This window comes from Elgaria multicarinata, chromosome 5 (genome assembly GCF_023053635.1).
Source record: "Elgaria multicarinata webbii isolate HBS135686 ecotype San Diego chromosome 5, rElgMul1.1.pri, whole genome shotgun sequence".
Lineage (NCBI taxonomy): Eukaryota > Metazoa > Chordata > Lepidosauria > Squamata > Anguidae > Elgaria > Elgaria multicarinata.
In genome coordinates, this window is record NC_086175.1 from 21,241,268 (window position 1) to 21,313,356 (window position 72,089).

General features: G+C 40.8%; 1 protein-coding gene across 3 annotated transcripts; it reads right to left on the minus strand.

Annotated features, from left to right (window-relative positions):
* Nucleotides 1-6,178: 6,178 nt before the first annotated feature.
* Nucleotides 6,179-55,600, minus strand: TBC1D4 (TBC1 domain family member 4). Of its 3 annotated transcripts, XM_063126017.1 has the most exons (19): nt 55,258-55,600; nt 53,977-54,066; nt 51,595-51,702; nt 49,628-49,760; nt 45,538-45,629; nt 44,962-45,072; nt 43,017-43,136; nt 40,033-40,107; nt 38,799-39,022; nt 34,185-34,334; nt 26,358-26,518; nt 24,341-24,550; nt 20,138-20,296; nt 19,418-19,576; nt 18,082-18,326; nt 14,328-14,487; nt 11,789-11,958; nt 10,067-10,243; nt 6,179-8,757 (listed from the first exon to the last, which is right to left on the minus strand). In XM_063126017.1, exons 1-19 carry the CDS (start codon nt 55,510-55,512, stop codon nt 8,539-8,541), a joined length of 3,018 nt encoding a protein of 1,005 aa, XP_062982087.1. In that variant the 5' UTR covers nt 55,513-55,600; the 3' UTR covers nt 6,179-8,538. The 3 variants fall into 3 exon arrangements, with proteins under 3 accessions (XP_062982087.1, XP_062982088.1, XP_062982089.1); XM_063126018.1 differs by lacking the exon at nt 34,185-34,334 and having other exon boundaries at nt 43,017-43,139; XM_063126019.1 differs by lacking the exons at nt 34,185-34,334; nt 38,799-39,022; nt 40,033-40,107; ... (5 more) ...; nt 53,977-54,066; nt 55,258-55,600 and adding an exon at nt 30,993-31,186.
* Between the last annotated feature and the right edge of the window lie 16,489 nt (nt 55,601-72,089).

Here is a 72,089-nt window from a genome sequence, read left to right on the forward strand (position 1 = left end):
CACAAGTTGATACAATCCTGTATATCTTGCAGCATAGTAAAAGATAATGGGCACAACCCAGCAAAAGGTAGCTGTGACTAAGTCCAGAGATGGGATGAAGTGGGGTGGGATGCAGTTGTGACTAACCTTTGCCAATTCATTAAAGCTAGGCTTTATGTTTATACTTCTCTTCCCTTTCAAATGGAATATGGAGCTAAAGACCTTTGGGCATCATTTGGAGATCCAGGGAACCTGTGCCTCACAGAGGGAGCAAATAGCAGGACATTAAGGACAGTTGGCTCTAAGCTCGGTGGTTTACCCTTCCTACAACCAAGGGCACTTTGTTGAAGCTTGCCAGCTCTCAAGCTAGGTGTCATGCTCCACCTAGCCACCTCCTCTGTGAACAACTAGAAACTGAAGCCCTTTACTTGTCTCTCCTCTGAAACAGGTAAATAGATCTATTCTGATTTTCTTCTCTTTTTTTCCTGATATCACTCTAAGAGCTCCATCCAACGTGCATTTTATTGCATGCTCATTATACTGGGCACTCACAGAGTTTGCTCAGGTCACTCACATGACATCATCTGCCTCCCGTGCGCCTTCTGGCCTTCCTCGTGTGACAAAAAAACACCCTCTTTAAGTCCTGCTGTGTGCAGGAGAAGCAGCGCCATTAGAATAGCAGACTCAATGGGCCTCGTTCTCGTTGTGTACTTCCTCTTTTGAAAAGAGGAAGTAACTGAGGAACAAAAACACTGGCTGAGAAGCGAAGGTAGGTAGTGTGTCAACCCCCGGTGTGATGGAGCTACGTATCTGTCTGCTCCGCCCCTCATGTGACCAACCTGTGCTATTGAAACTTGAGCTTCTCCCGTCGAATCTCGGCCTCAAAAGACCATCCCGCTATTGCACTAGTACCTTGCTTGCTCCTTATTTGCCAAAGTAATCCACCACCTCTGCTCTATAACTCTATTTAAGACCACAAGAAAATATGCTGCTAGTCCAGTGCTCTAACCAAGCTTTTCCCCCCTTGTAAATATTTGCAGTAAAATAAAAAACATGTATTCTTAACATGGAAGCTGGGTTGATTAGGGTGACCATATGAAAAGGAGGACAGGGCTCCTGTATCTTTAACAGTAATGTAGAAAAGGGAATTTCAGCAGGTGTCAATTGAAGAGGCTGAAATTCCCTCTTCATCACAACAGTTAAAGCTGCAGAAGCCCTGCCCTCTTTTGTATCTGGCCACTCTACTATAGCTAGTGTAGCTTTAACTGTTGTGATGAGGAGGGAATTTCACCCACTTCAATTGACACCTGCTGAAATTCCCTTTTCTACATTACTGTTAAAGATACAGGAGCCCTGTCCTCCTTTTCATATGGTCACCCGGTTGATGTTCTTGAGTTGAGCTAGTTTCTCCATTTTGTCTAACTACAGCATGCAATCCACTGTGTGCATGCCACTATTTTGAAAAAGATGCAAAAACATTCCTGTTGTTCAGTGCATATACAGATACGGGTTTACATACACGTGTAATTGAGGACATGCAGTCTGGCTTTTAAATCTCCCCTCTAACAATATCCTGAAACCTAAAATGGATAATCTTTGCCTCTATATTTAAAGGTTGCTGCAACCAACCAACGGGAGAGATCTCCTAAAGAGCACTGAAGAAAGCCTTGTCTGCCCTACTTTCATATTGTGCACTAATCTTCATTTTAAGTGAATTTAAATGAGCATCTTTATCTTGAAAATCCAGTACAAGGCACAGAAAGGAATTGGCATGGCCGACACGTAAAACTTTAGACTTTCTGGATCAAAATATAGTGACATAGACACTGTGCATTGCATAGCAGCATCCTTAGCTCTTAGACATCAAGCGTGTGGCATATCTGTCACACCATTCTGTATTTCCATGTCCAGTCCACACCCTTGCTCAGTCAATATTCACCCCATTTGCAGATCCTGTTCTTTCCAGAAGCAGAGCTCAAGGAGCAGTAAGCGCAGAATTTGAGGTCACTGGTCCTTGGCCTCAAGAAGTTGAGCTGTATTCCTTGGATATTTTGCAGAAAATCTAACTATTGCCCGTGGTTAGAACTTGTGAACTTTATGAATATCCTGTGGATCTGTTCCTTTTCATGCAATAAAGCTGTTGATACAAATACTTGCCAGCATGTGATTTTTGTAACTATGGTTAATTACAAACATTGCCCTCTCCCTCTATTACCTTCCATGGGATGAGATCTGGAGTAGGCATCTCATCCACATTTGTCTATTACTTTTTCTGCTGTGCTTACCATGGCATACGTTGATCCTCCAATCTAAACCTCATCAGGATCGAGTGTCTTGATTGCCATTCATGGTCTTCATTGTGGCTGAAGTTGAGGTTCATTTTGCATTTTCTAGGAAACGTGTTCCATTTAGTCACTAGGAGAGAGGCCAGAAATCTAGGGTTCTTCTTGAAGACAACTTGGGAACTCTTACCGCATTGCTTAGTTGAATTAGGCTCCATGCCATCCCTGTGCAACCTTTGCTTGAAGTCTTGCTCACATCAGAGTCTCACCACTGGACTAAGAGAGAGGGAGCAGGGCCAGCATCTACAGGCAGGTGCCAAAACCTTGTGTTCACTGTGAACTAGATCACCTGCTGCTGCTTCTTGACAAGATATCATTGCCATTGACTTCCTTGCCTACCCACCTTTGGTGCAGAAATTGCAACACTGGCAAGGCGCAGCATCAAGTGTTCCATGGGTGAACAGGCAGGCAGTGGTGGTGCGAATAGGACCACCCACCCACAAACTCCAGAGCCAGCTTTGAGAGTGAGGATTTGATGGCCCTCCTTCCTTAAGGTATGCAGCTACCCTTTCCCTTCCAGTGCCTTTGCTGTTGCTTGAATGAGCGGGGGTTGTTTTTGTTTTAAAAGTTTTCATGATATTATTTATTTGTTTATTAATACTGATACTGCTTGACATAATAACATATCTAAGACGTTTACATACCAATATGGGTCAATCAATCAATAAACCCACAAATGTTCCCTAAACTGTAGTTCTGAAAGGGAAGTTAACCATGCAGTAAAAGCTACAAGGCGTTCCCCTACTACTGTGTTAGGTTCTCCAGTGAGCAGAGCCAGTGAAGACCTGGTCAATAAAGGAAGTGGCATGGTTGGGCAACAATAGACCCAAAGGCTTGGGAGACTGGTGTCATCACTACTGAACCTAGAACCTTGAAGGCCGATTTCTACCACAGCTTTGCACCTAGGGGGTTTCTATCCAATTCCCACAACTGATCCATCTCTCCGAACATTTGAAGGAGAGTACTTAGATAGGTGGGCAAGATACGCCCTCCTCCACCCACGTGCCACACAAGCAATAAGTAAATATTTTCTTTTAAGAAAACACACAATAAATCTGCCACTGAAACGAAAAGCATGACAACTGGAAACACATTCAAGATGTGATGCACATTCACAAGATGTGAAACACATTCAAGATGCAGAAGAATTGTATTCAATCTGAAAATTGAAAGTTTTTTTTTTTTTGCAGGAGTGAAGACCTTCCTTAAATTACATCACATAAACGTTACAGTAGCTTCTGTTTAAAGCAATCACAACAACCCAAATGTGCAGCAGCAGCTGACACTTTCCATTCTGCTGGCAAAGCCTCAGCAGGAAATTATATAACCAAAAAAGCTTCAAGGAATAGCCAGATGCCCAGGCAAACAGGAAGTGGAACGGGACTGAAGGAGGAGGAGGAACAAAACTACACAATACACAAAGGGAAAGCAGAGCAGAGTCGAAATGTATAAATTGCACAATCACGTCTGAAGAATCTACGGGGAATTCGTACACATGGTTCATTAACCAGTGAAGGTGAATGTGTATTGTCACCCTTGCAGGGAGCATATCTAATGGCAAATGTCTGGGAAATTTCACTAGGATATACAAAAGCAACAGAGACATCTAGTGGGCTAATACAGAGAGGGAACATACTGTTTTAACCATTGCATACAGAAGGCAGCTTTTCAGAGAAATATTTGTGGAACCACAAATTGACTATAGTACGCACATTTATTTTTTTCTGCCCATGTTTTCTTGTCAAACCAGTTTTGGAAAAAACCTAGCGTTGTCTAGAACAAGACGAGTTTGTCAGATAGACCACGTGCATTTACCATCTTCCCCTTATTTCACGGGGAAGGGGATCTTTTAATGGGCTTTCCCCTCTTGGTCAGGGGTTTAATATGGTGTGCAGCAGTTGACACTTTAGAAATGGAATTCCAGAGAATACCTGCAAGGCCCTGGCCACTCAGTAACTGAACAAAACCGTAATCACAGCTGCCAAACAAGGGAATGTTGTTAAGATTCAAGGGTGTGATTGTAGATAGAGGTTTGGACACAATATACAATAAAATCCAACTATCTCAAAGAAACAATGAATATCGGTTGGATCCAAGGTATTCAACAGATGTTTGTTCCTTTATATGTGGCTGTATTCCCATATTAAAATATATAGATGTATGGAACAAATAATTCTAACTTGTGACCACATATGCTGCCAGGTGCAGATAGCAGCAGATAAGTGGGGATATTATAACTTATACAAATGTAGAAGTTATAGGGTATTGGTTCCTATTAGATCCTGTGATACAGCATTGGAGCCAAGCCTTTATATCCAAATTCAACGTGTGTTGTGTGTTTTTTTATAGAAGAGATGCTTTCATAGAGCTCCCATATCCAATCTAGTTAATTTAAATATCTTCTTTTTAATAGCTGGAGTCTGTGTTTTTTCTTTATATTTCTACAAAATGTATTCAGAAAACTCCACCTACTCCTAATGGTTCACGATGAACCCATGCATCATGATACAATTAACGGAAAGCGCAGACATCTAAGGGCTTCAAAAATTTCTCCTGACGCTCAATGCATCCTCATACTGTGTTTTTCCAGCCAGAGAACCTGCTGCCAACTGCATGCACTGCTGTTTGAGCTTCCTCCAGAGAACATGTAAATTTGTAATTTCAATCTGTTGCATTTGTATTGTTTACTATTCCATGCTATAATTTATATTTCAATCTGTTGCATTTGTATTGTATACTAGTCCATGCTATAGAGTAAGAATGGCCCCTATAGACTACACGTTACTCTAATCACACTGCATGTAGCTGAAACTTAATAATAATAATAATAATAATAATAATAATAATAATAATAATAATATTTCTTACCCACCTCTCCATTTTGATTGAAGCGGGGAACAACAGCAAGTATAAAATACATAAAATGCAAATCAAAAACATTACATTGTTAAAACATCCTTAAAGCATCCTAAAATTCCACTGGATAGACCTGCTGGAACAGATCAGTTTTTATAGCTTTCTTAAATGCTAAAAGACTGGTAAGTTGACGAATCTCCTCCGGCAGGCCATTCCACAGCCCCAATTTGGATTGTTTTATTCTTGTCTAAACACATACAGCCCCAATTTGGATTGGGACTACCATGGTCTGGGAGGGTAGAGTTAACTCCCCACCTCCAAAAGAAAAGAGAGAGTAAAGTCAACAGAGATTTTTTTTTTAATCCCCCACAAGAAGGGGGCGTGTGTTGTCCCTACCCTCCTGGAGCGCAGTTGTCTCAATCTGAATTGGTGCCATGCACACTTACACAAGAGTAAAAGGCAAACCTCAACAACAGAGCAGCTCACAGGGTTTCATCCAAGATTTTTTCCTAGTCCACTTAAATGGAGGGGAGATACTGGGTATTGAACTTGGGACCTTCTGCATGCAAAACACATGAAGATCCCAGGTTCATCAGTTTATTATGAAGCAGATGTTCATAGGAAGCTTGCAAGCAGGGAATGGAGGCAACAGCCCGCCGGCCACATGATTGCAGCCAATGATACTGAGAGGTTGGCTGCCTTTGAACATGGAGGCTCTACTCAGCTAATAGACTATTGATCTATCCTTTATGAATGCATACAATCCCTGTTTAAAGTCACCTAAGCCAGATACCTTTTGGCAGATAATTCTGTATTATTTTTCAGTAAAAAAAAAAAAAAATGTGAAGAAATACTTTTTTTAGTCAGTCCTGAATTTAATGCTGATTTAATTGCATTAACCTGAGTTGCACCATAATGAATGAGGAACTGTACCATTATGTACCATTATCCACTCTCTGTATAAAACGATCCATACTGCAAATGAAAACAACCACAGCAAATGCAGCAATGATGTTTATTGGAAATTCTCCAGGTGATACATGAATAAGTCAGTAAGTCCAACAGAGAGTGAAACTGTCTGTGCCTCAAAGAAAGAAAGAAAGAAAAGGAAAGAAATTTGTGCCATAGCAACTCAATCATTACAATACACAGTTCAACAGTATACATGAGACTAGTTCTATATGGCGGAGATTGCCTGAAATGAACTTGCAAAAAACCCAGAAAGATCACACACCCCTTCCTTCCTATCTGGTAAAATGCAATATTATTGCAACTTCACCAGATTCCATGGGATTCTATTTATTTGTTAAGAGGCGGCAAGGAGAAGACAATAATCCTAGGAGCAATCTATTAGAAATCTCTCTTCCACAACTGAAATGACTACACTCTCTCCCATTCACTTCCTTCACTCCTGTTGAACTGTGCCCATGATAACTCCCATGAATACTATCACCTAGCAACTGTGGGGTGGGGGAAGACTCACATTGTGGCAATAAAACAGAAAACCAACTTTGTTGTCCCTTGGTTTTGCTTGTTTTCATAAAGCACATTACAAAGGAAGCACTGAACACCCTCCCCACAACACACATATAACTTGTATGAGTAAGACACTTGGCTGAATTTGGCACTTTGCTTATTATTAAAAAATAATATCTGTAGGAATATAACAAATAATTCCCACTGAATGTTACAGCAATTCAAGCATGTCCCAAGATGAAAATGTACATTTCCTGTGTATGATTGACTGCTATTTTAATTGCTTTGTCAGGTCAAATATTGACTTCAGTGTCTGGTCTACATGACAGAAACGACTTCCAAAAATAACACATCTTCAAAAATGTGCAGTGCAGAGACTAATAAAATGAGAGAAGCTACCTGAAAAGCATCAAATTGTATCTATAATTTTAATCTTCCTTTAAAAAAGAAGAAAAAGAAGTGTACTACTGAACAGACATTTTAAGCTGAAATATACCAACCACTAAATTTGGACGGCATCCTCTGTGTAAAGTTAATGTAGTTAACGCCTATATGCTTCTCTGAGGCTAGTGCATCTTTGATGCATTATAATATTCTACATGTTTAAGGAATCCTAATATTGAAGTGTTCTCTAATGCTCTTCTCCCAACGAAGGAAAAAAAGCTGGACGAGTCATTGGCTCTTTAAACAGAAGTGGAACAAGGAGGGTGGTGTGGGGTACATACAAGGTTTCTTTGGCTCATCGAAACCCTGTAATCATTACCTAATAAACTGCAGGATACAATGTTCAAAGTAAAGGCTATTCCAAAACTGATGTTCAACCACAGACGAACAGAAGCTCCATAGTATTTATTTGTTGTTGGGACTCTACCATGTAGACACCAAGTAACAGCTGAAATGATTGAAGGTTTCATCACATAAAGTAATACCTGCATGTATCAAGTTAACATGTCAAAGGAAAGGCTCACCCTAGAACTTTTCACTTCATATGTTAATTATGTATGTGTGGGAAGTGTTTTACGGGGTGGGGGGTATTCAAACATTTCATCACCCACTTGCCATCTTACATAGTCCAGCCCCACCAATAGATACATCATGTGAGGCTTCTGTTAGTCTGTTTCAGTTTTGATTTCACACTACAGTGTACAGGGAAGGGGGTGTGGGAAAGAGATGAACTACTAACTTTTCCTGACTTCTTGAAGCATAGCTGGGAAAATAAGGCTGGGCTACTTTTCAACATGCATGTGAACGCAACCCAGCACTGTTAACTCTCCTCGGCAACAAAGCTTCCGAATGACAGCCAGTCAGAATTATCTTTGCACATATGCCATTGTCAGTAGAATTAATTACAGGCACATATGAGCTTACAGGGATTTTCCACACAAAAATTATCAGAAACAAACAAAAAAACAAGACAAAAACACAAAGAAATCCCCCAATAATATGGGAAACATGCTGTTCTTTGGAGGAAAAAATTACATTCTTGCTTTTCTTTTCAAGTATTAATCAATGTATAGAAAAGACACAACACGTTCCTTTCGCTCCATGTCAAGGGAACATATGGAGGCTGACATTTAAGTTATCCGCAGTCTCAAAGGGTGACATTTCATCCCTTTCCCTTTAGATCAATCCTAAATATACATCTAGTTGTCTTCATTAGATTCAATCTTTTTGTTTTGTTTTGTGCATTGCAATTTATGTACACACATTATTAAAAACATTTAACCTGGGATTTGCATATCAATATTTTGAAGGCCTCTCTGCTGCTATAAGAATCCCAGTACCCGTGTGAAATGATGCAGATACTTTCCACAGCGGCCTGTTTATCACTTTCCTTTTCTTTATTGTCTGAAACTGTGTTGCCTGCAACTTTTTTACTTATGGCTTATTTATAGATTTTGCTTGTGTTACAGTTAGCCTCCTTTAGCAGCTGTTCGCAATCAGACAGTGCTTCTTTAGGCAAGTATCTACAAATCTTCTCGATAGTCTTTTGATAGAGTGCTTTCTCCTGTTCCAGTGACTGGATTAAGTTCTTCATTTCGTTCTCCCTTGCCAAGGCATCTTCCAGGTTGGATTCCACACTCTGGATTTTAGCATGAGCTACCTATCAAGGGAGTAACAAGAGAATGGCTTTAAAACAAGAGCATACTTGAGAGTATTAAGCCGTAACAAGTAGGCCATGGAACAAAATGTTGTAGTGGCAGAGTGCTTCTGTACCATGGTCCAGTCAATCAGCCATACCCACTTCCACATTATCCGATTACCCTGACCAGTAACAGTCAGTCTGCGGTCCATGACCATTGAGCATGCTTAGTCTTCACAGGGTTGCTTTTGGTTTCCTCCTCTTGAGAGGTTTTCCCTCCTAAACATCGTTTGTGGTCCTGCAAATTTTTGAGGTTCTCCTGAGCCTGTGGACAGCTCAGTATCCATCCCCTCTTGGCTGCATAAGGAGCTACATCTGGAGAATTGAATTTATTACTAGTATAGATGATGTTCTGAAGTTTTTTAATTTTACGTTGCCTTGGGGGGGGGCTTTCTGACTCATAATCAATTTAATCAAGAAAGAAATATCTTCCTATGTAATTGACTGTATATGTTTTGCATAAATTGCTCACCTTAACATTTCCTCATAGCATGTTTCTCACAGTGTTTTCATGATAGAGGCCGCCTCTCTTATTTCTAGTTTACTGATAAGACCTAAGTCTGTAAAGCTAGCTTCATTGTGGAGTTGGGACTTCAACCCAGATTTCTCATGAAGCCAAGTTGGGACTTTAACCCAGGTTTCTCATCGTCCATGACGATTTACACCAATAATTCCAAAACTGTCTGCTGGGGGCACAGCAATATTCTATAAGAAATAAATAAATAAATAAATTTGCAGCAGGGCAAAGCACCTGCCCAATGCTGCTTCACAAAACGCATGTGCAGTCTGAAGCAACACAGTCCAGAAACAGTGCTACCACTTGATTCCGTCGATTCTATTAACCAGCTGTCGGCTCGACTAATTGGACAAGTCTCTCACGACCAACATTTGCTGGGTTCTGCTCAAAACCCTACTGAACTGTAATGAACCGGAGGACCAACCTAACTATTCAGCGGAAGATCTAGGCCTTTCTCTCAAATATGTAAAGAGTGGAGGGTGGTGGTGGGAGAGGAGATGCAATCTGGGGAAGAGAACTACTTGGTGGGAGTAATTACATCCTTTCTCTATAATCAACTGCCCAAGCCACAAACATAAAAGTCTGGAAGTGTCCTATGAGGAAAAGAGGATTGGATATGGCAGTACAGAGAAGAAAGGTGGTGGGGAGTGCTAAGTATCTCTAGCATTTCTCCCTAGCCACATTTTAAATGTTCATCAGAGACCCAGGTCCAGGTGTTCTATTAAACAACTAGCTCAGCCCTTGATTGTTTACCTGCAGCTTCTCCAGCAGGTCCATATTCTGTCTCTTTAACTGATTGTTTGCCCTTTCAAGCTTCTCTGGAGCCTCACTATCATCACACAGATTTGAGTTCTCTTGCAGCTCATCCTGCAGAACAAGGTACTCCACCTCATACGCGTGAAGCTGTTTGGAAATATCCATCTCAAATACCTTACAAAGAAAGAGAAAAGAAGTTTCTTAATGAGGGGTCATGCACTGGTTAATTCAGGTGAGTGTGACTGTCTGAATCTCTTGAATCTGAAAGAGAGAAGCTGTCATGCCTTATCTGGAGGAGGATTCACTGGATGAGGAAGAGCTTGGCCCCTCCAGTGTCATTCATGGATTCTCCCAAATGCAGGAGGCAGAGCCGAAGATGATTCATCCCTCTGAACAGCATAGGCTCAAACGGAGCATCAGAGAACCAAGAAGAGGCCACAACATGGGACCTCCCTTAAAAACAGCACACTGACCTAATTAGCCAGCTGTACTGATTAACAACTAGCTATAAATCAGCACAGCCAGAACCAGATCTCTGCTGCAGTCAACTTCGCCTTGGTTCTCCGGACCTTGCTGACTCCTGCACTCTCAACAACCCACCTGGATCACCCTCTTGGACATTCCCTGACTTGCTTCGACGTTTGGCATAACTGACTTCTATGGATGGAGACTGCTTTTGAACTTGCCCCTGCCTTTTCCTACTACACTATTCGGATTTCTGTGTATGACCTTGGACTGGACTGACTTCTTTCATTGTTTACACCCAGGACTACCTGAGCTTTGATCAGGGCACTTGCCGGCCTCAAAACCGGACAGAAGCACACCCTTGAAGGTATCCAAATTAGGCTACACAAATCAAGACAGCTTTCATAGTTTTCTCCCAGGAATGATCACACTCTGAGTAGGTGTTTCTGAGTGGAGTGTGTGATCCAAAAATCTTTAAGGATCAGTTGTATATACATTCCAAGATGGCGTGTGTGATCCAAAATGGAGCTTGTGAGACTCAGTAAGATTTGGCTAGACTCTTATGCAGACCAATAGATGAAGAGTGTATTGATAACAGGATAGCTGTACATTTTTGACCTATTGCTAACACGTCCAGTAACAACAACAAAAAACCCTCAAAGAAATTGTAACACAAAGAAACCAGCACAAGTTTAATTACAGCAGCCCATAAGTATACATGTTATTTAGTTAGCTCTTCACAGAACAGAGTCTTTATCTCCTTCATTCACCCAAACACAGCCTAGCCAAGGAGCTTATTGAAGACGTTTTCACACCAGCTTTGTTGTTACAGACAGAAAGAGCTGATGCAGGGTTCTCATTGGTACATGAGGCTGCTCATAAGAAGCACCCAGCTGGCTGGTGGAGGTGGAAAGTGAAGGAGCCATGATATAGGCAGTTTTTACTCATGGCATCAGGAGTACAAGCCAATTTTACAACTTCATATTAAGTAACAATAGATTTTATACGGTGCTTCACACACATTATCTCAGTAATCTTTACTACAACCCTCTATTAAAGGTAATATTGTACCCATATCACAGACGGAGTCAGGGCGTAGCTGTGAGAGAATGGCTTGCCTAAGGTTACCTAGTATGTTCATAGCCGAAGTGAGGTTCAAACAAAGCACTCTTGATTCATACATAACCAGGTCTCTTAGACATAACACTAGGCCAACACATTCTACTGCTAGGAGCGAGGAGGAAAGACCATTACCTGTGTCATAATCTTCTCCATCTGAGCCTTTGTCATATCTGGGAGAGTGTTTTTAAGAAACTCCACAATGCTTTCAAAACTTTCACACATCATGATTTGTTCCTCTTGGCTACTAAGCAGACTTAGTGCTACTTTAAATATGACTTCTGTTCCCTGAAGAAAAATAATATCTGGTGCAGGGGATAGAGAACAAAAGATAGATTAGATTACCTGTCCAATACAAGTTATTGATTTGTAGTGTTATGTCAACTGAGAAGCTGTTAAGATTCCTGAGACAAAAATATTTGCTTTTTCTTGCAAAAATATCTAATGCATTTCAGAATTCTGCCGCAAAGATCATCTTCTTGGCTCGCCGCTCCGACCATGTTACTCCGCTTCTGAAATCTCTTCATTGGCTTCCAATTCACTTCAGAATCCAATATAAACTTCTCCTGTTAACCTTCAAAGCTTTTCACGGTCTAGCTCCTTCCTATCTCTCCTCTCTCATCTCACACTATTGCCCCGCTCGTGCTCTTCGCTCCTCTGATGCCATGTTTCTCGCCTGCCCAAGGGCCTCTACTTCCCTTGCTCGGCTTCGTCCATTTTCGTCTGCTGCCCCTTACGCCTGGAACGCTCTTCCAGAACATTTGAGAACTACAAGTTCAACCGCAGCTTTTAAAGCTCAACTAAAAACTTTTCTTTTTCCTAAAGCTTTTAAAACTTGATGTTGTGCAGACTTCTACTGTTACTTTCTACTGTTAGTTTTCCCTACCCAGTGCCTGCTTACCCTACCCTGTACCTGTTTGCATTCTCTTCCCCTCCTTATTGTTTTACTATGATTTTATTAGATTGTAAGCCTATGCGGCAGGGTCTTGCTATTTACTGTTTTACTCTGTACAGCACCATGTACATTGATGGTGCTATATAAATAAATAATAATAATAATAATAATAATAATATATCTCAGGCACACTTTAATACTCCAAGTCAACAAACTGGATCACATCTCCTCGAATGAATACAAGAAACATGTCCTGGCTAACAGTGCTCAACATGGCCCAGGAGCAAGTGAAATGGATATATAATCCCTTAATATGTGATCCTGTAACAATCTTTTCTTTTTTAAATTCCTGCAGGAGGGTCAGCTCAGAACCCAAAGTCTTTCAAATGGAAATTTTGTCCAATGTATCATTTACAATAGCAGATGCTCTTAACAAACAATAGTATTCAAAATGCAACTTTCAAGATATTTGCTTTTTAAAAGAGATTTATTTATTTATTTCATTTATATACCGCCCCACAGCCGAAGCTCTCTGGGCGGTTCACAAAGGTTAAAACAGTAAACATTAAAAAGTATACAAAATTTAAAAACCATCAGAAACATAAAAACATAGATAGTTGTATTGTGTTTTTATGTGGTAATATTTATTTTTGTTGCTCGATATACATTTCTCAATTCTCTTTCAAAGAAACTTGATCTATTGCTGTAAGTGTATATATAAAAATTAATCTGTGCTGCAATCCTCTATGTATTTACCTGGGAGTTAGCCCCATTAAACAGTATGGTATTTCTAAGTAAATAAACATGCCCAGGGCTGTACTATAGAAGTCCTATTTTTCCTTATACATTTTACACCTAACACATCTAAAAGTGCAACACAAAAAACAAAAAAGTGCACATCTGAACATAAAAAGTGCAAATGCAACATACATACAATTGTACAGGTATAGTCATTAAGAAGAAGCAGACGGCTGCAGCACCTGCCTCTGTATTAAGGGCAAAAAATAGACCAAAAGGACCAGTCTTGGGACAAAAGTCTTAGGCCAAGCAATTTGCATAAAGCGATGTACATCAAGAGCTATGTAATGTAAACATGTTGCCAGTCTTCCTTTTTCTGGTGGGGGAAAAAACTTAGTACATTCATCCAATATAATGTCACAAACACCATGACACACTTGAATTGTGAGGATATTATATCAATGGTGCAGTCAGTCAAGCCAGCACAAAAAGTAATGGGGCCAGTCTCACTAAGCATAACTTTATTGCTAATATGTGGTTTTCTTTCTACCTTTCAAGCCACCATGAATTCTACATTGCAGAATGGAACACACAAGCGGTAACTGTAGTTCTCACTATCTGTGGCAAAGGTGGCTTTGAACAGACTGCCACCAGTTGTATACTGGTTTATTACTCAGCCCTTCTTGCTGAATTACGGTTACATGGGCTGGGGGGCAGGGTGGGATGGTAAGAGAAAGTGTACATAACAAAAGGTTATGTAGTTAGAAGCTCAACGCACGGGAACTACCAGACCCAAATTACCTTAAAAATAAAAGAAATCTGAATCAGCTTTAACTAAAAAATCCAAAGATCAACAGCTTTAAAGTTCCTACCAATTTCTATTTAGCAAGATTAACTGCTTAATAGTACAACTAATGTTCATCCTAATAATATGGAAGCGTGGGAGAAGTATTCTGATCTATCAAACCCTGAGACTTTAGGAATGATTGCTCACTTCATGGCTGTTTAAAAAAAACAAAGGGAAAAAAGGGAACACCTTACCAAACACTCTGGCTACAAATCCCAATGGAAACTGTGAGGCAAATAAGGTAAGAAACCAGGGTGCAGCATAAAGGCTAGGGCTGATTTCATTTTCTTCAAGATGGTTATAAAGGTCTCTGTGATAGTCACGAAGGAGCCTGGACAACTGGTACATCTGGATCTACATTAAAATATGAAAAAAGGAAGAGATTAAGAAAGTTTCAGATTTCTTCCAATAGGTTCATGATGTATCATCACGATAACCAACTTTTCCCCCCTCAGTGTTGCTCCAGATCAATTTATTTATTTATTGCATTTCTATACCCCCCGATAGCCGAAGATCAAGTGCAATGCCCAAAAGTATGCCTGTCTCCTAAACACTATGGAACATATTCAGCCCACCAAGCCTTAGAGTTATTTCGCCTCTAGATTATTAAGCCAAGAAGTAAGTGGACTTACAAGTGGAAAAGGGAAAAGGGAACACAGGTCTGAATCAATGCCATAGTCAGGTTGCCCAGAATGAAGAAAGAACCTCCAACTGACTCCCTACAAGTTCATGTACTGGAGAGAACAGAGGCTTCATTATAAAACATGAGACAGGCAAAATGCCCTCCTGCCTACAAAGGAGATTGGAAAATGTTTATCCAGCAAACTTCCACTTCCTCTTAGGCAGAAGGAAGTTCAGCTCAGGATATTTGTTATGTCAGAAAGCAGTACAGTCTAGGATGGGCAAGTCCAGAACAAAACACAGTTACTCTGCAAGATGGAATTCCCAGGAGCCCATGCAAAACCATTTGCCCAAAAATGTTTCGCTGGGGCAATGGCATCTAATCTTGTAGTGCCTCAAGAAGGAATGCTCAGGGGCCCTGCAAATCTGGCCAGGAGATGCCCCTTTCCCCCAAAAGAGCCAAGCAGTGATACCTCTGGTGGGATCAAGCAGAACAGACTGATCTACCTCCATTGGGGCCAATGAAAATTGCAATGAAGAGGGGGCTATATTTATTGAGACGACAGCAGTGGGGGAAAGGATTAAACTCTCCCCCATCTGTTATTTTTGAAAGTACACATTAATTGTATTCACATAATTAACATCATGTTTAGTGTGGCCCTAAAGATGTATGCAATTGTGTGTATGTATGTAAACATGTGGACTTCACTGCCATAAGATGTTGTTATAGCCACTAACACAGATGGCTTTTAGAAAAGGAGTTGTAGCTGAAATGGACGAATTTCAGGTTAAGTGAGTTTTTAAGTCAGAAGACTTACCTTAGACCTGAAATACCATCTGTAGTTTTGCTCTTCAGATATATATATATACACATACACATACATACATACATACATACACACACACACACACACACACACACACACACACACACACCACTGTTAGGCCTCATTTATTTATTTATTACATTTTTATACTACCCAATAGCCAAAGCTCTCTGGTCTGTTAACAAAAATTAAAACCATGAAGAGCACAATAAAACCAACTGATAAAGCATGTTTGAAATCAGTACAGGTAATTTTGCATGAACTAGAGCTTTGAAATTTGGCATGTACATAGCTTAAGAAACCCCAATTCCTAAAACAGTGTGTGTGTGTGTGTGTGTGTGTGTGTGTGTGTGTGTGTGTGTTACATCTCTCCCTCAAAATGGGGGGTGGGGTGGGGTAATTAAGTGTGCCACAAAACGTTAGCTACTCCCACACTATTTATTTATTTATTTATTCATTTATTTATTTATCTGAGGTATTTTTAGCTGCTCCACAGCCAAAAAGACACACAGAGACACTTACATATAGTTAGGAAGCTGAAATGTAGCACAAACACAGCCAAAGAGAGCTTCGGCTATTGGGCGGTATAAAAATGTAATAAATAAATAAATATAAATAAATATAAAAGACACCTTAATTACTAGACCATTCTAAAAATGTTACAATTCAGGAGATAAAATTTACCTCGTAATACTTGTCAGTACACCTGCACAGAGGAACCCAAACTTGGTAGCCACAGTTATCAGCCATGGCTGGGTGGGGGGTGGGGGGGGATTTCTATATTTGAGCCATGAAACTTCTAATAGTGGCCATCTTTGTCTGCAGAATGCAAGCTTCATTGTGTAGGCTTCTATCATGTCCCAGTTAAACCAAGAAGCTCCAAACACCTCAGCCTTTCACATTCCAACCCCTCAATAAACAAGCACAAAAATAGCCACTGTTCATCAGCAACAACTCTGAAGACAGACCTTCACTCCAACATTTTGCATTCCTTTAACTGATTTGCCATTCCAAGCACGGACTCTCAATCTCCTCTGAAGAGAAATGAGAGGCAGGGAGGTATCGATTAGCTGCCAAGCCTTATTACATTGTTAAGGGAGGTTTACACTTAAGAAAGAAGCTATTCCTAAGTCTGGAAACAGCTTGTCAGACCAGGAGCCTGATTCTATGCATGCATATTTACTACGTAAATAAGCTGCTTCCCAGGATCCAAATGGCTAACTTTGTGCAATTTCCATTCCTCATGCTGGTGACAGATAATTTCTGAAGCACTGTAGCACTTTTTGGTTAGGAGCACATGTACCATGAGGTTATGTACAGAGTACCCTTCCTTCTTCTCTGAACAACCTCAAAGAGCCACCCCTACCCCACCCCACCCCAACCCTCTATTTCGCTCCATTCTTCTCCCCTGACTCCATTCTGGTCCATTCATTTTTGGCTACTGCCTTCTAAGGGCCAAACTACGTGTGTTTCTAAATGCTAATGGGAGCTTCTTCTTTTTTCTGGGGTCAATAGTAACACGGGGAAGGGGAACAATTTTCATCAGCACCAGAGTGGAGGAGGAACTGTACACTGCTCGTTCTGCACATTACAGTTCTGATCATTAATAGCATGGGGGTTGGGGGCTTTTTAAGAAAAAACTGATGTGGATCCTTATGACATGTTTAGCATCACATGTGGTTTTGCGCCCGAGATTCTTTTCAGCTCAGGCAGGTTTCATTCTCGACACTTTCTTCAGGAATTCCACTACCAAATGCCATAAACGTCCAGCCTCTCATTGTGTCACCACAATTAGCTTCCAACATCAAGCTCCTCTCCTTTTTTTAGCCACTGAAACCAGCAAACACAGTTATAAAGCAGCGAAGTGTTGGCTGAAAACCAAGACGGTTGATAATATAATACAGGGAACTGGTGTAGTGTGGTGTAGTGGACTGGAGCCAGTGTGGTATAGTGGCTAAGGTGTTGGACTGGGAGTTGGGGAATCTGGATTCTAGTCCCCGCTTGGCCATGGAAACCCACTGAGTGACTTTGGGCCAGTCACAGACTCTCAGCCCAGCCTACCTCACAGGGTTGTTGTTGTGAGGATAACATGGAGAGAAGGAGGATTATGTACGCCGCCTGGATTCCTTGGAGGGGAAAAAAGGCATGATATAAATGTAATAAATAAATGTAATAAATAAATAAATCTGGTCCCCAAGGCCAGATGGCTCTCAGTAGCAGGGGCTATGAGGAAAGTTGTATGAGGTAGTAGCAACTATGGGGGGGGCTATAATGAAAAGGACTGGTGGCACGTGATAAGAGAGAGAGAGAGAGAGAGAGAGAGAGAGAGAGAGAGAGAGAGAGAGAGAGATCAAGAATGAAAGAGAAGCAGGTCGCAGGCCGTTTTCACTTCACAAGCCACCAACTGACTATCGGTGCCTTATGCAATCTTATTTTAATGTTGCCGATTTCGAACTGAAATCCCTCGTCTTCTTTTTCTTCCTTCTTTTCCCCCCCTTACCTGTAGTGAAATCATGTCCGGCCTGTACTGTTTCCGGAAACCAAGGTCATACATGAGAAATTTGAGCATTTCGAAGGCTTGCTCTTCGCTCATGTGGAGAAGCATCACGCCAGCCACAAAGCTGATACCTTGGCAGTAGCCCACCTCCTTGTCCAGCAAGGAATAAGCTTTCAGAAGGTTGAAGAGTGACAGCTGCCCTGCTCCTAATTGAGCAGAAAAATAAGGATGTGTCGGGAAGGTCCTTCCTGTGGCATAAAAGAAGGAGGGAGGGAGAGAGAGAATGAGTTGCTGGCTAGCATTTGGAATTCACGATTTTTATTTTTTTTTAAATTATAAAAAGCAGCATTAATGGCTATAAAGAGAGTAAAAAATGGGTGAATACAAATGATCATTTTACCAAAGAGGTTAAATTCCCAGTGTACATTGAATTTCTTGGATAGCGGATCATCTGTGTAAGTGTCCAGATTCCCAACAAGCATGGGCAACACTTGTACAAAAGGAGAAGCGGATTTTACTACATTTCTTAGCCAACAGTGGAGAATAACAGAACGATAGTTTTCCTGAACACTGGGCAGCTTAGGAATTTCTATCATTTCTATTATGGTATTTATTTATTTATTTATTTATTTATTATTTATTTATTTATCACAGCGCTAGTTCATCTGGAATACGCCTTCTCATGCCCTTAACAAACACCCCCAGGATGTAGTCTGTTCCACGTGCACAGCAGGCCTCTCCTCTGCCACAATTCCCATAATTTGGAAACCTAAATTGCATTACTGTCACTATTTGAAGATATGAAATGTGGAAAAGAAACTAAAGAGTTGATATCGAGTTTGCTGACTGCAGCACGATTGATGGTAGCTAGGAACTGGAAGATTCAAGGGGAATACTCTATTGAAGAATGGTATAAAGGAGTATGGGATATAGCTATTAATGATAAACTGACTTGTAATATTAAGTGGAGAAAAGGTATAACTAAAATAAATGAGTTTGAAAGAATCTGGAAACAGTTCCTAATATTTGTGTTTATTAAGGGAAGTGGGAAACCGCCAGCAGAAGAAACGATAAGATTTTGGAATCAGGAATAGATCCCGAGGTGGGGGGAGCACTATTATGTCAAGAATGATTATGTTATGGTATAATATTTTATAGTTAATATCTATTCAATACATATGTACTCAACATTTACTCAACATGTATGTAGTATGTAATAGTTGTTTTGATGTTTTCTTTATTGTAATGTTATATGTTTAATTAATGTGGAAAAGCAATAAAAAAAATTTTTTTTAAAAAAAAGAAACCTAAATTGTGGGATATCTCTGACAGAATTTACCTAGATCCACAAGAATAGCATGTTGCTGTGCAGTGAGCTGTTTCAGGAGTTCTTTGTAAGAGATGTCAGGAGGTTGCTGCTTATTTGGCAGTCGATGCCTTACACGATGCTGCACAGCAAGGAATTGCCAGATTTCTCCCCGGCGACTTTTTGGTACACCTGAACATACCAAAAACAAAACAAAACAAAAAAGAGGTAGCGAGGAGACGAAAGAGACACAAATCCAAATTAGTTGAACAGATCCAGAAAAATCTATATGATCACTCATTTCTCCTCACAATTGTCTACTCTTTGTACTCCATTCTATATGAATACCTTTAATGCCTGACCAATCAAGAGTCTTGCAAGGAATTGGACCCTGTTGCGCTTCTTGTTACATTATCTGGGGTGTGACAGGGCCTGAATTGGGCTCAGAATCAATAAAGCAACTTTCTGAGCTTTAGAAAAATAGTTTGGGTCTTGGCTTCTGACTTATCATCATTAATTATAGTCCAGAAATTTTTATTTGTTGGCCACACTTTTTCCCAATGGTCTGTGCTAACCCACAGAAACTTTAATTATCCAGTTTTCAACTGAAAATGCTGGGCTACTAATGCAAATAAAAGAGCTTTGGAGAAAGAGTACCTCCCCTGTTTTGCATTATGCTCCTTCCTAGCACATGGTGGCATGTACAACTATTGCTTTTCTCTATGCAGTGAGCACATTGCACTCAAAAATTACCGTCTTTCAGAGTAGCATGGATATCTTCCATGTTGCACCTGATTTTGGCTCTGCAGTTCAACAGTTTCTTATCCCAGATATTTATAACATCTTTCTGGCAAGTACCGACTTCCTCGTAGTCCAACTTAATTTTTCTGGACTGGAGCTCATCTCTGCTTGCTGCAGGAGAGAAGGCAAGGTACACAGTGCTTCACATTAACAACCACAAATGAACAGTTAACACTATAGAGTTTGGGCCTACGCATACTCAGCTTCAGACAAGGTTATATCATGTGTCTGTTCTATGGGTCAAAAGGTAGAAAGAGATGTCTGGAGGAAGGTTCATGCAACACTGCTCTCTCACTGTGCATAAGCTCTGGACACTTAGACTGCCATCCTAATCAGCTCTTCAACGATTTGAGTGCAGTAAGAACATAAGAAGTACCATGCTGGATCAGACCAAGGGTCCATCTAGTCCAGCACTCTGCAGTGGCCAACCAGCCATCAGCCAGGGATGAACAAGCAGGACATGGTGCAACAGCACCCTCCCGCCCATGTTCCCCAGCAACTGGCACACACAGGCTTATTGCCTCAAATACTGGAGATAGTACACAACCATCAGGGATAGTAGCCATTGATAGCCTTTGCCTCCAGGAATTTATCCAACCCCCTTTTAAAGCCATCCAGATTGGTGGCCATCACTACATTCTTGGCTTGTCAACCCATACATATGATTATCAGATTTTCTTTAGTACACAGAATGTACCAGCAAGATAAATGACTACTTTAAGGGTACTGATTGCTTTTCAGACATTTCAGGTTTTGAAGTTACCTAAATAACTTCTGGACAGGGATAGCTTGGCCACAGTGGTACAGGCGTTAGTAACCTCAAGACTGGATTATTGCAAGGTACTCTATGTGGGGCTGCCCTTAAAGCTGCTCCGGAAGCTGGAGCAAATGCAGAACAGAGCAACTCAGCTGTTGTCGGGAGCTGCCCCTTTTCAGCATGTAACTCCTTTGCAGAGGGAAGTGCACTGCCTGCCTATCGGATATTGGGCCAAGTTTAAGGTTTTGGTACTAGTGTACAAAGCTCTAAACAACTTAGCACCAGGATACCTGGCGAAAGCGCCTTCTCCCTTACCAACCTGCCGGTCACTGAGGTTATTAGAGGGCATGCTCCTGGTGGCTCCATGTGGGCCTATGGCCCGACTGGAGCCCACCAGGAGAAAAGCCTTTAGTGTGGTGGCCCCTTTCCTTTGGAACTCCCTGCCCCTGGAGGTCAGGCAGGTGCCAACACTGTGCTGCTTCCAGCACATCCTGAAAACAGGTCTTTTCCCGGAAGCATTTCTCAACTGACCAGCCACCATTTTTATTGGCATTCTGTTTTAAATTGAACAATTTTAATATGTCGTTCTCCTCTTCTTATCGTTTTAACGTTTTATTCCTACGCCCACTGCTCCGGAATCTATTTTAGACATGGAGCGGTGTATAAATATTGTAAATACATAAATAGGGATCTTTATAAAATAATGAGGCTTTACTCATCAAGGGAAGTGTGCATCTAGGGAACGGAAGGAGAGATTATCTTCACATGCATCTTACCTTCTATAAAACAAAATATCATTCAAGCCTCCTCAGCAGCATTAGAAAGAATGGGAAGTATTTGTATTAGTATTTTGTTGACAAACTCCATAGGAAATTATTAAACCAGGGGAAGAAAAGTGTGTGTGTGTGTGTGTAGTTAGGGAACAGTCAACACAATGGATCCCTCTATTTGCCTGGGATAATCCTTAGGTGTAGAAAGGGCCCTTGTCTTCCCACCTCTGAATGCGGGGTTGAGAAGAGGTTTACAGCCAAATGTTGTCTTAGTCATCTAATTATGCAGTGTGAAATACTATGTGATACAGCAAGAAATATGATGCTGATGGAAGTCAACAAGCTGAAACACATGGATTAAAACTTTAACTCAAGCAGAATTCCCACTGCCATCATTGATTATTTTCTTGTTTTCATCATTTCAAATTAACCATTATGGAAAAAAAGTGTGTGTGTGGGGGAGCATTTGCTTTATGCTTTTTTAGTCCATAATCTACAGAAAAAGATTACAAAGATATTCATTTAGTGAACATATTTTACACTTCCCCCCACCCCAAATGTTGTATTGCAGAGATAACTATATTGAGCTCCCAAGCTATTAAGATGATATAAAACAAAAACCTAAAGTCTATGGTAAGGTTTGGAACATTCTTACTCTTCCAAACATCACAGTTTGAATTGATGTAAATAGGACCCTCGGTTTGCAAAAAGAACTCACTAACAAAGGTTTCCATGTATGCCAGCACCACATTCAAAGGATCCTTAACTTAGCACTGTTTTCACCAAGAACACAGATGACACACACACAAATGTTTCGTACATAAGGGCCAGCACACTGGTTAAGAACCCATTAAATGCTATACTCACCCACATGGAACCCTGCACAAGGTAAATGCATGCCCTGCGTCCCATTTAAGGGCTAGTTTATACACCACATTCAAATGGTAAATCTGTTTCTGCACCATACCACTTTTGGATGAAGATAGAGGACTGCATGACTGAACATTTATCCACGAGACAACCCCGCTCCAGCCACCCGCAGTATCTTGCTTATAGAAAACAGGATGCCGGGACTAGGCTGACCTCTTTTCACTAACATGCTAGATTTATACACATAAGACTGATTTTTCTTTCAACATGCCACTTCCCAACCTGTAGCTTGAAGCATACGGTCCAGGATCCAGTTTTACTACTGGATTTTGCTGAATGTATAAACTGGCTCCAAAACCAGGGATTTTGTGCAGGTTGAGGGCAGTATCCTATGCTGCCACTGTGCCTCCACAGATTCTCTTACAGAAGCAGAACCGAGTGCTCGCGCTGTAGGAACTAACGATTCAAAATAAATTATCCTGAAAACCAGCGCCAATTCTTGTTTCTGGAATGGAACAGGTTAGTGGAGCTCACAGAAGGGGGCTCCGCTGACCTGACCTATCCTGAGAACAAGCATAGCTGCTTGTTTCTGGATGGTTCCCAAATCCGCAATCTAAATTGTATGGGGAGCCAACAAGCACAGAGCAGACCTCCTGCTGCAGGCCACTGCCTACTCACGCATGGGGATGGACTAGCGTCTCCCCACGTTTCCCTCACACAGTTCTGTCTATGCACCTCTGTCTATGCATAGGATTCTTAAAATTGTGATATGTATTTTAAATGTTTTAATATTGAAGCGTATATTTTTATACGCTTCAATGTTATATTTATATTTTTAACTTTTGCATATTTTTAATTTTGTAAAGCTGCCTTGAGGCCCAGCATTGGGCAAAAGGCGTGATACTACTACTACTACTACTACTATTACTACTACTAATAATAATAATAATAATAATAAATGCAGCTTCAAATGCCTAAGAGCCTTTGTTTTCCATGGAATATTTTCAGAGCACAGAGATTAATAATAATAATAATAATAATAATAATAATAATAAATCCCGCCTTTTTCCCAGTACTGGGACTCAAGGCGTTTACAAGATTAAAACATGTACAATTCTACAGATCATTCAGTTGATGTGGAGCAACAGCCAGGCTTACCATTGCCCTGCATGAACTGAGAGGATGCCCTAAAACACACACTGAGCTACTTTTCACCTTTGCATTGGCTGCAAAGGTCAGCAAAAACAGGCAAGTTGCCTTTAGGCAAACTGGCCTGCCAATAATGATCTTCTCATTGACAAAACGCAACACAAAAACTGTGTGAGGAAGAGAAAGAAAATGACCAGTGTGTGGCCAGAGGGAGAAGGTGGCAGGAAGAACAGCAGCAAGTGCTGTGAAGGTGGAAGAAAAACTGCCTCTCTTACTGGAGAAAGGAAAACAAAAGGTGCTGAACCCATACAGGGATCCCAGGCTCAGCCAAGATCAACTGCCATGCATTAAAGCATGATAGATTCGTCATTGTTTAAATTGCTTTTCTTCTTAATTTTGTGAGCCACTCTGGTAATAATTTTATTAAAGGGTAGTTATGAGCCCATCAAGTAGAAGAAATACAGTTTGGCAATTTGAAAACAACATTCCATTGGCTAATTCTGCTTCAAGATCCATGGGGAATTCATTAGCTGACCACTGGGCCATTGCGCCTGGAAGGGAACGGTGGAATAAAATCCCCAGTCATTCGTTACGTTAACCTTCACTAACCTTCCAATTTTTGGTTTTCCTTTTCCATTCGAAGTAGCAGTATTTGTTGATGGATGGCTTTTCTCCAGAGACTCTGCAACTCTTCAGAGTTCTTTTTCTCTCCAGTCCTATCTTGGGCATCATCATTTTGGAGTATGGAAACAAGTGGGTCTTCGTCAAAAGACAGTGCAAGAGGAGACAGTGGTAACAATTCATTTCCATCACCCCCATCTGCAAAGAACTGTATGTTAGCCATGGATTAACTAAACTTCGTCTGCTAGAAATACCACAGTGGCAAAAATATAGAACCCTCATTGCCATTAGTCCTCTTTAAAATAAATGCAGCCAAAGTGCATGTAACCACGACGCTCATATTCATCCATAGCTACCGTTGTCCCATTTTCCTCTTTTCCCAATGGCAAACTGTAGATTGTAAGGTCCTTGGGACATAGATCTGGGCCACTGTGTTTTCTGGTTTGTTACAGAATGATCCTGCACCCAAAAGCCGTAAACCACCCAGAGAACTTCGGCTATGGGGTGGTATATAAATGTAATAAATAAATAAAAGCATACACTCATGTAATGGGACATACACACAAACAGCTACTGGCACGCAACTGTACCCCCATTGGAAAAGGACAAAATAACTATTCTTGGCCATTATCTTAGATTTATCATACTGCTCTGATTAGTTCAACTCTGGATTTTATTATCTCATCCAATACTGCTTCTTCATGCAACAGTAAGCACACTGTTTAAGACTCTTGGTATCCACAATTTGATCTGCCAAACAGAGAGACAATACATTCAAGCCATCAGCATCATCCTATCACGTGCCATTTTGAATATAACAAGTGCTAATGAAGGACCTTTAATCATCCGTAGTGCTTTGAATAGACCAATCCAATCAGAAGTTCAAAAGCGCTTTTATAATTTGCAAGTTTTGCTTTAGAGAGTGAAGTAAGTTAGGATTTTATATTCCCTTTATGTGTCATTAAATGGCTTTAAAATAGGCATGCTGAAAAGATACTGAATAATTTGAACCTTTCCTTCTGGCCTATACCATCCCTTGAATGAATACCTTCCCACTGCTAACGTAAAATACAATTAATGCATCAAAACTGCTATTAGAGCTTCCTTCTGGTAGTAGCAGTATCTGTCAATATGATTATGGGAATAAACATTAGAAAAGCATGCAATTCTTCATAACCTCAGAAAAGTGAACAAAACAAATTCTTCCTCATTTATATTTTATCAAGTTTTATTATAAGAAATTTACTACTGATTACAAGTGTTTAACCCACTCTATGCTTGCCTGCCCCAAAACTAAATCTAAAAAGCAGCTGTTCCTTCTGAACCAAAAACAACGTAATTCTGGACCTATTCAGGGACAAGCACTGGAGTAGGCTCTACTAAGCAGATGATGATAGGATTATATATATCATTTTCAGAAATGTCCAAGCCTAGACTATAGTGGACCTCATTAGGATAAACTTGAAGCTGGGGAGCAGCCCCCTTTCTGTCCATCCTTTAGTCCAGAAGATACTGTCAAAGGGAAAAACTCAAAACCTCATAATAAAGATCGGAGAAGAATGCAACAAGAAACCAAACTTAGTTCGAACCATTTTGAGATTTATAGGTCAAAAGCAGCTAGTTGAATTATATCTGGGAGGCAACTGAATGCCAGCATTTTTCTTGGAGTACCAATATGATGTGGTCTAAGCAATTCAGGCAGTAGGCTGCCAGATTACGTAAAACAACTGGAGACCATTCCTACACCAAGTCCTTAAGCTGCTTGACCCAATGTGTATTTTGCAATCAAAAGTAAAGGCAAAAAAAAAGGTCTAATATGCCCAAGAGGGTGCAGTTTCCCCTTAAAGTTAATGCCCATACATGAATCAAACATGTCATATCAAGTACTAGAGCTTAGGTGCACCCTCTAGAACATGCCCACATCTTTAAAAACAGACTGCTACTCTTAAAGAGAATAAGGAATCAAAGGATATTACATAGATTGCTCTACTAAATGCACACGGACCTTGAAGTTGCATCGCTGAGGGGGATTTCTTCATGGGCGATGCAACCCTTAGGAAGATTCTCTGACGCCAGGAAATCCGGCGGGGAGTAAGAATGATTCCACTAGCATTTAGTGAGTCATTGCTGCATACAGAGGAGGTCCTTTTTCTTCTTTCCCCATCACTATAGGAAGAATCAGGAAGAAAAGAAGACAGCCCAAGTCATTAAGCTGTAGTCTTGATAAAAAGCCTACTGATGACCCATGCAATGCCAGCAAAACAGGTCTTTAAAGCCACACAGGACTACATCCAAACAGTATAATCATCGTACATTGGGGCTTCCCAAGTTATTCCATTTTCTCATCTTGGCCCCAGTGTTCCCCTTGTTTTAGCCCTTAGCATAATATTCTCCACCCCACCCCCACGCATACACATGTATACTATAGCCAGAAGCCTGTAAACCTATCCATGTTTCCATAAGCCATTGGAAGTTCCTTACTCCCATTCTGGAATCACTAAAACCGTACAGATGCGCAAATAATGCTTAAAACTGAAGATTGCATAGCAATTAGAAGAAGAAACTGGATACAGTAGAATCGTCCTCATCCAAAACAGGACTCATTTCTCCAAATTGGTTGCACTGCCCTTATGTCCCTTTATCCTGAATTTAAACCTGGATACCAGAAGATTCATGATTGCCTCAGGCCTTTTGGACAAAGGAGGCTACATTATAGATATATGAGTCACTTTAACTTGGGGAGAAGTTCAAAATCAATGTATTAAGTCTCCCTTTTCTAATTGCACCAACATTCCAGGAGGTATTTACGTGCAGGAAAGCAAATGATTTATCAAGCTTTTACTTCTTCTGCAGAGTCATAAGTTGTTCCCTTTGCAGCTGTGATCCAAACATTTTCTGTAGATTACTAAATGCCAGACAGCATTAGGAGGCAAAAAGGGCAAGAGAGCAATTGCCACAAGAAACCTTTTATTTGTACCCCTTTCTACTACCACCCCGCCCCGAAATTCATAAAAGGGAAATGCACAAAGGAGGAACAGGAATAATTCCATACCCCCCCCCCGTAGCTCTCATAGACAACGTGAGACATGTTTTAAAATATATACCACATCAATGTATATCAGTGCTCCTGAACATGTAGAGGTGGGGAATACTGTTGTAGTCCAACACATCTAGAGGGCACCAAGTTGAGGAAAGCAGATGCGCATAGTGCTTCATTTTGTTTTATTTACAATATTTATACCCCAACCAATAGCAAAAAGTCTCTGTTTTACAGGCTAACATATACTTTGCAGCAGGCAGGGACAGATTTAGGCCTTGTGGGATCTACTTTGCTTTTTACCAGAATCCAAGGGTCCATCAACTGGAACAAGATGCAAAATGGTGGTTGAGGGGTCGGAGCCAATTATAAACTACATCCCATGAGCCATGGGATGACATGTACATACAAATCTGATTCTACATATATGTTACTACAGATCAGTTATGAGGAGGGTGTGGCACAGGAGTTGTGATAATTGTTGAAGTAATTTGCTGATCTACTGCAAATTATCCAGTGATCTATTAGTAGATCTTGATTTACGTTCTGCCCAACGTTGCTTTATAGGGTAACATACGCAAAGGTTAGGTCCCTATCCTCAGGCATTTACAAACTAAAGAACTCAAGACTCTCCTAGAATCCCAAGCAGAGGATACAGCTTACAGAGGACTGGAAAACCACTCATGGCAGTCAGTGGCCAAAAGGCTTACAGAAATACTGCGGTGAACTAGAATTTCACTTGTACAGGAATACCATCTAGGAATAGGCAGCCAAGTTGGACCCAAACCGCTGCTTCAGTTGTATGAAGTCTAGAGGCCTTGCACATCAGTGCAACCGCGAAGCAGCTAGGTGTTGAGAAGATGATAAAGAAAATCCAAAATTGCTATTGGGCTGGATGGAAGAAATAAATAAATGCTGAAAATGCATAACATATGGGGTTAGGAAAACAGCTAAAGTAAGACCATGAGTACAACTGATCTCTTTGTCTGCTAGGCATCCTCTAGAAAATGGAACCATAGATATGCTAAGGTCCTCTTCCAGTACACCAAGAGAAAACTGATCTATTTTAGTGGTCACGGTTTACATCTCCTAATGGCTGAAGCCTATGCGCTTCCTAACCAGGAAACCCTGACAGCCTGGGTTTTGTTGAGAAATGTGTGTCCATGGCATTCCTACACACATATTAAGGCATGGGTTTTGAGTCATATCTCTTTCACATGGTCTGTGAACTGCTGGAAATCCACAAAACTTGTACTACTTCACACCACCCACAATCCTATGGACGTTTTGAGTGTTTTAAGTATTACATTGTATGAAAAGCTAGCTTTCAGTGTGAGGGATTATGAAGAGAAGTGTGACAGTCTTTTGCTGGTCATAACGACTGCATGCAGAAAAAAGTGTGTAGACCACTACTGGTTATAGTCCATATAAGGTAATATTGGAAGGGAAATTGACTTTCCATAGAACTATTTGTTGGTGCAAATATCCCAGAACAATATTCTAATCCTGCTGACTATGTATACCAGCTAGCTTTGAAACTGGCTACCATTCAGGAAGCTACCCAAAGACAATATTATGAAGTCAAAGCGACTCACCAAATTTATGTTCCAGATGAATTCGTGTGCTGAGACATGGTGCTCCTAGAAGGCAGCTATGAGCTGAATTTTCAGAAAACAATACAGGGCACCCTTTTGGGTTTTAAAAAGACCAACTATAGTTTTTTATGTGCTTCAGTGGAAAGAGGAAGAAATATGTATGGTCCATTACAATCAGATGAAGCCTTTCTTGGAAAAAAATAGTTTGAGGGTAAGGAAGATGAGCTAGCCACTATTCCAAGGGTTACCAGCTGGGGGAAATGCAGGGGGATCTTATCCCATACAAATAATAAGAGCTATTGCAGATCAGTTCAGAAAACTGTTATGACTGTGGAATAACGTAGAATGGAAACAACTGGTGTCTAGAAATGATGCAAGTTGCATCTGGAGGGCATCAGATTGGAGAAGGCTGGTGTGGAAGGACCACATGCACAATGAAACATGCACATTAAAGCTTCCATTTACAGGCTAAGTTCTCATCCTGCACCACCACACATATTTTAGTACTAGACACAATAAATAAAAAACAGGTTCTGGCAGGTAAATGGCATCAGGTTCAGAAAAGCCATTATGTTCCAAGGTCACATCATATTAAAGATTTTGTTATTAATCCCACTAAAATCCACTAAAAGGCTTCACCCATAACATATCTGATGCCATCCTGCCTTTACCTGGTCCATCAGGTAACAACTTGTTTCCGCCTGTATCTAATCAGATCCCCCATTTCCATTCCCTTGAACCCTTGGGCTCCTACACAAGGCCCTGCCCAAGGCACCAATACCTTTTAATATCTTTTAAATCAAGAAATTAGAAATACTATTTTAGGCCAATTTTGGTTTCTGGAACCACCAACTTCCCTACATTCCCTAGCTCCAACCTCATGTATATTTTAAGAGAATCATTCCTGAAATATTTTGGAGCTTTCAAATTCCCAGGCAACTTGTGGCTTCAGGTGGTGCTTTTGCACTGGGTACACTCTAGTGTAACTCTACAACACTGGGTGAAGCAAGGAATGTCTCTGTCATATTAAAAAGGGATAGGAAAAGGAGGGAGAGGTCTTATCATTTTTCCTATACCCTAGCAAGGATCAAATCATATTTTCTGCCTGCGACTCAAAAAAGATCTGTTATGTATTTCCTTTATAAGCCCTGCCCACTTTTCATTGAACCAATTAACAGCAATAGAACTCTTCGCTTTACAGCATTAAAATAGTTAGAATGCAACCACCAGTACTTGAAAACAAACGAACACAAACAAAAATTTAAGCTGGAGCACTATAGTTAATAATCTCTACAAAAAAAATCTGTTGAACATATTCAAGAACTACAAAAAAGGAAGAAACTTGAACTGGTGAGCTGGTACATGTGATTTTGAGTATGAAACTCTTAAACTCTTTCAAAACGTATTGCATTGATGCCGCAACAGTATATAGGGTGCATTTATTCGGCAATTTAACATTTTAGCTGTGGAGCTTTTTTCAATCTTCGCTAGATTGGGGAAAAAAGTCTCATGGAACAAGGCAAATACAACCTATCCATCCTAAAGAAGTTACCAATAACAGAGTCCAGAAAAAAGATGCACTATCAGCTTCTGCTTGTAGGTTATAGTTGCGGCATTTGTGTCCAGCGCACGAAAACACAGCTGGCATGAAAGTTAGCTGTGATTGGGCTTAATCATTCCCTGCCCTGTTTCTTACCAATACAGCAGCAGAGATCCTAGTATTATTCTTGATTAAAGCAAACTCTTGCATATCTCTCATGAGCACACATCACACTTCCGAAAAAACAGTATTAAATAATACCAGAAAGGCAGCCATTAATCCATTATAATACTAACCTTCTCTGAAGTTGCACTGCAACTTTTTCTTTGAATTGAATCGGCACACAGAGGTAAGCAAATTAGAACAACAGTGAAAAGCCTTGAACATTTTATCTTTTTGCCCTTGTACCCTTAAGCAGGTGATATATTGTGCAACAGCCAAAAGTAATTACCAAAATATTTAACCTACCTACGGTGCCACAAACCTGTTTTCACTTTAGCCAGTTACGAGGTTGTGCTGAAGTGTGTCTCTACATTTGCAAACTTCCTTCTTCAAGAGCTTCTCCAAATACAAGCAGGGTTTTTCCAAAGTGGCAAGACAGCCACCCTTCCAAATGAAGCACTACGTCTTCATAATATCCTTTTGTGATTGTCATTCCAAAATTATTTTTCCCCTTCTTTTGTGCGTAACTGGAATGTTTCTGAAGTTTAAGCTACAAATTACAGCCGACTCACGAGCAACTCTTTATTGCTGCTGCTCATGACCAAAATTTGCATTTTCTCACTTTTAAATTTGCTTTCAGTTCTCCTTTCCTTTGAAGGAACACACAAAATCCAAACGGCAAACTCACCTCTTAGTCTGTACTTTTGAAATTATCTGGAAAGCCAAAACATGCAGTGAGCAGAAAAGAAAGAAAGCTCAAAATTTCACACAACTTTATCTTATCAACGTAATTCATAACCAGGAAGAAATGAAAATATTTCTGTCCTGAGGCTGCAAAGTTCCTATCAGTTTTAATTCTCTGACTGGCTGATCCTGATGCTGCTCAACACTTTACAATGCCCTAAGGCACAGTAAGATCACACACTTCCATTTTTTCTGCTTACAAGAAGGAAACATAATCCTTAATTCAGTTTCTTTTGCTGCATAGAAAAAGCACTGCACAAAACTAGATGAAATGTGTCAAAATATCAGGGTGCCCGACAGCTATAGAATTACAGATGTCGCTTGCAAATAAAAAACAAATACTCCCATCCAACAGCAACAACCTGCTTTCTGTTTTAACACACAAGGTAATCACTGTGACGGGGTGCTTGACACATACTGAAACTCTTTACTGCAATTGTCAGCTATTAGGCACAGTGGCAACAGAGGGAGGCCAAGATCTTCTGCCCTCCCAACCTAGAAACCAGGGATCAGCACAGTAAAAGAGCTGATTGCAGCCGACAATTATGAGACCCCAGAGGTAAGAAGTGGGAACTGCTAAAAGTAGGGCTATAACCCAATTGGAGAAATCTGTGACTATTAACTCTCCCGAGTTTCAGTTGGTCTGACAAAACCCATCCTTGCTGAACTTCTGAAGACCAGCCCCATTTTGTTCAGAAACGTTTTGGATGTTGGATGGCCAACTATTGGATCAGAGGTAGCTTGAATTTGTATGATGCATCTCTGTTTTGATATTTATTGTAGCTGTGGCTGAGTTCACTAGAACTCTCTCACTGAGCTAGTCAACTATTGACTCAGTAAGGGAAGCTTTGGATGTCATCGAAAACATCAGAGAGGATGCACAAATGATTTCCACAATGCTGATGTACCAGATATAATAATTAATATGAAATGATACTTCAAAATATCATTCAAAAGCCCAGGAACCAATTACTTGTATATCATTGCAGCTAAACTCTTTTACGCTCAGTGTACCTTGGTACCAGTGGGGCCCTGGCATCTTCCAGTGACTATTTTACACACACACACACACACACACACACACACACCATTGTTACCCATGAACTATTTCTTCTTCTTTGCTGCAAATTCTACAAAGTCAATAAGCAATGCATTGTGCAAATCAGTGTGGGCCAGCAGCCTTTTGAACTCTATGGGGCAGATACCGCATTACTTGTATACTCACAAGCTAGTTTGGCAAAGAGCCAAATGTCAGACATAATTCCATCTCAAAGTTCTGGGTCCATGAGCTCTAAATTGGGCCTGTGTAACCTCCAGTTACAGCACAATACAAATCTCCACCAAACAAGAAACTAAAAGTGAGGCAGAAGAACCATGAAGGATGTAACCAGTGCAGTACAATTTCATGAGCACCCGAGATGAAGAAACTACATTTCCCAAACCATTCAAATACAGTCTCGAACCCCACTCCCATTGGTAAAATAATTTTGAGACACCAAAGGTGGTGTTGATGTTCCCCAAACATGCAATGTTACTTCAGAAGGGCTTGCTCAAAAATAATTTTTCCTTGCAATTCCTTGGAAAGGGAAGTGGATCTATGTAGCTGGGCCACACATAATGATCATCTTCACTATCATTGAGTTGTGAGTAATTCACATTTGCTAAGGTAGACCTATCAGAATGTATAATTGCATAATAAATGGGTGTGGGTTCAAACACAGCTGCATCTCTGGCACCACACCACTGATGGATGCCTTAGAAATGCAAATATCCAGATTAACCAAAAGGAATCAGATAAGGGTTCACCGCCACACCCTATAACATCCTTCCATGTTGGTTGGGGATGTTGGGAGTTGTAGTCCAACACATCTGGAAGGCACCAGGTTGAGGAAGACTGCCCTATAACAACATTCAAAGATACCAGGCACCAGGACTTTGCTGAGGATGGTGCAAATTATGTTCCATGTTTTAAAGCATTAAAAATCATGCCAATGTTAGCCACACGTGGACAACCTTACACTCCCTCTGCCATTCAGCACATTATAAAAAAAAGCTAATTAGTAGGTGCTCTAAAATCATCAACATTGCCAATTCTTACAAAAAGAATCTGGAGAACAGCTGGTTATTTTCTTTATATCATTAACTCAGCAGTAATGTAAAGTTAATTTTGCACTTTTGGAGAGGGGGCTTAATCTGATAGGCCTTTAGGTTTGTAGTGGTTTTAAAAATATAGCAAATTTTAATGTGTAAACTGCTTTAATCATCAACATATTGTAAAATCAATCTTACAGCAATACTGTTAGTTGGATCAACAGTACTTCCATTTTACAAATGCCCAAGGCCACCCAAGAAAACAAGGGGACTTCCCCATCCAAATATAGTACTAGGTCATACTGGTTAGACATAGAGGCCTTTTAGAGAAGTAAATCAAAGTCTTATAGGACAGTTTAAAAGAAAACAGACCAATTTTCAAAAACAATCTCATGAGCTTTAGAGAAAAGCCTCGTGATTTCTCACTGATTGCGTTTGGCAATGTTGATTTTTCTTTTTCTAATTTTGGCATCAGAATTACGAACAGTGCAGCAGTTAAGCAAGATATCTGTTCTGTAACTTTCAGCAAGCATTTCCACAGAATGCACTGTTCACAGATGCTCAGGAAACAACTGAAGGAGCAGCAAGTGACTAAAATTCCTATTGCAAGCCAGCTGCGTGGAAGTGCAGCGTTGCAGGCCAGGCAGGAACCGATGCTCTCACCTCTTGGGGAGTTCGTTTTCAGACTGAGGAGGTGGCTTTCCTGAGCTCTGGTAAAAGCTTTTCAGGAAAGACGGGGCAGAGAAGGAAGGAGGGAGACTGGACTGCGCAGATGATTCACTCTCACTGCGAGCACGTCGGGAAATTGCCGGCCTGACAGCAGGCGATAAGAGAAAGCGTAGCAAATAAGTTTCAGTACAACAGTTATTTAAAGAGCTCCCAGACTTTCATCTATACTCACCATATTGGAGGCTGAGTTCAGTTAAGACCTGAATTACAATTGGCATTATCACCAAAACAGTGTGCAAATTGCCTGTATTACATGCTAGTACATCATGAGATTTTGCTAATGACAGGTATGAATTTGAAAGCAACAAAAAGGTGCATCATGTGTTTACTCTGAAGAAGGATTCTAGTCAAGATGAACTACACTCTCCTGTGACATTAAAGACCCCCCTTCCCAAGATTTTCAGCATTCATTATGTTTAAAAGATCCTAAGCCCTGTGATACGTTGAGATCACCACCAGTATTCTGTTGACCAAATGACATCAGGTTAAACAAAGAGTGTCTGAAATGACTCGTCTTGCATCTAACACATCCCTCAATGGCTGTAATGTTCCACAGACTTTATCCATACCCAGCCTGGAGAAGAGAAGATTGAGGGGAGACATGATAGCACTCTTCAAATACTTAAAAGGTTGTCACACAGAGGAGGGCCAGGATCTCTTCTCGATCCTCCCAGAGTGCAGGACACGGAATAACCGGCTCAAGTTAAAGGAAGCCAGATTCCAGCTGGACATCAGGAAAAACTTCCTGACTGTTAGAGCAGTACGACAATGGAATCAGTTACCTAGGGAGGTTGTGGGCTCTCCCACACTGGAGGCATTCAAGAGGCAGCTGGACAAGCATCTGTCAGGGATGCTTTATTATTATTATTATTATTATTTATTTATATAGCACCATCAATGTACATGGTGGTGGATTCCTGCATTGAGCAGGGGGTTGGACTCGATGGCCTTGTAGGCCCCTTCCAACTCTGCTATTCTATGATTCTATGACATCACAACATTCTGACAAAAGTAAGTTCTGATACATGTTATGAAATTGCAAGGGTGTGTAAGATGTACAGCAGCTATTTTGGGTTTATTACATCAACCCATAGTAACCCTGTTACCACTCTTTAAGTGTATGACATATTAATTCAAAAAGTACTGCATGATTGCCAGGATCAGATTTTTATGTTTTGGTGTGTGTTTTTATAAATTCAAGTTATTTCATAAATTCACTAACTTTAATAATATTTGGCTACTGACCCCTCACCCTGCTCAGGTTCCTCTCTGCCACAATGCTTCTGAATATGGGCCTGTTTCCAACAAGGGAAAAATATCTTCTCCAGACATTGGTGTGTGTGTATATGTGTGTGTGTGTGTGTGTGTGTTCATCTGGGTGTGCGATTAAAGCATAAAACAGAGCATCCGCTTATTTTACAATTATAGAATATAGAATGGTGAAGCAAGTCAAAATGAAATTATTCAACGGATGGAGTTGGAAGGACAAGATATTACGTATACAATACCCATTAAGTTTTTAAGGAAGTAAGCATTCTTAAACATTTAAAGACTCACTCTTTAATAGCTGGATGAATAGGTTTTAAAATTTAGTTATTCCAAAAACATTTGAGAAGTTAAATACAGTTTACTGGACAAGTGTTCAACTAAACTTTTAAACACTTCTACAAAGGTGCACTTAATGGAAAAAAACTTAAGTATCATTAGAATTATCTCAGGATTTTAAAGAAGGAGGCAGATTATTGCCGTCTCCGCTACCAAACATTTCTAGGTTGGTAATTTTTGAGTCTGTACACATGCACAAAAACAACATATGATCAAGAAGTTGTAGTAGAGTTGCTGTTCTGACTAGGAAACTTGCTGACCCAGCAAGACAGCAGCTCTGCAGTGATGGATAAATAAATGCTGTCAGCAAGTCTAACACAATTATTGTTCAAGATTCCTGTTTTACTGCAACATTGTGATTACTATTTGAGAAAACAAAAGCAGCAAAACAAAAACAAGACACTAAATTTATCTGCAAAAACTCAAGGTCACTTTTCTGACAAGCAACCTACTGATTTACTCCTTTTGCCAAACAGAGCATTTAAGAGGAATCCAGATCTGCAGAAGTTCCTAAGCAACCTATTGACACAGAAGTGGATAAAATTGGTGACAGATTCCCCATTTTTAGAAAGTAGGCTTTCTATTGGGAATAATCTGCTGTCAACAGCTTGGGAAGAGGTTACTACACAGAGCTGTGGTGACCTCCTTAACTTTGAATGAAGCTACACCAGTGGTGAGACTGCTACCAGACTGGGAACCTGAAATGTGCTTCCATTGCACGGCATTCTTACATGCACACAGGCACAAACAACGGATGCAGGAGAACCCTATTTCATGTTGGAGATCAGTAGAGGCAGGTGCTGGAACTGATGGATGTGGAGCTCTGCAGCAAGCTCAGCCATGAGGATTTCTGTACTGGTGTTATCACCAGTTTGGCAGTCAATGGTGTGACTTTTTAACAAGTTTTTCCATCACTCATTTCAACAGAGAAAGAAACAAACCAAAATGGACTGGCACCATGAACAGCTTGGAAATTCTCACCTTCTAAAAATAAGGGAAACAAGATCTAACCTAGAGCTGTTCCGACACAGCTCGTTCTAACTGGCTTCCACTAATCATGGCTAACTTAAATAGCAATTCAGGAGACACTGTTCAGTGTGTTTTATAAGTGTGTTATAGCTTCTGGAATTTGTACAGCCAACCTCTACAGCAGCGCTCAGGAGGTTCCATTGCACACATACACACACACACACACACACCCCTCTAAAATCCTGCATGACGGATAATCCAACTCTGCAGATTTGCTATGTTGAAAAAGATGCTGGGATTCCAAGGACAAGAACAACAATTTCTGTGTAACGCACTTGCTCCCTATATATTAATATACCTACATAATTATTGCAAAGTACCAAGTTTCTAATTGTGAAGCCACTGAAGGACACTTACAGTGTAATCCATGTCTATTCAGAAGTAAGCCCCATTGAGTTCAACGAGACTTCCTCCTACCTAAGGTTGTATAGGATTGCAGCCTTAAGGACCACAATTTAACAGCCCCTGCATAAGAATATTCCACATTTATAGGCACTGTCAGCCAGTCAAAGTCTACTGCAGATTTGGACACTGCTACACAGCCTTTGGTCATGTGCAATTTAAACTACTGTAACACAAAGTAGTGCTACTGCACATGTTTGGCAGCTGCACCTGGTGTGGAATGCTCCAGCCAGATTGCTGACAGAGCTGGGGAGGTTTGAGCATGCCAGTCTGAAATTATTTGATTCTCATGGCTCCCAGCTTGTTTCTGTGCTCAATTCAAAATGCCAGTAACCACCTTTAAAGTGCTAGTGACCACCTTTAAAGGCCTAAACTGTTTAGGACCAAGTAATTAAAGGACCACCTGATTCCATATTATCCTTCTTATTATCAACCATATAGTTGATGAGAATGCAGAACGGGGCCTTCTTGGTTTCAGCACCTAAACAACTATACAACTCCCCTTTCTGATTTTCTCAGTGTCTGAAGGTCGCCCTTTCTCAGTGTGCCTTTTATATGAGTTAAGTTGTTCCCCGCTCTCCATCCTGATTGGCATGGTGGTTCAATGGTGCTGCGGCCAATTTTGCTCCTGCTTTTGTGTTGCTTAAGATCCTTGTTGTAATCGTTGCTTTTAATTTGATCAACTTTTCTTGTCTTTTGAGGGTCTTTTTAAGTCAGAAAAGCAGCCCATAAATGTTGATATAAAATAATATAAATAAAGCCATTGTCCCATAAATTACTGGTCAATGCAAAGAGAAATGGATCTTTCTACTGCAATAAAGCAGAATCAGACTCAAGTCCACACTAAAATATAAAGTTTATTTTTTTTTAAAAAAACCAAGCCTCTTTAAAAAAAATGTTTACCCTACCTTATACAAAACATTAAATGCTTTTTAACATTTAAATAAATAAAACCTCACAAATGAATGGGCCCAAATGTTTTTGTGCATCTCCCATTCATTTCAACAGAGTTTGCACAGGAGAACATGTGAGTGAGCTGTGCCCAAGACCAATTCTTTACATTTAAGCCATACCTATTCAGACAGGCTATAATTGCTTTCTAGTTTATAAATGTAACCTAGTTGCTTAAAATATTTTATAGCCATCACAGAAAAGTAATTTTACCAAATTAAAGTAAAACATAGAGACACATTCATAGGACAAAGTTCTATATATGTAGCACACAATAACTTAAGGCTATAACCCCATGCACACTTACATAGGAAGAAGTCCCACTAAAGTCACTGAAAGTTACTTCTGAGTAAAACATGCTTAGGATCATGATGTAATTGCTAACATTAGTCTCCGACAGTTGGAGGGGGGAAAACACCCTAGTAATTATTCCAACACACTTCTTGTCCTTAAGTTCCAGGATATGTGACACTTCTGAGGGAAAATTGGAGAAGAAAAGAACAACTACACAAGCTCCCCAGTTCTTATGCAACCCCCAAAGTTGCTTAGCTCAGAACTCACCTGCTCTGCTCCACAGAGTTCTGTCTCAAGAGAGGAGACCTGACACTTTGGGACCTCCCGTCTTGGAAAGTGATCCTCTTCGAGCTGGAAGGCAGATGGCTAAACGTGTGCGCACGTCTTCTGAACTGGGGCGAATCGGATTCTTCTTCGGGGTAGGGCTTCCAAGCCGAGGATATGGGAGAAGCAGGGGGGGTTGTGGGAGGGGACTCCCCAGAGGAGCAGTCCTAAAAGCAGTCAGTCACAGACAGGAATGAGGCTCCCTCTCCTCTGTGCCCCATAGCTTCTAAGCATGTCAGAGTGATCCCCTGTAGTTAACAAAAAAGGAGCTGAAGCTGCTCCTTCGGGATGAAAAAGAAGCAAAGCCCATTGTATGCTAATGACGAAGTATGCCAGACATCCTATGCGCTGATGGGATTTGCCATGCCCTCTCACGGACAATGCCACAAAAAACTCAAAACAAATTAAAAGCTACCAGACAAACATTTTTTTTAACATGCCTTGGGGGGAGGGGGAGGGATTCAAGCCATAGGCCTGGGCTCCAATCAAAATTAGCTCCTTTACTCATTTCCTCGACAGATCATGCACAGGGTTTCCTGTCCTGCCAAAGCATATCCTGGAAAAAGGCTCTATAATTAAAACAGTTACATTAAGAGCAACAGCAACAGGAAAATTAAAAGTCACAAGAACTGTTCCATATCCAAGTCTTTTTGGGGGTGGGGGCGGGGGAGGGAATAATCCCAAATGTGCATGTGGCAGAGAAGCTATTTAAACAGGAAATAAAATGAAAGTGTAAAATGTGCCAACAGGAAAGGATGATAGATTTAAAATGCCAATGTTTTAGAGATAGCATGCCAAATGGGATAAACAAGGGCTTTCTTTTTCTCACTTTACATATTTACATATTCTCACTTTACCCCAAATATTTTTCATTCTAATTAACAATTAACTACTCTGTTTCTATCTCTAAAGCAAGTAGGTTTTCTAACTTACTTTCCTCTTAGACATTATCTTGTAAAGTTCTGAGAAATTAAGACAGGCTAATATTGCCCTGCTATAGTTTTTTTTTAACAGTCTTGCAAATAAGTTCACAAGTTACTAGCCCCTGCACCTACTGCTACCCCAACCACCTTTGAGTATCTGTGTTAGCCCTTATTTTCTTTCATACCATCTAGCTACCACAAATATATCCAGATAAGTTCATGCACCATCTTTTTTCTAAAAACATGTTACCTACTTTGTCAGAAGTGAGGTTGCTGCATCTTTCAAAGCTGTCCATGCTCCCCAGACGGCCACGCATTCTGTTAGCTCCCTAAAGAACGTAGAAACTGCTCTGTTACACCCAATTTCCCCAATGTGTAGACACTTGCTTTAGGCTATGAGGACCATGAAGATCCTGATCCATAAAAGGATTTCACCTGGGGCAGTTATGGACAAGTGGTAGCAACAGGCCTACTGCAAGATGCAACACGTCTGTAAATCTATCTGAATTTGGAGCTTGTCCTGTCCTGTAGATCTCTTGGAAAAGCTAACTTTAAAAAAAAGGAGGAGGAGGAGGAGAGAACATGACACAGTATCTTTAGCTCATCTTCAAGTGCTTCTAGTGTTACATATATATTGCAACAGAATGCTGAAGCATATGCCCCTTTCCTCTAAGCTTATGAAATTGATCATCCCTGATAAAGAAATTTGAGTTAGAACGTTTTCCCGATTAGCCATGAAGTAACCCAAAATACTCCAGTTGACAACTGCAATCCTGCACAAATGGCCTCTTTACTAAGCTCTATTCAGGTACCAATAATAAAAGATATAGTCATGGAGCCTGAGGTCAGAACTCAAGCTCACAGGATGCTGGGGAAAGAGGCAGGGAGGCAATTTTCATCAATTCTCCCTTCCCCATACAGGGATCTGAAAATCTGTTCCAGAGGGCTGGGAAACCTGGGCCTTAGCTAGATGGGGCGAAAACCCCGGGCCATCCCCAGGATCGTCCCTGTGCATCCACATGACGCACAGGGGATCCCGGGATCAGGGAGGGATGATCCTTCCCTTGCCCTGGGATCTCATCCTCAGCTTTGAGCCCGGTTTTTCCACAGTCTCAGGCTGATCCCAAGACTGTGGAACGTGTGGGCGGGCATCATGGTTTGTCACGGTTCCTCACAGTTCCTTGCGAGGAACCGGGACCCATACATGGGGTGCAGAGCTCCTCAGGAACTCTGTGCCCATCGGGGGTGGGGTGGGGGAGAAATTAAGTTTAATTTTTTTAAAAAAACCTACCTTTCTGCACATGAGCATTCATGCGCTTTTCTTCTTTAAGAATTTTTTAAAAAAATAGTGGCCGAGATGTGGCCGTGTAAACAGAGGGGGAGATCTCACGATAAAAATATCGTGAGATCTTCACCCTTCTGTCCTGCTAGACCACTAGGTCTAGCTGAGGCCCTGATGTTCACTGAAGAGCAACTCCGGATTCAAGCCATGGTCTTTATTACAGATGGCTGATCTATCCAGTATGCACACAGGAGCATCTCTACACGGTGGGAGCATCTAGGCCAAATGTACATTGCCCCCCTCTCTGCATCATGCATGACCTTGAATGAACACCCTGTCAAAATATGAGGTAATATTTTATTCACAGAAAGAAATTTAATGATTAAAAATTTGCATCTGAAATTACCCCCAAGCCACAAGACCAATAGTTGTTTAAGGTGTCATTCACCTTGCAAAGTAATTGAGCATTTGTCCTGTTGAACAAAATTCTGGAAAGTGAAACAAATATTTACCGATGCACCGAAAACAACTGGAGAAATAAATGAAAATATTTTAAGAGGTTCAGGGTTTTGCTTCAGGGAAGCACCAAAAGTTTCCTTTCAATGTTAAAAAAATGTGCTTACTGTTCATATTTCGTTTTTAAGCTAGCAAAAACTGGGTCTGGCATACTTTGAAAACAAGAGGCATATGTTGCATTTATGAGTTTTGCGGTTGAATACAGGTTATATTTATTCAGTCAACTGAAAACCAATTTTGTTGTCTGCCCCTCAACTCTCCCCCTCCAACATAGAGAAGCATTTGAGCTATGTGCCTGTTATGAAGCTAAAACTATATTAACACACACAACTATGGGATTGTTGACTTTTTCTTGGTTAGTTTTTGAAACTAAAAAATATATACTTTTGAGTATACCATTGTATGATGGAGCCTTACTATAGAAGCGCTGAAACCTATATTTTAGGTAGCAGGGCCACAACAAATGCTCGTTTCTACCACTTTCTAACCACCACAACCACTCTCAGTGCCTAAATCAGGGACAAGAGTGAAGATTAGAAAGAATCACAGAATAGTAGAGTTGGAAGGGGCCTATAAGGCCATTGAGTCCAACCCCGTACTCAATGCAGGAATCTACCCTAAAACAGCTGTGACCATGGGTCTTACCAGCAACCAGCTATGGAGAATGCTCTAGCAGTCTGATTCACTGAATGCCCTCTGCACCTTTCATTCTGTTTCATGGTGACCCTTCAGTAAAACTAGTAGCTGACCAGAGCCATATATCAAAGACCAGGTCCAGCAGCCTGAGTTAATGTTTGTAAATATTATACACAGGATATATTGGGGAAGTTGCCACTTTAAAAATAAAACCCTAAAATTGATTGTCAATCTACTTTTTGGTTACACTGTTTTCTCAGTATATAACGGTAGCAGCATTTTTGCAATCAAGGAATGGCACCATCAATCAAAACTTATATTTGCAGCCAGAACACACTTTTGGGAATCAAAATATATCCTCGACTTGGTTTAAGCCTACTTGCCAAGTGCTACTGACGTTTTCCCACCTGCTATAAATACTGTCAACTCATTTTCCCCAAAGTTGTCTAAGGAAACAAACAGGATATAGGCAGAATTCAGATGCAAGCCTCCAAGATTACTTCTCCTTTTTCACACATGAGTTCATAATGAAGATAGTAACGTTATACACAATCAGAAGCAATGGAATTTCAGAAGGCACTGTGCTGGGTAAAATGCCACATCTAACATATAAAAGTGTCTTGTTATGAAGCTACTAACGACTTTAAAATATAAAAGTAAACAAATAATATAGAAAAGTGCTTGGCCAAAATTGGCACCAACTCCTACCTAATTTGCCAATGAAGAAGCTAACAAAAGATCTAGGATGGTATGATGATCTTACTGACAAAGAACTGTTGTTACTGAGCAATTAATTAATCTTACCCTTGAGAAGATGTTTTCTAGAGAACTGGTCAAGGATTTCTTGGCCTTGTTTTTCAGAATGTCAAGTTTGAATCTGCCACCACTGGCTGCATTTTCTGGAATTGTGTTGTTGGAGGCATTCTGCTAAAATAAAGGCAAGTTTTGATATCAAAGTGACCAACCGAACACATCCGAAACATATTATTGCCAAGCTAACCCACATTCATATAAAGAACAAATAGGGGGGAAAGTGTATTTATCTGATATTGCCTTTTTTAAAAAAAAAAATGTGGGGAGTACTTTTTTTCTTTCAAGAAGAGTTAAAACATGGCTCAAAATTATTTTACTAGGCTAGCTGTCCTACACTCAAAAAAATGCAATGAAACTTAAGCTCTGATGTTTAGGTCAATGTAGGAGCTAGGGGTCAAATTAGATGGGCACCAGGGGTGTACAATACGTCACTGACAAATACGTATTTGTTGTTGCTAAAAGTTTTTTGAATTGGGGCCACAGTACAGGGGAGTCAAAATTAACTTTTTCCCTCAACCCTGCAGTCCCAAACCAAATTGAAGGGCCCTGTGTATGCTTTTAGCAAAAACAACAACAACAACAACAACAACAAAAGTCACACATATTAGAGTTGCATTCATTAATGTTCAACATCATATCTAGTTTGGCCCTAAGAGACTGAGCTGTGAAATAAGTCTCTAATTTAAATCCTGCTTCAACCACGAATTCACAAGATGGCCCCAAGCAACTGACTATTCTATTTAACCTCACTCCTCATCTAAAATCACATATACTGTATATCATTCAGGTCTACCTTAAATTAGTTATAACGTATTTGAAGCACTTTGCATGCTCAGGTTCTATATGAAAGCATTCTTAATATTAATATTAATTTAATAACTTAATTTAACCAAATACATAAAAAAATGAAGCAAACCAAAATGCTGATGAAGTTAAATGATATTTGGGTCCTCCAACATTTTGGGATTTATGCCCATAAAACTATTGTTATTCATTGGATTAACACGAATGCCACCTTTGGAATTTTATCAACTCTTGTCTGCAGAACCAGGGCTGGATAATTTTTCCCCCACATATCTGGCGCCAACTCTGCATAAATATTTCAACCATCTAGGCTGCAGCATCCAGTTTCTAGGTGTCGGGTGTAAGACCTGCTAAATCGGAGTGATTCAGAAAACAGAGAGAACCATATTCTTAGTAGTTATCTCGCAATTGTGGAATGGCTCCCAAGGGAGACTCAATTGGCCCCATTATTACATGTTCTAGGGAGGCAAATGGATTTTAATTTCTCCCTGGGAGTGCCTCAATGTCTGCTGAGATTTGACCTTACTGCTCTGATACTGTTAAGTTTCGCTATCTTTTCACCACAGTATTGTTTCTTATGAATTGACTTTCCCCTGACTTCGCCCTACAGTCTTTGCCACTGATTAGCAGAACGCAGAAAGTAGCTCCATACTTTTGGAACTACTCCGGGAGAAGTCAGAGGAAAACAGGTCATGGTACGTATAACAGTTGTGTGTTTTTAACATAATATCTGTCTTGATGATCTTTTGACCAAAGAGCAGTTTTCTAAGGCAGTAAAAATATGCTTATAGTGCTTGAGAGATTTTTTAATAGGCCAAGTGTCTCTCACCACAGATAAAAGATTATTGTTTTTAGCCATCATAGTACATTACTACCTTCATTATTTTGCCAACAGAATGAACTTGCAGAAGGATAAGTAAGCACTACCCAATACCAGTAGGTAACTCTTCTGCCTGATCATTATATTTACTTGGAAGTCAGTCCCACTGACTTACATCCAGCTAAGAATACTCAGAACTGCAATATTAGGGTATTACGACAAGGAGCAAAACACCCAACTGAAGCATTTAGCTAATATTGCTCCACTGTGTCTCCCAGTGTTAATAACAACAACACAGGACAAAGATTTTACCATTGGCACATCTCCAATATGCATGTGTGTCTTTTGCTTGGCTTCACACAACTGTCGCAGATGTAAGATCACAAGTTCATTTTCTTCCTGGTCGTTAACAGGCTTCATTTTCTGTAAAGTGGGAAACAAGCAATACATTTTGCAGAAGTCAACACCTGTAATTTGGTTCAATTTGGATTTTAATGTGACAACAGTACATTCAGCTCTTAATAACTGGATCACAACACAATATAACAATAGTCACAAGAGTGTGTATTTGTGAATGGTTGTGTAGCAAAGCCTCTTTTTCAAGATTACCCTTCACACCTTTTTATGCTTTTTCAGCATAAAAGCAAACATTAATAAAATCAATATCAATAAATTAAATGAACATTAATAAAATCATATTATATAAAAAAAAGTTTAAATAAAACCAATTACAATGGGATGACATTTTAATTTTGAATTGGGAAGGGGGAGATATAAATACAGTACTTTTTAAGGCATAAATACAGTGCTTTTTATTCTTGGTGTCTCCAGCCTTGGTGTCTGCAGTCCTATTTTAGAGAATGAATCCTAACGGTTTCAGTTTATTACCTGAACACGCTCGAAGATGTCAGCTTGTTCATTGTCACTGAGAGATGACAGATGTCTCTGAATCACAAGTTTAGCTCTTGGTGGATAAAGTCCTTAGAAAAGGAGAGGCAGGCATTGACATCTGGTTACATTCATTTGACAAACAATCCCATCATCTTCCTTGCACAAAGCTGCAGAATACCACACGTAAAACTTGAGTTCAACGCTGCTAGGTAGCTTACAGCATATTAAATTATGACCGAACCGCAAGAAACCCAGATTTATTCTTTAAAAAATCCCAAACAATTCCACAAACAACCATTTCTTAAATGTTTCTAGTCCATAAACTTTTACGCTTTCTATATAAATTGCAAATGTAGCAATTTAAAAAGTATCTTAAACAAGCAAGTAGGTAAATACGACTCTCACATATCATCCAAAACTAAACAAACATTAATACAAATTAATTTAAGCTTGCTTGCTTACTGCAATGATAAACAACATAGATTCCAAAATTAAACATTTTGGAGTATACTTTATATCCCTGTTTTGAAGGAGAACTTTACAAACATCCCACTTTAAGATTTTGGTATACCACTATAGGCAGGGTATCTTGACTAAAATACTCAAAATTTCAGCTCTTTCAGTCTTTTGACACTTCTGCAAGTGAGTGTGCTAGTTAGGCCTAAGTGTCTTTATCTAAAGGTTAAACCTTTAGAATTAAGCAATCACAAAATGAATGCCCAGTGTGGTGTAGTGGCTAAAATGTTGGACTGGGAGTCGGGAGATCCGGGTTTTAGTCCCCACTCAGCCATGGAAACCCATTGGGTGACTTTGGGCCAGTCACAGACTCTCAGCCCAACCCACCTCACAGGGTTGTTGTTGTGAGGATAGAAATGGAGAGGAGGATTATGTACACCACCTTGGCTCCCTTGGAGGAAAAAAGGCAGGATATAAATGCAATAAATAAACAAATAATTTTTTAATATATATATATTGGGGGCTAAATACAAACAAATGAGGAAGTGTGAGTTCTGAAAAGAATTCTGACCCAATCAATGAAAATGTTTTCTTTTGTGGGGTGAGGTGCTCAAGTAGGGTGACCATATAAAAAGGAGGACAGGGCTCCTGTATCTTTAACAGTTGCATAGAAAAGGCAATTTCAGCTGGTGTCATTTGTATATATGGAGAACCTGGTGAAATTCCCTCTTCATCACAGCAGTTAAAGCAGCAGGTGTCCTGCCCTCTTTTAAATCTGGTCACAGTATAGCTGCAGCATAGCTCCTGCAGTTTTAACTGTTGTGATGAAGAGGAAATTTCACCAGGTGCGACATGCATACAAATAACACCTGCTGAAATTCCTTTTTCTATGCAACTGTTAAAGATACAGGAACCCTGTCCTCCTTTTCATATGGTCACCCTAGAAGGGAGGGGGGTCATATTTCAGCTGTTTTGGTTTTTTTTGCCGTTAAGGTCAAATAAGAAAAAAGAAAAGAAAAATTATTTCTTACATGTACTCCTTTCAAAATAGAGGGCTTCCCCAAGATTTTCATGTGGGCATTAAGGCAGCCTATACACCAGCTAGTAACTGTGGAAGGTATGATTTACAACAGAAAGAAGCAGAATCCTCCTGCTAATACTTATTCAGGTTTGCTTTAAGAAAACCTCAGCTTAAACTGCAACTGCATTTGTGCAAACACTTAACATACTTTGCCTCTTTGCCCACCAGAGGGAGCTAACAACTAAACATGTGCTTATTGTGATAAACATTTATAACAGCAAGAGAAAATAAAGTGAAATAGAGGTAGGCTGTGACGCTTATCTGAGTCAGTCTACCAGCTTCACTGGGCAGGGGAGCACTTCAGTCCAGGCACAAACATGCAGCCCCCTAATGCAGGAAACAATTCTAAGCAAAGGCAGAATATATTCTTCATGAAGGTTTTTTGGGAGAGATGGAACATTTTAAGGAGGGTACCACACAGACAGTTTTGTCATTATGTCAGTATACTAAATGCCTTCCACTGGCCCTCCATTCTGATTTTTTAAAAGAATTTATCTGTTGCTTATTTAGAATATATCAGCCCCCTTTCCAACAGAACTCTCTGCCCATCATGACTTCAATTCATCTGCCAAATGTTATAAAATGTTACTCACATAATTACAGCACAGAGGTGCGATAAAAAGAAAACCAATGCAGTTCATAGGCCAAAAGCTAACCAATGAGAACATCATATCTCTACTGGCCACCTCAAATAAAACAACCTGCAAATCAGGACTTCAGCCAGGCCACTTTAGGAAAGGATTTCCACAGAGCAGATACCACCAGGGAGAGGGACACAAAGTCGAGTCTCGCCTGAAGATCTCGAGATAAATTTCCTGTTACAGATTGTTGTTGTTGTTTATTCGTTCAGTCGCTTCCGACTCTTCGTGACTTCATGGACCAGCCCACGCCAGAGCTTTTTGTCGGCCGTTGCCACCCCTAGCTCCCCCAAGGTCAAGTCTGTCACCTCCAGAATATCATCCATCCATCTTGCCCTTGGTCAGCCCCTCTTCCTTTTGCCTTTACGGATTAGAGGATTTAAAAATGAAGCTACTATCATTGTGTATAAAACTGATAGCACTGCTGCCTTGGAAAGGCTTTGCAAGTTCTGGCCACCCCATCTTGAAAAGTGAGTCAGAGCTGAGAGAAAGGAACTAAAATGGCCATGTACCTTACCTGTGGGGCAAACTTGTATTCAGGGCTTTTTCTTTTAGGGAAAAAAAAGTTGATTGGAGATGGGGCAACTGACGGAGGGTTCTACAACTGCATAGGAAGTAGGTGATGGGGAGCAATTTTCTCTCTGTTCTTCAATATTGATGGGGAGTAATTTAATCTCTGTCTCTTAATATCAGATCTAGTGGCCACCTACTGAAATTAATGGCAGTAGATTTAGGACAGAAAAGAGTACTTCTTTACACAATGCAGGATTAACGAGGATTAATTAAGGTTTTATGGCTTCTTATGTAAATAGCTTTAAAAAGGGAATTAACCCAATCCTCCATTTAATTTAGAACTATTTTTTCTATTTTATAGCTGTTGTTTTTTCAACTTTTTTTTTTATTTAAAGCTGTCAAATCAACTTAGAAGACATATATACGATGAGTTAACAGTCCCACTCATATGGCCTCAGGTGGCATGAGTAGCCAAAGCAGCAGTAGCCACAACTGCCAAATGTAACCACCATACATAGAGGCACCATACCACTAAACACCAGATGTTGTTGGGTTTTGATGGTTGTGGCCATCATGCTTTGGCCTCTCTGGCCACGTTTTCAACAGACTGCTGCACCTTTGGTCTGTTCCTTCAGAGCTATCCATCTTGGTTGGCTCATATAGGTAACGGAAGCCCCTCTTCCATTGCTTTAACAGGTGACAATCTGGCAAGTGTCCTGTCTGGTATACAGTGATGGTAAGGCTTTGGTAATCCTATAAAGGTGGTGGGGTAGGGGGACACGAATGGGCTTCTAAATACTTAACAAAATCCACACAAAGTTGAATACACCTATCCTCATACCTTAATATTTCCAAGAAAGCAAAATCAACAAAAGCAGTTATATTCCTTCTACAGTTAGAGTATATGCAAGGCAGACCTATATGTTCAATGGGATTTACGCTGAAGTGTACACAGGACTGCAGACTCAGTCACGCACATGAGCACCGAGAGTCTGACAAAGGTGCCTGTATATACAGAACAGGTTTTAATGTTATTATTATTATTATTTATTTATTTATTTATATAGCACCATCAATGTACATGGTGCTGTACAGAGTAAAACAGTAAATAGCAAGACCCTGCCGCATAGGCTTACAATCTAATAAAATCATAGTAGAACAATAAGGAGGGGAAGAGAATGCAAACAGGCACAGGGTAGGGTAAAACTAACAGTATAAAGTCCGAACAACATCAAGTTTTAAAAGCTTTAGGAAAAAGAAAAGTTTTTAGCTGAGCTTTAAAAACTGCGATTGAACTTGTAGTTCTCAAATGTTCTGGACAATGTCCTTGGTCTCTTTTGCAACATGAAAAAGCACAGCGCTTCAAATGTAAAGCAAGCAAGCAAAGGCTCACAACTACCTTCAATCCTTTCGCAGAGTTTGTGCAATGAGTGCATTGGGCAGGCCTCGCACAGCTTAATCTGAGTCTTGGCACTCTGGAGGGCTGCAGCCGTGCTAAAAGCTTGCTTCAGAGTGAGCATTACCTCATCAACCTGAAAAGGGATAATTAAAGACAGAGAAATGAAACCTGTGTGTTTGTATGTCTGTGTGAGCAGGCGTGGGCCCGCACATGTATATGCCAAGAGAGACTGTTGCCCGTGTCCAATCAGACTCTCAAGCCACCAAACATGACCTTATATTAGATGCGAAAAGCACAACGGACTGGAGAATTTCCTTGCAGAAGCCCCATTTAAATGAACAGGAGCTGCATGAAAACTGAGCTCCCATTCATTTCAACAGGGCTACGCACTGTATTGTGCCCACCGCTCGTTATCTGTAGTACAAAATGTAGTTCAATGTAGTTTTATTGACAGGCGGCAGGTCTATTTCCCATTGATTTGGTCACGATGAACAATTCTTTTGAAAAATTGGTTGAACTGTCTGATAAGACTCAAAAGGTAAGTTTACCATTAAGCATAATAACACTTAGTAAGCACCATTCTTAGACAGAAGAGAATTTAGGGTGCTATTCCTTTATATACTGGCATTAAAAGGAGAAGACGAGCTAAGAGCCTATTAGTAACCAGCTGAACAGCTCATCAGCCTTTATTGTTTCTAGACGCCAGTCTGGGCCTTGCCCCGACACAACCACAAATAGAAGCATGAAAGATTCCCACACTCTCCCACGTTAGAGGGGGCCAAACTTTACATTTTCTATGGGGGAAAGAGTCAGAGGTTAAAGGCTTCCCTTCAGCTGGTATAGAGATTCAAATCCATTTTCATGCCTCACATAAAAGCTTTTCAGTATCTCCTTTGCCTTCATATATTTTTAAATGAAGAGACTGTGCCATTTAAGAAAACCAGACCTCGAGTCTGGAAAACACTGGAGCAGAAATAGCATTTTACAGTAACTTCTAGTCTGCTTTGAACTTTTTTTAACGTTTGGATACACTTCTAAGCTGTTGTTGTTAATGAACAATATTTGCAAGGGAAAGGAAAAGAGAGACCCTCTTTCTGAACTGATACTTGACAGAACTTTGCTAAGTATTCAGAGGCTGTGCAATTTTCTCTTTCAAAAAATCATAATTACACATTATTGATTGTTGTTTTCATCCTTACTCTTCAAGCAAAGCCTTACATATCATAACAGCCTAGATCCAGGACTCTGTTTTGGGATCTGTCAAAATACGTTTGGGTATCAATTGTATAATTAAATGTTTGTGGATAGATTCTTATCATCTGAAATTAAAATGTAAACTTCTGTCCTGCCAGTGTAGGACAGCTGAAAGCCACCATACATGTATGAACTCCTAGCCACACATGTATGAATTCTGTAGCCCCACTTCAGACATAACAGTAGAACAGATTAAAACTTTATATACAATGAGATGCACTCATGGGGTTCATCTACACCAAGCAGAATATTCCACTATGAAAGTGGTATGAAAGTGGTACATAAAAGACAGGAACCAAACTACTGCTTTATAGCGGTATTAAAGTGCACTGCAGGAGCCACACTACTGCTTTATAGTGGTATTGAGGTGCACTGACAACTGTTGGGGCCCACTGACACGTACCATGTACCGCTTTCATACTGCTTTCATAGTGCAATATCCTGCTTGGTGTAGATGTGTCATGGGCCCCAACACTTGCCAGTACCACTATAAAGCAGTAGTGTAGATCCAGCAGTGCACTTCAATACTGCTACAAAGCAGTAGTGTGGCTCCTGCCTTTTATATACCGCTTTCATACTGGAATATGCTGCTTGGTGTAGATGAGCCCTTACACTCAGAGATATAGATGTATTTTTTTAATCAGCTGCCACGATAGTCAAGAAACCTCCTTACAACTATCTCCTGGAATTTCATCCTCCCCTTTGTGACTTACCAGAGATTCACTTGCACACTGGAATACATAGCAAACATATTGATTTATTCCAGATTGTTCAGTAGATTCCCGACAAATAAACCCAAAGTGATCAATGTGTTTTATGCCCTAGAGAGAAAAAGAAAAGATGAACATAATTGCGTTGAAGTACATCACCCAGTGATAATTAGAACTCAGCATTTTATGAATCAGGAGTAACTACACCAATTGCTATACATTGTTTTCCAATCTTACTGAAACTATGATCCTTGCTGTTGTTGTTTTTAATGAGAGTGTGTGTATATATACACACACACACACACACACGTTTTTAAACTAGCCATGTTTATTTCCTTGCACGTTGTTTTGTTTTTTGAAATAATTTGCAGTTACATGGAAAACACGAGAAAGAAAGTTTTACTGTTTTAAGCCTCAAATGCTTCACATCTGCCCTCCCCAACCTACCTGGCTGAAGAATTCTAGGTGTTGTAGCCCAACACATCTGGAAAACACTAGGTTGGGGAAGGCTAGACTACATTAAACGAGGAAGAGGCAATCCGGTACGCACTTTCCTGGCAGTATGTGCCATTGAACTCAATGGAAATTACTTCTCTCTGAGCACACAGGCATAGGATTGTGCTGTAATGGTGCCTTCTGCAAGGACTTTAGACATCAACTAATGAAGCAAAAGCTCCTAGTCTGCCAAATGCAGCAGAACCTACTTTTTGCTTCACCAGCACAAAAAGAGCGAAGATAATCACACACTTGCTTCTTACCATGAGACAGTGTAAGTGAGACAACCACATATTCTATTTTAATCTTGTTACATGAGAGGTGATGAATATGAGTGGGGGAGAGGAATTAAGGCCAATGTACCTGCTGGTTAGGTTCTCTGCTCTTTCATCTTAGTCCTTCCCTAGGAGGCTGCTTCAGCATCCCAATAAGAACAAAGGACCACTGTTTATTATTCTCCACAGTACAAGGAAAGTCATACAGTTGCTTTTAACATGCAGCATTATACCGATAGTGTTTACATGTATGACCCGCTTGTACAAAGTCTATGCAAGAACCTTCCTATCTAAATCCAAATCCATCCAGTACACTTCAGCCATAAGAAAGTGGTTTGAAGTAGCGCTGCTATTTTAGTCCAAGAGAATTAGAACAGAACACCATAGGGAATATGGAGAAGCCTGGAGAAGAGAAGATTGATGGAGACATGATAGCACTCTTCAAATACTTAAAAGGTTGTCACACAGAGGAGGGCCAGGATCTCTTCTCGATCATCCCAGAGTGCAGGACACGGAATATTGGGCTCAAGTTACAGGAAGCCAGATTCCGGCTACACATCAGGAAAAACTTCCTGACGGTTAGAGCAGTACGACAATGGAACTTGTTACCTAGGGAGGTTGTGGGCTCTCCCACACTAGAGGCATTCAAGAGGCAGCTGGACAACCATCTGTCAGGGATGATTTAAGGTGGATTCCTGCATTGAGCAGAGGGTGGGGTGGACTCAGTGGCCTTATAGGCTCCTTCCAACTCTACTATTCTATGATTCTATATGCATGCTTGAGGAACTCTAAATTGGAAATAAAGAAGTTCAACAGTATTCTGTAAGGAAGTTATCGCCTACAACTCTCACAGAAAAATTGTTGCCACAATCTAGCAATGGGGATCTACATTCAGAAGATGCCTTTCATGCACATAGCCAATGTGCATTTGCATCTACATCCAAAGGCTCATTCACTAACCTCTGTACTGCTGGGATGCACCCTTTCATGCACATGCACATTCCCATCCAGCACACCACCTACTATGCATAATTAATTGCCTGCAACTAGATCTGAATTGTAAAACAAAGCTTGGGAAATGACCCAATAATACATTTTATTCCTTATCTCTTCAGTAGGAACTTTTAGTTTTACACCCTGAGAAGAGTTTTTTTTCCCTGTGCAATTAGCTTAATTAAGAGAATGAACTAAAAGTTCCCTTTCAGTATGTAGGCAAATTGTTGTATCAGAAATATTCAATGGCTAAAATTGCAAATGTGATTTAAAAAAAAGGAAAGGAAAAAAACCTCAGTTTTTTTAAGAGTCTCCTTTAGAGTACTGTTAGTAGATTCCAGGGAGGAAGGGAAATTGAAAAATCATCAGCAAACGATGTGCAACTCAACACATGTCTCTGAATACAGAGCAATTCTCTCGAATTCTATTTTCACTATTCTGTAGGACTATGATATTTTGCAGAATGTGCTGAATCCTACAGTTAAAAGCAGGAAACAACAAATAGGCAGACATTAACAAATCTTTTCCTCCTGACTCTGTGGTTTTTTTCTCAATTTTTTTTTATTCTGAAAACGTTCAGTCTGTTTCTCTAAACTGTCTTCTAGCCAGTAAGTATACCTACCTGAGAACATGAGGAGATATCTTTAAAGTTCTTCTCAAAGACAACAGATTTTGTGTCTGGACTGATGAGGTTAATTTCAAATCGACCAACCTTGAAAAACAAATGAACGTGTCAAAGCAAGAGACATCTTGGATGAATAGCTACAAACTGCATTACAAAATTTGGAAAAGTGTGCGATGCAATGTGGATATTGTTGTCTAACAGCATTCTGTGTAGTGCAGGAAGTGCAAATTTGGTATGTTTGCATTAAAATGCAAACCCAACAAATTTCTCACCTATCCTAATTTGTGATGGTCTGGTTCAAGAAACATAAAACCTTGTCTGCAAGTTCCTCTGACCCTTATGGGTCAACTTTTGAGAATCTGTTCTGACTAAAATAAATAATGGGTTTTCAACTTGTCGCACTTAAGGGTACTTGAATATCATCTTAACTAATTCATTCACTCTTTCACTGTTCCAGAAACATGATGCCCATGACATAGTCTTCTTACACATCAAACCTACATCTTCAGATTTAAGTACACTGGAAAGGGAAAAAAGGAATCTTATGACTAGTACAAAAAATTGGTGGCTGAACAAAACACTTTGGGGTAAAATACATTTAATGGTTTTTTGGGTTTTTTTTTTTTTAAGAATTATATTTATTAACTTTGCTATGCTGGTAACCCAAAGGTGAACAACCAAACAAGACACAGGCCCTATTCAGATGTGATTAAAAAGTGGTGAAACTCACCATGTGAGCAGGAAAAGGGCTGCTACAAGTAGCCCTACCCCGATGCCAAGTCATAATAAAGATTGTCTCATAGAGGGCCACATGCCCAGCACAAATGGCTGCAGCAGGGAGATCTTTACCTGCACAGGTGTACACACACTGGGTTCCACACGATTCAGATTCCCAATCGTGCAGGGTTCCAAATCAAGTGGCAGTAAACCGCATTTTGGCAGGATGTCTGATTTGACAAGGCAATGTTCTGCTGAATTATGGAGACAAGTGAGCAGGAAGACAAGGAAACTGGAAATGAAAGCAGAAGAGGGACTCTAAACCCTAGCTTTCCTATGATACGTTTCGCAGAACAATCAATACCCCCGATACACTGGCTAGAGGGGAACAGGATGGTATGGAGGTGATCAGCATGCTCATTTGCCTCCTAGCAAGTTTGTATAGAAGTATCCCAACTTAAAGACATAAGCTAAAGAAACAGTAGTATGTACATTCATATGCTCCCACCCCCTCCTTACTCTGAGAGCCATGAATATTGAGGATTACATTAAAAAAAATACCTGAAACAGCATTGTCCTATTCTTTTCAGAGTCAGAGGGCTGGACATGGCTAGGGGCACTTGCGTGTCGCCTTCGTGACTGTGTTTTTAAACTATTATCGTGCACCTTCCTTTGCATAACGCCTGTGACGCTGCTGCATCGAGAGCGGAACTCCTGCTGGTCATCGAACCCAGAATCCTCCAGAATCCGCTCCGGGAAGGAGACGCGGCAGCTAGCCAGGCTGGCCAGGTTGGTCTGGCTTCCCACTATGAACATCCCAGTGTTACCCCCGTTTGGGCTATCGATCTCCTCAAAGGGACTGTCCAAGGGAGAGGAGGGTTCATCCCCTTCACACTCTGCAAGGTCTGTGCTAGATTCTGCATTTCGGTGCTCACTTAGCAGTTTCAGGCGCTGCCGCTCATGCAGGTTGAACTTCGCAATGCAGTCATCAATCAGAGTGGAGGGGGCCTTTTTGTGAGCCACTGTCACTTTTCCACAGTACAGAACTTCAAATTTCTGAGAGTTGTAGAAAGCATCTTCGCTATCTTTATTGGGCTTGACATCCCCTTTAAGGGCTGCTTTGGAAACTTGCCTTATGCTACTGATAACATCTGGAACCTTTAAAACAGAAAAGAGAGAGAGAGAGAGAGAGAGAGAGAGAGAGAGAGAGAGAGAATCATTAACAAAGCTAAAACTGAAACACAGGTAGAACTTTCAATTTCCTAAAGTCAGGGGAAGTAAAGAAACACCTCCCACATCACTTTTCTAAGACTACAGTATGCACAAGAGAAATATGTGGTCTCTGGATCTGTTTCTGGAGCTTTGCCTTGGATGAGTGATCAGAAGGCTCTGTAGGTGCAGAAAGGGGGTAGCCCAGTTCTTAGGGGGAAGGGCATTCTTACTCAAAATTCAAGGTAATTACTAATAAAGCCCTTAAGTCATCATGTCATCATTATCTAGACTGACTTGTTGATAAGACAGCAAAATCCACTGGCATTCCCACCGCCTGGGAAAGGTAATATAAGGTAAGCTGATCAAGGGCAGATCAAGTTCTTGACATTTCCCACCAAAATCTCTCTATTGACATTGACAAGGAAGAAGTCACCATCCACTATTCAGCTAAGCATAGGACCTCCCGAGATCGCAAACGCCCAACCACCCTCTCGTTCCAATCTAATCAACGGCTCACTGGATTATCTATTGAATTGGCCACTGAGAGCCCTAAGAAGCAAAGCGCACAGTATAAGACGTACTGTAAATCTAACTTCAAAATTGTCTCCCTTTAGTGTGCCTGGGAATTGTCCTTCCACGACCACCCCATTTTTGTAAGGTCTTCAACACCCAAGTCTTAACTCTCCTGGGCATGCCACAGTTGCTACTTCCTTCCAAAGTCTCCCTTTCCCTTCCTGCACATTTGTGACTCTTCCAGGTCAGTAGTGCGCCCTTTCTGGAAATTTTACATCCCTACATCTAATTCTCACACGCAGTTTGGGCCTCAACATAAACAGTCCCCCTCCGTTCATAAACATAGCTGACAACTCCCATAGAAGACATCGCTTACTTGCCTTTTACAGCTAATCAACCTTCAGCAGGACAGCGTTCATGTCTGTTCAGATAACGTTTAACACACAATCTAAATGTTCATATCGTAAAGTGGTGCAGTAATGTGATAACTGTACCATGCACCCCAATAATGTCTGGTCTTAGAAATTAAACAAGTCATAGACCCCAATGTGTACAGTTTAAGCAATTATACTGCTACTCCTAACCATCATGATTAAGCCCATAATGGCTTAAGCATTACAAGCCTCAGAAACCACATTTTGCATCATGACTATGAAGCATAACCAAGAATGTCTTCTTGGACTGTAGAATTTGTGCAACAATTTTAAGTGACAGGAAACTGAGCACTGAGATATCGCAATGAAACTTGTTGTGTATGTTATAACATACATTATCTACTCAAACTTCAAACACCAGCTCAATTTCCAAGCCCACTGCAAGAGTCCCAGGAAAGATGCAATCGTGTCTGTGCGTGTATTGTGTGTACCTTGAGCACTGAGATACCAAAGTGAAATATGCTATGCACATTTACAAAATAAAATTCTCCATTTGAACATTAAATTGTCCCCTGCATATATTTTGGATGGGGCAGATGCAAAATACACTACAATATGATACCTGAAGAAGCCTGTGGAAAGTTGTTACTTAGAAGAACAATATCATATTTTACACTTAAATTCTACTAGGAAAATCATTTAAGAGATGACATGCAAGTGGTATTTAACGCCAAACAACTAATATATCCTAGATATATGAAGATTCTCTTTATAATTTACTGTTTTATGATTTAGAAACCTAGAAATACATTTCTCTCCTTCAAAATGCAATGAAATGGTATCTTGTTATTAGAATTCCAGTAAAACAGTGAAGGCATTCTCAAACTCTACAGAGCTCCAGAAACAGAAAGATGACTGTGTGCATTTAGGAAAAAAGACTTTTTCCTCTATAAGGAGAGTTTCTCTTCATACAGAATTGGCAGTAATTTTGTTGCATTTCCACAAAGGCTCTGTTCAGAGTTCAGACAGTCACATGGTTTTTCCAAAGATTACCAATTCAAAAGCAAATTGTTTCCTGATACTTAAAATACAGGAAAGACATATGGTGTCAAACATTTAACAAAGTACGGACCTTTTTAGTTTTATTCTTAAATCAAAAATAGTGGAATAGAATTCACATAAACAGGCTATCATGAAAACAATTTTGTATAAACATGATCAGCGTGAACTGGAAAATATATGGTATAATGCACACAAGCATTTTAAATTCTCTTTAAATTGTTTACAGGTGAATGTCTCCAAAATGCATAAACTTTATGCTCTTTCTTGTTTTGTTTGTTTACACTCATGTAAACACTAAGAAATGTCTCTAGCTGGTGCCAAGAGTAATCAGGTTGCGTAACTTTATAGAACCTAATTATGGGCCCGTTCAGAAGACACCTTAAACCATGGCTTTAACCATGGTGGTTAAGCCAGAAAGCCAGGTTGTGTTCAGAGGACACCTTAAACACCATGGCTTTAATCACGTGAATAAAGCTTTTTGTTTTATTCACCATTGTTAAAGCCATGGTTTAAGGTGTCTTCTGAACACAGCCTGGCTTTCTGGCTTACCCACCTTGGTTAAAGCCATGGTTTAAGGTGTCTTCTGAACAGGGCCTATGGCTTTAAACTACCAATACACATCTCCAGTAGCGACAGTAATAAAGAATGAAAAATTTAATATTAATGGGTGAGCCCAGTCTTTTCAAAATTTGGATATATTTATTTCTTTGATAATAAAATAAGCAAATTATTTCCAGATATGGTAACAGCCAAATGACAGGTGGATGGGTGCCTCCTTGATTTCAGTATCTACAAATAAGGAGTTTCCTAATTAATGAAACTCATGTTGCAGTTGTATTTAACTCCACGAAGGCTTAATAGCATATTCTCTGGCATTTAGTTTAAATATTGGAAATGTAAGACACTCAGGGCAGAACTGCTTCATATATGGTGGGAATGTCAATTTGCTCAGATCTTCAGCTTAATAGCATTGTCCAGTGTGACTTTACTGTCAAGACGGCAGTTGAAAATCTGCAATTTAATGTTACTATACTGATCGTAAGAAGGTGCACATGAAGTCTATAGATAAAATACCTTCCTATGAGCAAGCCTATATGAGCTTTGTATTTAAGGAGCAGTCTTAATACAGGTTTAGTAACTGCATAAGGCTGGAGATACCATGGATTTATTACACTGTTCTCTGAAAATGACAGAGGCCAATTTATAAGATCTTTAATCCAAAGCTATTTGAGCACAGGGCTTGCAAGGCAACCAATATTCAGTAAGGCAGTAGCCTTTAGGAGATTACTGACAATAGAAGAAATCTGTCTCAATGGTACTGGCAAGTCAGTTTTGGACCAGTTGAGTTTCCTGTAGAGCAGCAGCCTTGTTTAGGAGACTAAGGAAACTAAACGGGAATTAACCCTTCTCCCATTGCTAGATATTCAGGATAAGAGTCTGCTAACTTGGATTACGGGTATGTAGTTTTAGGAATCTGGAATCTCCCTGCCCTGCCTCATAGTAGTCTTCCTGGCCGTGCTGTTCTCAGAAAAGGTAAGCAGGGCAAGGAGAAGGATAATCAAAATGCATACACTAAAACAGATACCCCAGCCCAGTTTCCATGAGCAAACAACGCATGGTTAACAAACTGTGCACGAGCAAGTTGTTTGAGACTGTGCGTGAGCAAGTTGGTTCCCACATGCTTGCTTCCTGAAATATCCCAGGGACAAACCATGGCTTGATGGCATGACATATGAATCCAGCACTTTGGGTTGTTAGGATTAAACAACCCAGAATTTGAACTCAACAATCGCACATGGTTTGTTGGCGAGTTAAAACTGATTTGTTTAACCCTGAACTACCTAGAATGCCAGGTGTGCACATCACAACAACACAGGAAAGGTGTACTCCTGGGTTGTTTCAGGAAGCAGATGTAAAATACAAGCAATGAGTGTGTGGGACGTAGCGTGCTCACTCACTCCAGCACTGCCATGGCTAAATATGGGCTGTTTAAACCATAGTTAACCTTTAAGTGTGAACCAAGTCACCAATTTTATTTATTATATTTCTATACTTCCCAGTAGCTAAAGCTATTATGTATTCAATATATTGAAAGTATGACATCCAAATCAATTTCATATGAAAACAAAATGAGCAAAGAGGAGCATAGACAGATGCAATATTTGAAACATGGCAAAAAATGGTTTGAACGCTTATTTACTACTCTGAACACCCACATTTCAGAATGTGTATTCAAACCATCTGTTATTTTTCTGTTCACTCCCATTTATGTGATTTGCTCATTTCCACAGTATTGATTTGGATGCAATATGGCAAGTGTTTTATTCTATCCATCTTACCTCTTCCTGCCCTTATGTTGCAATGTTTTGGGAGAATATTTCATCTCCTTTGTGTCTTTCACAGGTGACCTCTGGCCCTCAGTATTTACTGTTCTGAGGGTTATCCTAGGGCAATTTAGGCCTACCTGTTCTCCACAACACATAGAGCTCTATCACAGTGTGTACTACAAGTCCATCACCTCTTGCAGGGCATACAATGGCTAGACTGCTTTGTACTGACCATGATTTAAGGGATGTAGTGGTAGAATGACCTAGGTGACATCTTTCTTATGGACACAGCTTTATGAGTAAGAGGCTCAAGTGACCACAGACAAGACATTTCAGAAAGGTGGTTAATCAGGCTGATCCACTTCCTGTGATTTAAGGTTCTAGTTATTTTCCAAAGCGGTCAAGGATTTCCCCCCACCCCCACTCACATCATGCAGACTCTGATTTACAAATAAGCCAGAATTTTTAATCATGGAGGTAATTCTTACAGTACTTGTGCTTAGAAATTGCGGGAATGAGGAGAGCTTTCATAACTAGCATGTCTATGAAGAAAGTCTTCCAGCACAGCTGTTCTGGATAGTAAAAGGGTTGTTAAATCCTAGTATGTCCCTTTGGACACTATGCTATCTCGAGCCTACTGTGACAAGTCTGAGACACATTTTGTAGATAGAATTGCTCCAATCTGTATTAACCTGCATGGAACTCTTAGAATAGAAATGTCCCTAGTAGTGTTTTGTTATGGCTACTTGAATGTTCAGTCTGCACCCAGGGTGCTCGAAGAAGTCAGCCTGACCAGAGTGCGCTCTTGGCCTTTGTCACAAAGGGGAAAATCTAGCCAGGATCAAAAGATGCTTCAGCTAAAATGCACATCTTTGGAAGGCCAAGATGCCAGCTTTCTTAAATAGCGTGGTTACCTAGCTGACTTTTTCAAATACACAAAGCGTAACATAGTGACACTCTCTCCAAGTACTGGTTAGTATCCCACTTGCCATTTCTAGGCAAGGTGATAGAGCAAGTCAGGAATGGGGAACCTGTGGTCCTCAGCTGTTGCTGGGCTCCAACTCATCATCCCCAATCAGCATAGCCAAATAATGGGAACTAGAGTCCATCCTCAACAGGTTACCCCCTCCCAGAGCAAATAAACATAGTAAGAGCAAATGTCCATCTAGTCCGGCATTCTGTTTGCAAATAGCCAACCAACTGCCTGGAGGGAGTATATAGCAATCAGGACAAGTAACCTTTGCAGGTGGCCCCTCCATCAGAGCTCCAAATAATTCTGGATGAAGCGAGTTTCTTGGATCCAATTCCAACTAGACTTGAACATAGCACAGGGTTCACATAGAAAGCCCCCATGTGGGGTCAATGTGCCTGAGGATCTCCCTCATTATCTGCTTTATTGTCCAATTTACAAAGATTTAAGATCAGATTTGTTCAGGGACTTAAAACTGCCATTAGGCAGTTCTGATGGGTGATTAACTTCTTAATGGAGGACAGATTGTGCCAGGTTTCTGAAAACTTGGCCCAGTTTGCCTTCAGAGCAGCAATTTTAAGGAGAGAAATTTGCGATGAGCTGATCTGTATTGATGAGTAAGCCACTACAGTTGGGTTTTAACATTATTTTAAACTGATGTGTCTTTTACTTTTGTTTCTATGTGTCCTGTTTCTTTGAAATGGCTTTTGCTACACAAATAAATTTGTATTGTACATAGAAAGCCCTGCCAGCCCGGAACCTGCCTGGGAGGTTTGCTGGCTCTTCAACCACTAAGCAGCTTTAGGTGCAGTTAAATCACACTGTCCCACTCCCAGCATCTTGTGATGAAGTTTTCTTTCTCATTATATGAGCTTTGGGATTTGTCATATCTATAAACAAAACACAAAATAAAAATAGGAACAAAGGAAACAACTAAGATGAGAACCAAAATGTAGCATTTTGAAAAGCATCTTTGGGTTGGACAAAAAGAGAAGTTCTGGTTTTTTTATACTGTTTTTATGTTTTTTAAATTTTTGTATACTTTTAATGTTTACTATTTTTAATTGTTGTAAACCGCCCAGAGAGCTTCAGCTGTGGGGCGGTATATAAATGTAATAAATAAATAAATAAATAAATAATCATTTGTGTCCAGTCTTGAGCCTCTGCAGAATTATTGAAAAACCAACTAGATAAATAGCCATTGTGGTGTAGTGGCTAAGGTGTTGGACTGGGAATCGGGAGATCTGGGTTCTAGTCCCCACTCGGCCATGGAAACCCACTGGGTGACTTTGGGCCAGTCGCATATTCTCAGCCTAACCTACCTCACAGGGTTGTTGTTGTGAGGATAACATGGAGAGGAGGAGGATTATGTATGCTGCCTTGGGTTCCTTGGAGGAAAAATAAATAAATAGGAAAAAAGGAAAGAAAGAAAAACAAGGAGGGGAATGGTGGTGTAATACAACAAAACTGCACACACCAGAATCAAGAAAGCTGCAAGAAGTTAACACATGTTTGCAACCCCTACCTAAAATTTGGCTCCCGCTGATGATTAAAGTTTTAGTTGATTATACATGCAAGTTTCTAATGATGATCACATGCACATACTCAAGCCCACCCACCTAGCATGCCTGACTCCAAACAAAAAACACTTCCACTATTACAAGATCAGGCTGAGACCTTGCAGAATCTCTTGACAAGGAGTGTGGAACTAAGAGTAGGAAGACGAGGCCATTTCTTAACTGATGCTGCATCATACAGAACTGGTACCCACAATATAGATTTATGTATCAATTTATACATTACACAAACCATTTTATTTTCATTCCCTTTTCTAATGATCCATATAAAATTCAGATTCAGAACTGTGTTAGTCTCAGAGAGAGAGAGAGAGAGAGAGAGAGACTTGCAGCACAATCCATTGCATGCCTACTCAGACTTCAGAACTTACTCCCAGGTAAGTGTGCACAGGATTGCAGCCGTGGTCTTTGTAGCACCTTAAAGATTAACTTATTTTAAGAGCATGAGCTTTCTTAGACTACAATCCACTTTATCACTGGGCAAAATCAGTCCATGAAAACCCTTAATGTAAGTATTTCTAAAAGGTGTTAGCAAGTTCTTTTTACAATAATCCCTAAATGGAATTTGCTTTTCCTCACCCATTGCCATTACACACAAATTGACATTTACACTGATCTGTCCATTCTGCCTCAAGATCTTCTTTCCCAAAGAGCTGCCATCAGTTCAGACCCCAGTTTGTGTTTATGCCCTGACGTTCAACACTTCTTCCAATCCGGACTTACCCCCCAAAAGAGAAAATGTATCCTTTATCATAACTAAAGTGCATTTTTCTAAAAGACAATTGGCCATGTCAGGATCTGCATAAGCTTCATGCAATAACACACCTTTGCACCCACTTTGTTTTTTCCTTCACACACACAAGTTAGGAAGCAACAGTTCTATTGCATCCAAACCAGTTACTATGGTTAATAACTTTCAAACCAGCCAGGATTCGAAAAATTATTTTTAGACTGTGGCTTCCAAATCCTGGCTTGCTTGGAAGCCAGTAACAATTGTTCCTGGTTCAGATGTAACAAAGAACTGTGGTTAACTGTGTCTTCCTGGCTTCATCACTCAGTTCAAGAAGGGAGTCTGTGTGCTGGTGCACAAATCTCATGCATCTCTTCTCACTTGTTACGCCAGGATTTCATTGTTTGAATTGGGCCAGTGATGCAAAGTCTAGCAGCTAGCGCTGCCCATTATCTCCAGCAATCCAAAACATCTGAAGGTTCTAGGTTGGGCAAGACTGCTTTATCAGGTTATCCGTTATTCCTCACAAAACCACATTTCAGAATTCATACACTGAAGATTTTTCTGTGGTTTTGTTTGTTTGCTTTTGTTTAAGTGGGAAAACAAAAGATTAACCTCAGCTTCTGCAATCAATATTACTTCTCATTTTCTGAGCTGAACAACCATGCTTCCAGGCTTAATGTTTCGCTTCTACAGTGGCACAGTGTTCCTCCCTCATAATGATCCTTAAAAGGCTCTAATGCTGCAACACACAGCCTGGGCCCACCTGCTAGAAACCCATTAGAATTAAGCTTGTGCAGACAAGACTTATAGTTGTTGAAGTCAAGCCATAAAAACAAAACAACTCTTGCATTCTCAAATTATAACTGAGTTGACAAGCCATTATCAACGGAAAGTCCTCACAAAGCCAAGGTCTCCAAGTCCTCTCACAATTGCCTTATTATTTATCAGAGTATTACTTATTTGGCTTGCTTCCACACTCCCTGGAATTGCAAACCTTTTTTCACTCATGTTTTATGAAAAGTCCAGACAACATATTGAATAATTCTAGCGTTCGTGTTGCCCTTCTGCTTTTGGCCCCCCTGAAACTTAACTGTGGTGATTTTTCGGTAATAAAAATCCATTGCAGTACCACCTGTCCAACGGGTTGTATCTAATGTTAGGGGGCAAACGGGATGAAATCAGTAGTTAGATTACAGCCCTATTCAGCCATTCTCTCATTTGCCACACAATTACCATCTCACAAGACACAGCCTGCCCACTTCACCCCCTCCTGCAAGTCTCCATTGTTGCAGCCTCTCACATGTTGGGGGCTGAACTTCTCTACTTAAGTAGGATCCCTGGAGCCTATAAAACGCTCCTCCTTGCAGACCTTGAGCTATCAGCGCAACATGGGATGTGCAGGACTGGGCAAAGCTAAAATATTCATCTATGCTCTCCCTCTTGGGTGAACTGAATGGGGCCATTGCATTACAAACAGACAAGTTAAACTAAAGAAGAGAGAATATTACTAGGGCTCTGCACAGGGCCCCCCGATCCGCTTCGGATCCCAATCTGGACCTTCCGGATCAGGCCCAAACCGGTTTGGGTCGATCTGGACCTCCCCTGATCTGCTCCAGAACCAGATCCGGAGCTTCAGATCGATATTCAGCCTACATTTTGCCCCCCTCCCCCACTTACCTGGCTCCGTCATGGTCTGGGCAGCGGCTTCAACTGACAGCCAAGTCTAAGACTAGCCTGTTTCCGGTCTTAGGCCTGGGCGTCAGTTGAATTTATTTATTTATTTATTACATTTTTATACCGCCCAATAGCCAAAGCTCTCTGGGCGGTTCACAAAAATTAAAACCACAGTAAAACACCCAACAGTTTAAAACACAATTACGAAATACAGTATAAAAAGCGCAACCAGGATAAAACCACACAGCAAAATTGATATAAGGTTAAAATACAGAGTTAAAACAGTAAAATTTAAATTTAAGTTAAAATTAAGTGTTAAAATACTGAGTGAATAAAAAGGTCTTCAGCTGGCCTTTGAAACTGCTTTGAAACTGCCTTGAAACTGCTGCCCGGACCACAACAGAGGCAGGTAAGCCCCCCTCTCCACTTACCTGGCTCCCCTGCCATTGGCGCATGGACCCCGGTGGCGGCAGAGCCAGGTAAGCCCCCTCCCCCACTTACCTGGCTCAGCATTCGTCGTAGTCTGGGCAGCGGCTTCAACTGACGCCCAGGCCTAAGACTGGAAACAGGCCGCCTGGGTGTCATTTGAAGCTGCCGCCCGGACCACGACAGAGGCAGGTAAGCCCCCCTCCCCCCTTACCTGGCTCCAGAGCTTCGGACCCGTCCAAACCGCTTTGGGCCGATCTGGACCTCCCCCGATCCGCTCCAGAACCGGGCTTTAGAGGTCCGGATCAGCCCGCTCCGCTTTGGATCCGGGGATCCATAATGGAGTGGAGCACACCCCTAAATATTACAGGCTCCCTAATCCAAAACATATTTGTCAGCTGGCCTAGCCATCTCAAGAAGCTCATTTTGGCTGTTCTGAACATCATTATTGCAACTGCCAGGGAGGGGAAGAGGTGCTTGTGAGTTGATCTGCCTCAGGTGCCAAAATAAATGTGTGTGGTGGGGGCACCATTTGGTGAATTCCAAGCCGAGTCTACATAAGGCTACAGCTTAAAAAAAGAAAACCTAGGTTTGTTCAGCTTCAGTAAACAAACACTTTAGTATGTGATATCCTCACCCTCCTGAAAAGTACAGGCCCCGGTCCTGCTTCCTGTCTATTTCGGGACTGAATATTTCAGAGTCCAGTCTTAGCAATCTGAAAACTAGTCTGGAATAGCCAGGCAAGTCATTTGTTTACCTAGCACTTTACCTTGCCCTCCGCGTAACCCAAGTTAGGAATGTGGGCATAGCTGTGTACAAAGTTAGGACTGTAAGAACTTGTCTTGCACACATCTAAATAAAAGTGATTGTACCTGTGACCTTGAAAGACCGGCTGTTCTGGCTTCTTCCAAAGTTTTAAAAAATCATACAGGTATGTGCCGTGGAATGTCAGTTAATGGATACTGCAGGAATGTAGGTTATTTCCAGCTCTGGGAGGTTTCTGCCTCCAGAAAGGTTTTCCTGTATAAACCACCTGGCAGTGCTTATGTCCTTCAGCAAACTCTCTTAAATATTGCAATAAGCTTCCTAGGATACCAAAGAATACCATCCAACTGAAAATGCCTACTAACAATATTATTCACTCATGGAAAAATCACTTGTCCCAAGGAAGCATCCATCAATAGTTCGTTAGAAAGATTTGAAGGGTTAACACAGGCTAGAACAAGTTTGGGGAACATCTGGCCTGGAGGGAGTAGCTTCCCCTCCTCACCCCATTGTGCAACTATTAAGCTTGTTTTTAAAAAGATCCCACTGGTGCCAATGGAAGCTTTTTAAAAAGCTTAACTGTCACACGTACGTGTGTGTGTGTGTGTGTGTGTGTGTGTGTGTGTGTGTGATTTGCAGGTGGCAGAATCACATCTCCCCTGTGAATTGCACAACCGTCCCTGTGAATTGCAATGGCCCCATGTTCCTAAGACCTTGACCTGTAATTTATTAAATTCATGTCTATTGCATACACATAAGGAGCTGTGGATGCCGAAGTTCCACTATTCCAGCCCAGCACCTTTCAGATGTGTTTCAACTACAAATCCTACCATCTCCAAACAGCATGGGCCAGCTGGGCATGGTAGGTCTAGTCTAATGCATCTGGAGGGCGCTGGGTTGGGGAAGTTTGAATGACTCCCATATATGCAGGAACATTTCCATGAGTGGTGGCCAGAGATAATTGCCATGAGCAAATTACAGAAAAATACCTCAGATTCAACACCCCTAGTCTGTGAGGCTGAAACTAAATATTACAGGACATGTAGGTGCCCTCAAAAATGGCAGCTTTATGTCTCCTCCTCCTGCCTCGCAAAATTCCTTTATGTGACGGCCCATGGCATGTGGCTGGGAGACTTGCCGTGTAGTGGTTTCTCGTAACTGAGGGAGAGGTGTGGAGGAGACCTGCTGTTCTCATTTACTGTTCTGCTACATCAGCTTCTAACCCAAATTGCAGTGTGCAACTGAAAATTTTGTAATTTTGCATTGCTGCTGTTTTTATCTGGTTGAGCTTTTATATTGTATTTTATAGTATGGTTTTATACTGTTGTTTTATACTTTGAATGTTTTTAATTTTTGTGAACCGCCCAGAGAGCTCCGGCTATTGGGTGGTATAGAATGTAATTAATTAATAAATAAATAATATTAATCCAATGATATTGGATTTTTCATAATCTCCTCTTTGCCTACATACAGATCTATAGAGGCTACCAATAAAATTCTTCTCTCTGCAGGCAGACCAGCATTTTTTTTAAAAAAACCTTTCTCATTAGGGAACTCTTGTATTTTAAAACTTTCATTTCACTAAAGTTCTTACTGAGGTTTTGGATTAGGTCTAATTCTGGAAGGGAAGGGTATTCTTGTTTGAGTCTGTTCACTGTAGGGCCACCTGGTAATGAGCAGATTACCAGCTGTGCAGAATAGAAGTACTTGGGCCTCGTTCTTTTCATCCCTTTGTGAGCTCCCCTGTAAGATCCTAATTAGTTCCCTTAACTGCAGCTGTATGGTCTTGCGCAAATATCCTATAGCATATAGCATATGTGTAATATATATTTAACATAATTGCCCTTGGAAGATGGAAACCTTGTCACAGAATGTTTACTTAAGGATGCCAGATAAAGCATAAGTTTGAGACCCCCTGATCAATCATGAGCTGGTCTTCCTCCTATTTAATACACGCATGTGGAAATGTTTTCAACCTGAGGATCACATTTCCTTCTGGCTAAATGTCTGGTGGGCAGGGCCAAAAAAGTGGGCTGGCCACGCCACTCTCTCTCATACACAAACACATCCGTTCCTGCTCTCACACAAAGTTGCAATCTCCACAACTGTCTCTCTCACCCTTGCTATGGCTATTAGGCTTGAAAAAAGCCTCCCATTAGAGTCAATATCTAGTCTTATCTATCACAGACTTAGAGCTCCATCAGATGAGCATTTTGTTGCACGCTCGTTGTGAGTGGAGAAGGAAGCATGGAATAAAGACATGGACACCAGAGTTTGGGATAAACTAGGGCCTCTTTATTTAAACAATAAGGGTTATTCAACCCTTCCTGGATCTGCATGTGAAAAGTGCAGGAATCTATATGTCCTTACCTCAGGCAACTTCCCTGGCATTATGGGCGAGCGACTCTCGTAAGCCAGGAGTTGGTTAAACCCGGCCCCTCTCATATACAACACTTCGAGAGTGTGGGGAGACCACCCCATGTCATCCCCACTCAAAGCCATAGAACTCTAAGTATAAGAGGCAGGAGGATCTCCAAAGGCATATCCTGACACGGGAGCCATAAAACTCGCGAGGAGCAGGAGCTCCGGACATGCCAATCACTGAAAGGTGCCAGAGTGGTCACTGTCCCTATTCTGCTATGTCAAATCTCAGCCCTGCCCTTGCCTCACGTGTGCCTGCATGTGATGCCTTTATTCCCATCCTTCCCACCGCAACTGCCAATTCTCCCACTCAAGCTGTACCAGCTGAGGGGTGGGTGGGTAATGGACTTACTGGGCACTCATGGATTTTCATGGGTCCCTCTCACGTCATCTGCCTCTCACCCCTTCTAGCCTTCTTCATGCCATAAAAACCACCCTGGTAAATCCAACTTATTTTTAAAGATGGAAGTTGCCAATATCGCCTGCTGTGTGCAGGAGAAACAGCATGAACAAAACGGCCCACTGAACAGGTGATGTGCATGTTGTTTACTTCCTCTTTCAAAAGAGGAAGTAATGAGGGACAAATGCATGGGGGGAGAAGCAATGGTAAGCAAACGCGATTTTCCACTGTGTGATGACACCCTAAGGATGTTGAAATCAGTAGTGGCTGATAGCTCTGATATCAGTGGGGTGGTGAATCTGCTCCAGATTTCAGTCAGAATACTCAAGGAACTCTGACTGGTTCTGACCATAATGACTGAATCTGAGGTATATGTTTCTGTAACTCATTTACTCATAGCAATTATCTCTGGCCATGACTCATGAAAATGTTTGTGCATATATGGAAGTAAGGCAATCTTCCCCAACCTGGCACTCTCCAGATGTGTTAGATTATACATCCCATCATCCTCAGCTAGTCCATGCTAGTTGGTGATGGCAGGATGTGTAGTCAAGCACATCTGGAGGGTGCCAGGCTGTAATAGTGGAACTGTGGCATCTATATCTACTTATGTGTACGCAATACGCATGCTTTTAGTAAGTTATAGGCCAAGATGAGGCTTGAAGGAGAAAAAAAACTTAGAATCAGAACAGGGAGGCAGCAGCTGACTGAACAACAATCTACAATACAGTGCCACCTACTAACTAATATTGCTGGGATCCAGAGAATTCTTTGACTAGTTCAGAATGCTGGTAAATGCTTAAGGCGTGGGTTTGTCAATAGTAAGCCCTCTCTGCCACAAGACAAACTGCTTTTGAAGCCAGGGCGCGTTTTGAAAACAGTTGGAATATGCCACTGCAGCCAGCTATTCAGAGCCAAATCCCACTAGGCATGTCAAACCTCTTGGTCACGCCTAAAGTAGCTCCTTGGAGCCCAGCCATTAACTTTAACCCATCTAGCAAATATACAAAGCATCCTGCTTGAAACCTTGGAAAACAAACCTTCAAGTAAGTTACGCATAACATTCCCACAACGTTATTTGGTTCTTGGCCCCAAACGCCTATATCCAGCAGGATAATTCATTTGTTTTATTACAGTTCAAAGTCTTAACATTTTCTCTAGCAGCTAACAAGAAATGAACTACATATGATTAATTAATTTTCTCGTCAACAGTCTTAACTTTAATCAATCATTTCCTTTAAAAAGATGTTTCGTTGCTAAGAAAGTTGCACCAAAAATAGCTGCAAAAGAGATTTACAGGCAAAGATAACTGAACTCTGACCTTTTAAAAAGACTGAGCTGAGCAGACCATTAAATGCACAACACCAAACTTTCAAGTATTTCCTTTGTACAAATCCACTGTCAGAACACAAACTAGGATAAAAGTCAGTAGAAGAACGAAGGAACACTTCTCAGCCTAACTAATCCTTTAATTTAAGTTTTCTTCATGAGCCTTCATAGTAAAAACTGCTTCATCATATGAATAAAAGCAAGGCGGAACTGTTATAGGTAGGTAGAAAGCAAACATTGCATTGTCACTGAAAGAGTTATCTGCAATATATGAATGTTATTAAGCACAGCGTGTAAAAATGGAAGTTAACTACAAATTAAGTGTCTCTAATGTGCATCTAACTCATAGGGTGAAAGCTCCATCGCACTGGGGGTTAACACGCTCCGTACCTTCGCTTCTCCGCCCGTGTTTTTGTTCCTCAGTTACTTCCTCTTTTCAAAAGAGGAAGTATACAATGAACACGAGGCCCATTGAGTCCGCTGTTCTAATGGTGCTGCTTCTCCTGCACACAGCAGGAGAGCAGCAATTCCGAGTTTAAAAAAACATAGGATGTTTTTTTTTTCTCATGCAAGGAAGGCCAGAAGGGGCGGGAGGCAGACGACGTCATGTGAGGGACCTGAGCAAACTCCGTGAGTGCCCAGTAACGAGCGTGCAATAAAACGCTCGTCGGATGGAGCTTTGAGATCGGATGATTATGGCAAGGGAAGAAGCCATCATGTGCTGTGCACGCCCATCATTTCTATTATTCCCTGCAATGTAGCAGGGTGATATGGCATCCAATCCCGGTGCATGGGGTGGGGATTGCTTCGTACCTACCCAGCAACCCACAACATGAAATAGAGGTTGCAGAGTGGATATGAAGCTGCCACCACCACCCCGCATCATGCGCCAGGCTTGAATGAGAAGCCAATCCACACTGCGGCATGGGGAATGCAAATAGTCATGGCACATGTGGGGGGGGGGGGCTGAAGGAGAAGCCACGATGTCTTCCTCCCCCACTGCGATCATCTGAACCCTGCCATAGTCTCTCTTCAAAGACAGAATGACACAAACTTTAATACGAGTTCTTGTCCTGCTATCCAACACCACATTCATCTACTGAATTGATTATCTGTAGAAATTCTACTCTGAGGTCCATTCAGTCTTTGCCTTAAAGCAGAACTGATAAGCTTGGGGTTCAGGGGTTGAATTGCTCTCCCAGACACCCCTCCCCATGGAATGATGTCACAAGGTGGAGCTTCACCCCAAACCCCTCCCCGACATCATCTGGTCCCACCCTCCATCCATTTAGCATTACCACCCCCCATCTCTCTCTCTGCATGGAGAAAAGCACTTGGAGGTCCTGCTCCTCCAAGTTCTGCCATCTACACATGCCGCCCTTCGTCCTAATTTATTTGTTTGTTTATAATATCTATATTCCATAAACAAAAAACCTACGGTTTACAAAACAACGTTATAGGCTGTACAGTTTTCAACCAAACTCCAAAAAGCAGGGAAATTGAGAGTTAAGGCTCACAGGCCTATAACGCCACATCCTCCCTAAGGAGGCAGAAAGTGCCAGTGAAATTCTCATTCTCCCAAAGCAGATATAAACCATGAGGACAGGATG

Coding starts and splice junctions, on each gene's coding strand:
- TBC1D4 (XM_063126017.1), bottom strand. CDS start 55,512: ATGTTCATAGTGGGAAGCCAGACCAACCTGGCCAGCCTGGCTAGCTGC. Junction 43,137..44,961: donor ATATTGGAGATGTGCCAATG/GTAAAATCTTTG, acceptor TTATTTTAGCAG/AATGCCTCCAACAACACAAT. Junction 18,327..19,417: donor TGCTATTCTTGTGGATCTAG/GTAAATTCTGTC, acceptor TTTATGCCACAG/GAAGGACCTTCCCGACACAT.